The sequence below is a fragment of the Lepus europaeus genome, chromosome 14 (assembly GCF_033115175.1).
Source record: "Lepus europaeus isolate LE1 chromosome 14, mLepTim1.pri, whole genome shotgun sequence".
NCBI lineage: Eukaryota > Metazoa > Chordata > Mammalia > Lagomorpha > Leporidae > Lepus > Lepus europaeus.
The window spans coordinates 37,577,418-37,638,365 of NC_084840.1; the positions used below are offsets into that span (position 1 = coordinate 37,577,418).

At 57.7% G+C, this 60,948-nt stretch overlaps 1 protein-coding gene and 1 long non-coding RNA gene across 2 annotated transcripts; one reads left to right on the plus strand and one right to left on the minus strand.

Annotated features, from left to right (window-relative positions):
* The first annotated feature begins 13,957 nt into the window (after nucleotides 1-13,957).
* On the plus strand, nucleotides 13,958-58,865 carry LOC133773234 (calpain-2 catalytic subunit). Its single transcript, XM_062210443.1, has 21 exons — nucleotides 13,958-14,228; nucleotides 17,982-18,051; nucleotides 39,884-40,002; nucleotides 40,385-40,518; nucleotides 41,455-41,623; nucleotides 42,254-42,337; nucleotides 43,469-43,554; nucleotides 44,267-44,341; nucleotides 45,025-45,185; nucleotides 45,956-46,125; nucleotides 46,805-46,816; nucleotides 47,810-48,021; nucleotides 49,223-49,259; nucleotides 49,980-50,045; nucleotides 51,118-51,175; nucleotides 52,911-52,975; nucleotides 53,877-53,945; nucleotides 54,345-54,423; nucleotides 55,897-56,013; nucleotides 56,200-56,258; nucleotides 57,943-58,865. The coding sequence occupies exons 1-21, from the start codon at nucleotides 13,992-13,994 to the stop codon at nucleotides 57,964-57,966; spliced, it is 2,103 nt and encodes a 700-aa protein (XP_062066427.1). The 5' UTR covers nucleotides 13,958-13,991; the 3' UTR covers nucleotides 57,967-58,865.
* On the minus strand, nucleotides 54,802-55,900 carry LOC133773235 (uncharacterized). Its single transcript, XR_009867925.1, has 2 exons — nucleotides 55,466-55,900; nucleotides 54,802-55,021 (listed from the first exon to the last, which is right to left on the minus strand). It is a non-coding gene; the product is annotated as an uncharacterized LOC133773235 (long non-coding RNA).
* Nucleotides 58,866-60,948: the final 2,083 nt, after the last annotated feature.

Consider the following 60,948-nt stretch of genomic DNA (forward strand, 5'->3'; position numbering starts at 1 on the left):
AGCTTCCGGACCCTGACCACATCTGAGAGGGCAGGTCTCGGTGTGTGTATGTTCACACCCGAGGGTGACAGCTCCCAGACCCTGACCACGTCTGCATGTGCAGGTCACAGTGTGTGTGTGTTCACACCTGAGGTGACAGCTCCCGGACCCTGACCACGTCTGCGTGTGCAGGTCACAGTGTGTGTGTGTTCACACCTGAGTGTGACAGCTCCTGGACTGACTTCCCCTGCACAGCCCCATGGGCACAGGCACCTCCACTCTCCTTCCATCTCTGAACTCAACAACCCTAAGTCTGCTATATGAAGGGACTTCAAGAACTCATGGAAAATGGAAATTTTTTAAATGTGCATTTTCGGCGAGGTTTTGGAAGACCCCATGTGTGAGTGAATCACACAGGATTTGTCCTCTGGTAACTGGCTTATCTCACTCATCCACTGTAGCAGGTAGCAGTGTCACCGCTTGTAGTCCATTTGCTGTCCTCCGCTGTGTGCGTACTACGTTTCATTTCTCCATTTATCCAATAATGGATACTCATGTTGCTCCCAGCTCTTGGCTGATATGAACCAGGGGTGCAGAGATCTCCTCCAGACCCTGCTCCCCATTCTTAGGGTACACACCCAGTGGAGGTGCTGATCACAGGGTAACCCTGTGTGTAAGTGCCTGAAGAATGGCCATGGTGTTTCCCACAGCTAGAAGCCTGCCAACTGGGAGAGTGCAAGCCAGAGACATCTTGATGGATGAGTGATGACAGGAGGGGGCGGGGTGGGACTCACGGACAGCAGGGGAAGGCAGGCGAGCTGCTGGATGAGTCGTCATCACACCCTCCTCCGAGCCCTGCTCACAATCTGGTCAGCGTGCACCCTCCCTGGGTGCGCTCGGATCACAGCAGCGCTCCGCGCAAGCCAACTCCTGAAACACGCGAAACACATGTGGCTCTGTGGTTTCCTTTGTTTCTGTTTTATTTATTTGAAAGGGAGAGAGAGAGAAGAGAGAAAGCCCATCTATCTGCTGGTTCACATCCCAAATGCTTCCAACAGCTAGGGCTGGGCCAGGCTAGTGGCAGGAGCCTGGCACTCCATCCAGGTCTTCCATGGGAGTGGTAGGGACCCAAGGCTCGTCTCCACCACTGTCCCCATTGACTCTGCGCCTGGCCACTCTAATCTCGCTCAGGTCCCAGCCCAGTGGCACTGGTTGGTTTGGAGTCCTCTCCCTTCCTGTTCTCTCCCCATCCCCCCCCCCCCCCGCCCCATGTGAACCTAGCTCAGCTCTCCAGCCTCAGTTTGTGCCTTCTGTTTAAGACATCCCCTGGGTGGGTGGGGGTGGGGGACTTCCATTCAACATATTTTTATCCTGCCTTCAAAAAGGAAGTAAGGGGTCAATGTGGTGTAGCAGGGTAAGCTGCCACCTGTGATGCCGGCATCCCATATGGACACCAGTTCGAGTCCCAGCTGTTTCACTTCCAGTCCAGCTCCCTGATAATGCACCTGAGAAAGCAGTGGAGGATGGCCCAAGTGCTTAGGCCCCTGCACCCACGTAGGAGACCCAGAAGAAGTTCCTGGCTCCTGGCTTCAGGTCCGCCCAGCTCCAGCCATGGGGGCCATCTGGGGAGTGAACCAGTGGACGGAAGCCCTCTGTCTCTCTGTCTCTTTGCCCCTGCCCATACCTCTGCCTTTAGAATAAAATAATTTTTTTTTAATTATAAAAAGGGAGGTAGGTCCCGTCACGAGCAACGTGAGTGAACCCTGAGGGCTCAGCTGACTGAAGCAGCCAGGCTCCCACCGCTGCCCGAGGACCCCCAGTCACTTAGTTCCCACCGCAGCACTCACCACAGTGACTCACAGCTGCCTGCTCACCGTGTGTGCACCCCTTCGGGTCAAGCCTTGGCGCTCAGCCTCCCTGCACAAACGCGGTCACGACTCTTGATCCATTCACTGACCAGCAGATGAAGGACTCGGACTCACGGGGCGAGGGGATCTGAGTCCTGACTGCCCGGGATCCACAGCACTGCGTCTCGCCAGTTTGGGTGAAGAGGTTCAGAGGCCTCCTGCGGGCGGATTTCCTAGTTCAATGAGGCTGTGTCTTGCTTTGGAGTAACAATACCACGGTTAGCCACGTGGTGGCGCCAACGCGACGCCAATGAGGCCTCGGGGGCCGCCATTTTCCCCAGCCTGGGTCGGCCTGGGCGTGACCTCCCCCGACCTTGTTCGCTGTGGAGAGCGGGGTTTCGTGCGAAGACTTGGCTGCAGGATTAGGTTTGCTGCTCAGGAACTCCTAGGGAGCTTTACACCTCCTCAAAACTCAAGCCACCCAGCCCCGCGAGGGGGCCCGGGGCGGTGTCCTCCCCGCAGCTGCGTCCCCGGAGAGCCTCCGAGGGCTGCGGGCTCCGCCTTCCCCGCCACTTCTGCGTCCCGGAAGGCGGCGCCACGGTCCGTACAGCCGCCCCCACCCGGGGTAGCCCCTCCGCACCCCTGCTCCACTTCATCCCCAACCTGCGCACCCTCCATGTCTCATGGGGCTCGCCCCTCACCACCCCACAGGGAGGCCGGGTCCTTCTGGCCTGTCCCGTCCAGCAGCAATCCTGTTAGGTCGTGGGTTTTTTTTTTTCCCCTCAGGATTTAGTCTTATTTATTTGAAAGGCCGTTACAGAGGGAGAAACAGAATCTTCCACTGGGTGGTTCACTCCGCAGATGGCCACAACAGCCAGGGGCTGGGCCAGGCCACAGCCAGGGGCCTGGAACTCTGTCAGGGTCTCCCACATAGGTGCAGGGGCCCGTCCACTTGGGCCACAAACCCTCCCCCCAATTTCACAGGCACATCAGCCAGGAGATGGATGGGAAGTGGAGCAACCGGGACTCGAACCGGTGTCCTGTGGGATGCCAGCATCCCATGCGGCAGCTTAACCTGCTGTGCCACACACCGGCTCCCTCTTTGTTCAGTGTAACAGAAGCCCCCTCACACCTCATGTTTCTCCTCAGTCGTTTTCCATCCACTGACCCCCGCTCTGCTCCTTGGTGTAAATTTCCACTTGCCCGTGGTTTAGTCAGTCAGGCCTCCATTGTGGTGGTCCCTCTGCCAATTACGGGCTGGGGGGGGGGGGGTCCTGAAGAAAGCCCCTTCCTCATCACGCTTGAACGATGTCACTGAGTGAACAGCTTGTCTCTGACACCCCCAGGACCACGCCCACCCACCTCCATCCCTGCATGGGAGGACAAAGGCGTCTCCATGGTTTCCTTTTCCAGGACTTTGCAGGATGTCCCAGGGGTGGCCATGGGTGGGAGAGCTGGGCTTTGTGGCAATGGCCACACTTGTCCCAAGGAGGCGCCCCAGCTCCTCAGCCCTACCCACAGACACGAGCACCCACACCGGGCCTAGACCAGCCCAGCCCCAGAAAGCAAGGGGAAGGGCAGGCAACAGGGCACAAGGGGCTGTGTGGACGCAGGAACACCCCTACCCTCTGCCATGGACCCCCCCCCCCCCCCCCCGCCGCCCAGCCAGGGAGAGGTCTCCTATTTGGTAAAGAGGGAGCCTGCCCCCACCCCCACACAGAACAATCCGGAACAATCCCAAGCTATTACTAACTCGGGGGCCCTTCGGCAGGACGCGGAGCCCAAGCAGGGATTCCCACTGAAGATGCCACCAAGCGTTGCCCTGGGAATGCTTTGTGCCCGTGACCCTTCCTTCAGTCAACCTTTACCAAGTACCCAGCAGGTGCCAAGCACTGAGTCAGGATCACAAAGCTGAACGAGACGCAGTCTGGGGCCAGCATTGTGGCTTAATGGACTGGGCCACAGCCTGTGCCACCGACATCCCACAGAGGCACCAGTTCAAGTCCCAGGGGTTCCAGCTCCCTGCTAATGTGCCTGGAAAAGCAGTGCTTGGGCCCCTGCACTCATGTGGGAGACACTGAAGAAGATCCTGGCTCCTGGCTTTGGCCTGGCCATCCCTGGCCATTGCAGCCATTTGAGAAGTAAACCAGAGGATGGAAGACCTCTCTCTCTCTCTCTCTCTCTCTCTCTCTCTCTCTCTCTCCACTTTCTGTGTGTGTGTGTGTGTGTTGCTCTGTGTGTAACTCTGCCTTTCAATAAGTAAATCTTTAATTTAAAAAAAAAAAAAAATCCAGTCTCTCCCCTGCAGGAGCAGACGACCCGGCCAGCGGGAACGGGAGCCGCCAGTGTTCCTGGCGCCAGGTGGTGCAGGCTGGAAGAGGCACTGCCATCAAATATGCCAAGTGCTGAGGTGATAGCAGCAGCCGCTGTGTAGGCTGATTTGTATTCAAGCTCACGTCCAGAGTGCATGCTGGAGAGCACTTGTGTCTGGACATGACTTGCATTTTTATCAGACGGCTGGTGTGGAGAGGAATCCCTCTAAGGCACTCCCTTCCCAGCGTGAGTCAGGGAGCCAAGGCCTCCCCAGCAGAGCAGGGCCAGGGGCAGCGACTTGCACAAGCGTGCTGGCCAGAGGCTGGGGAGCAGGCCAACTGCTCCTGTGCTTGGAGAATCCCCCGTGGGCTCCAGCCCTCCCTCTGACACCGGCCTGCCCAGGGCCCCGCCCCTCGGCTGCAGCCCTGACCCCGGATGCAGCTCAGCCCTGCCCGCCCCTGCTCCTCTGAACCCATGCAGTGTCTCACTCCAAGAATCTCCATGCGCTGAGTCAGAAGCTGCGTGGCCGTGCTGGCCAAGATGTGACTCAGACGCAGACGGGGCTCTCAGGGCCCTCTGGAACATTCCCTTATTTGGCCCCCGCAGGGTTTCGGTGTCATCTCTCTCGGGAACTGAGAGGCAGAGCCTCTCTGGGCCATGGAGGAGACAGGCTGGGCTGGGCTCTGGGCTGACGGCCTCATCCCTGGAGAGGCTGAGGCACGGGGTGGCTTTCCAGGACAGCCACTCGGACACCACCAGCTGTGCCTGACGGCCAGTTGATACCCTAGAAAGTGGGCACGTCCACAGAAAAGTCACCTGCACCTATATTAAGGAAAGAGTGGACAGGCCGGCACTGTGGTGCAGTGGGCTAAGCCACCACCCACGATGCCACCGGTATGCTGTAGGGCGCCAATTCTCTTCCTGGCTGCTCTGCTTCCAATCCAGCTCCCTGATGTTGTGCCTAGGAAAGCATCAGGGAATGGCTCAAGTGCTTGGGTCTCTGTCACCCACATGGGAAACCCAGATGGAGTTCTAGGCTCCTAGCTTCTGCCTGGCCCTGCCCCAGGCAGCCTTGTGGCCATTTGGGGCATGAACCAGCCCGTGGAAGATCTGTGTGTATGTGCATGTGTGTGTGTGTCACTCTGCCTTTCAAATAATAAATAAAGTAAATCTTTAAAAAAAGGTTGGGGGGGGAGGGGAGGGGAGGAAATGAAAAAGACCACCTCAGAGGGGAAGAGGCCCAGCCAGCGGACATGTCTTGGATACTCCACCCCAAACCCTGGCTACATTTACCAATGGCCCCTGTGGATGCTCAAAGCACAGGTGTTGCCCGGGCAGGAAAGCCGGAGCACCTGTGTAAAGGTACAGGCAGGCGCCTGAGCGGAGCAGCCAGGAAGGCAGGCTCAACCCTGTGCCTGAATCAGGAAGGAGGCCAAACCAAGGAAGCAGGCGTGGCCCCAGGGAGTGCAGAAGGGCTACCGAGACTGGTCCAGACTGTCCTGAGACACAGGTGACCGAGGGCGGGGAAGTGCCGAGACCCACGTGGCTGTCGCATCCCACCCAGGACTGGCAGGTGGCTGTCCCTGAGCCCCGCCCCCACCTTGGCCTTTGCTGTCCCAGCAACTCCTTCCCGGTCCATGGAACTGAAGACTCAGGGCTGCACAGCAGGGCCTTAGCGGCCCCAGGCCCGGCCCACTTCTGTGCTCTGTGCTGGCACCACTGGGGTTATTACACACATCTAGGTAACGAGCCTGTTCATCGGCTGGTGGAGGAAAGGACCAGAACTGGGGGAAGTAACAAAACAAAAAGGAGACGGCACTGTGGTGTGATGGGTAAAGCCACCACCTGCAACGCATAATGCAGGCATCCCACATGGCCAGTCTGGACCACAGAGGTGCAGGTTCAAGCCCCAGCAGCTCCACTTCCGATCCAGCTCCCTGCTAATGTGCTTGGGAAACCAGCAGAGGATGGCCCAAGTGCTTGGACCCCTGCACCCATGTGGAAGACCCTGAGGAAGTTCTTACCTCCTGGCGTTGGCCTGGCTCAGTCCCAGCTGTTAAGGCCATTTGGGGATTGAACCAGCATATGGAAGACCTGTCTTTCCCTCTGTAACTCTGCCTTTCAAATGAATAAATATTTAGAGAGAGAGAGAGAGGGAGGGAGGGAGGCAGGGAAAGAGACAGAGAGAGCTGCCTAAATCACAATTTAAACTGGCACTGGGATTCTTATACCTAGGAACAGCTGCTGGGAAGTTTTGGGGAAACAGGTTCCTGCCATGGCTGGGGTTGTGGGGACACTGTGCACTGGACCAAGGGCTAGGAGGGCTGGTGCCAGCGTGCTGCCTTGGCCTCCCTACCATAGGGACTCCAGCATATGTCATCTGCCATCTGCTGGTTTACTACTTAAATGCCCACAATAGCCAAGGCTGGGCTGGGGTGGGGCTGAAGCCAGGAACTCCATCAGGTATCCTACCCGGGCAAGAGAGACTCAACTATTGATTCATCTCCTGCTGCCTCCCAGGGCCTACATTGGCAGGAACCTGGAATCAGGGGCAGAGCCAGGACTCAAACCCAGACGCTGCACCTGATACAGGACGTAGGCCTCTTAGCTAGGCCAAACACTGGCCCTGAGTCAGTTCTAGAATCTCTGCTTGGGATGAAGACAACGTGGATGGCAGACAGGGTAGGGGGTGAGAGCTCACTTAGTAAACACCCCTTCTGGCTTAGAAACACGTTTTGGGGGGACGCTTTGGGTTACTGCAGTGGGAATTATGGGTGGTGCTGGCAGGTGACTCCACTACTTTCCACGGAGTAGAGAGACACTCACCTGTATTCAGAGGGCGAGTACGGAGGACCTGTGGCTCCTGTCGGACATGTGCTGGCCAGAGAGGCCCATGGTAGACGAGAACAATGGTGGCACCCAGGGCAGTGCCACCCCCTAAACAATCTCACGTTGTCACTCGACACTGATGACCACTCTGTGGACTGTGAAAAGCAGGTCTCTTTTTAAAAAAATTATTTTTATTTATTTGAAAGGAAAAGTGACAGCAAGATAGAGAGAGAGAGCACATTTCCATCCACTGGTTCACTCCCCAAATGGCTGCAACAGCCAGCGCTAGCCCAGGCCAAAGTCAAGAGCCAGGAGCTTCATCCTGGTCTCCCAATTTGGTGGCAGGAGTCCAAGCACTTGGACTTGGAGTCCTGGCTGCTCCACTTCCAATCCAGCCCTCTGCTAATGCACCTGGGAAAGCAGTGGAAGATGGCCCAAGTGCTTGGCCCCTGAACCCATGTGGGAGACCTGGAAGAAGCTTCTGGCTCCTGGCTTCAGATTAGCTCAGCTGTGGCCATTGCAGCCATTTGGTGAGTGAACCAGTGGATAGAAGAACTCACTCGCTAGCTCGCGCTCTCTCTGCCTCTGCTTCTTGGTAACTCTGCCTTTCAAGTAAATAAATATTAAAAAAACCTGTGAGGGACACCATAAATACAAGCTATAATTTATTACTAGCACAGATATTGTTGGGAGAGCCCTGCCATGAAACCCCCTCCCAGAGTCAGCACTGGAGGTGGAGGGTGAGGGGCAGCAGCGGCTGCTCTAGCCTCTCGGTGGGGGTGGGACACGACCCCCTGGGCTCCTGCAGACTGAGTGGCCCCCTGCAGGCTGCAGGGGCTGCTCCGCGCTTTCTGGACTTTTCTTCTGCTCAGCATCCCATCTCCTTCCACCCTCAGTATCCCTTCAGACAGCCCCTGAGTGCTTCATGGTACCTAACAGCCCTGTCCATTACCGTGCAAACGTCATAAGCAAAGAATAAACCCTGTAACGGCTCCGAACGAGAAAGGATCTCTTTCCTAATGAGCCCACGGTAACTGCGATTTCACCTGCTCTCCGTTCTCCCTGGGATTCCCATCGCAGCCCTGAGAGAGGCAGAGGAGGAAACCAGGGACTCTTCCTCAGCCGCCATCTGCCAGTGCCTCTGCCCTCCTTAGCCGGGAGGGGACATCGAGGACACAGCCAGCCTCCACCACACGCTGCCGCCTCCCTGGTCTACCATTGCTCCTCCATAGAATGAGGAGCTAAGGTGGCCCTTGGCCAGCAGTGAAGATCAAGGGCCAGCGCATGTATAGCACCGGGCTCGACAGCTGGCGTGTGGAGACCGTCCATTAACATGGGGGATCCGGCGAGTCTCCAGAAGCCACAAATGGCGCCTCTGGTAGACGTCAGAGCCGTGGAGTTGGTGCAGCCTCTAAGTTTTCTTTTTCTTTGTACTTGGAGAAAATCTTCTAAAGGAAAACACTACAAAAATGGGCTGCTTAGCAATTATTAGAAGTTGGGAAGGGTTAGAAGAGAGAGCAGAGAGGGAGGTTAGTACAGGGATACACACCAGTGTTCCACAGCACGGAGGAGTGGTCACAGCTCACAATAACCTGTCGTCTATTTTAAAAAGATGAGCTCCAAAAGTGACAGGAAGCTAGAAATGCAAATCACAGTTTAATCACTGCTCGCTGTATAAATATACTGTGGTTTGGATATTAGCGTGATGGCATCTGGAGGCGGGGTCTTTGGGAAGTGAGTGGCTTGGGTTGGGCCATTTGGATGGAGCTCCTGTGATTCTGTCCTGGTGGCTTCATGAGGAGAGACCACACAGACAGGGACACGCGCGTGCGTGCACACACACACACACACTCATACACTCACTCTCCCTCTTGCCCTGTGACACTCTGCCCCACTTCAAGGCTCCAGCCACAAGAATGTCATGGCCAGCCACCAAACCAGGCGGGGGGGGGGGGGGGGGGGGGCTGTGGATGTCGGGTTGGGAATCTGCAGAACCGTGAGCAGAAATAAGCCTCCTTTTTTTTTTTTTTTTTTTGGACAGGCAGAGTGGATAGTGAGAGAGAGAGATAGAGAGAAAGGTCTTCCTTTTTGCCTTTTTGCCGTTGGTTCACCCTCCAATGGCCGCTGCGGCCGGCGCATCTTCCGAAGCCAGGAGCCAGGTGCTTCTCCTGGTCTCCCATGCAGGTGCAGGGCCCAAGGACTTGGGCCATCCTCCACTGCCTTCCCGGGCCATAGCAGAGAGCTGGCCTGGAAGAGGGGCAACCGGGATAGAATCCAGCGCCCCAACCGGGACTTGAACCCGGTGTGCCGGCGCCGCAAGGCGGAGGATTAGCCTGTTGAGCCACGGCGTCGGCCTAAGCCTCCCTTCTTGATGAAATTGGTTGCCTTGGGTATTTTTGTTGTCATAACAAAAAGCTGCTTAACCCCAAATGTCTTAAAATATCACACCATAGCCTATAAATATGCATGATAATTAGAGGTTAATCAAAAATGCATGGAACCCTTGTGGAATGTTGTGAGAAACAGCCTCACAGGGCCACGCAAAGGACGGACGCAGACTGAGCAAGTGCAGCAAAAATGAGACTTCATTAACGGTCTGGGAAGACCGGGTGTCCGGTAGGCAGGCGCTCCAGATGCAGGTTCAGCCAGTAATTTATTCCCTGGTACACGCAGGTCCCTCCCCCAGCCCCTCATTGGCTAAGAAGTAGTGCCGGCTCAATCTTCCCGCATTTGCTTCAGCTGTCTTGGCCACTGCTGCGCGCTTTCCAGGTGTGTGCAACCTAACTGTTTTGCCTGCAGCTGCTTGTAACTTTGCACCACACACCCGCAAGCTGCCATGCTGGTTACTGTCGACTCACAGCTAAACACCTTACTTTGAAAATGAACCGAATGGCTTTACTTTTGATAAATATTTAAACATTTGAAAATATTTGTTAACAAAGATTCCCTTGTTGTGGCCCTGAGACATACACACATTCTAATTTCTTTTTTTTTTTTCTCACAAGGGCTGTGGGCCAAGCCCAGGCGGTTGGTGAGCCTCTCTGCTGCTTCTGACTCACCGGCTGCCCCGGGCATGGGATGACTCACTGCAGGAAGGGTTTCCACTGCAGTGCGGGTGGAGTGCGGGTCTGTCCACGCCTTGTGCTCCCGGGAAAGGCACCGTGCGGTCAGAGACAGAGGTGGCCTTGCCAGGTGCAGCAAGGTGACACTGGGTGAGAGGCTCTGAGAAGCATAAGGAGCAAGGTTCACACAGGTTGCAAACAGCCGTGTCCATCAGGTGGGGACAGGAGGCACTGTGTGTGTTTGCAGAATGGCAGCAGCTTTTGTGCAGAGTCCCCGGTGCCTGGCAAGGTCTGCTACCAGGGCTGCACCAGACGGGGCATTGCCCGGGCTAGGAGGTGGAAGTCCGGGGTGAGCCAGAAGCCTCTTCTGCCCCTGGGCTGTGCAAAGCTTCTGATTTAACCGGGATGATGGCTCCACCCTGCCGAGTCCTTTGTTGCTGAAAGGACTTGGGAGGGAGCCCCCTCCAGCTGCCTGGGGAGGAGGCACTTCCCCCGGAAGGGAGCTGTTGTTGAGGAGATGGGCGGGATAAGAAGTGTGAGCTCTGCCCCACTGGGCAGGTGGACAAGCTTCCTCCCAGAAGCCAGAAGACATCAGGGCAGAGCCAACAGAAATCAGACAGTGAAACAGAGTTACAGCTCCCAGAAAGGGCTGTCTCCCCTCTTAGTTCTGATGCTTTCAGCAAACTCCTGTGCCAGAAACCCATGAGCTAGAAACGCCTGCCTGCATCTCCATCTCATCCAATGGCACCGACAGAACCGGGGTGGGGGTGGGGGGAGACAGTGGTGCCTGTCCATCAGGCAGCACGCCCCAGCCTTACAAACTGGAGATGGCCGACATCAAAGAAAAATAATCCAGACTCAGGGAGAGAGTTTCATTGGAAAGATGATTGCACAGGAAGAGTGTTCCCATCTCAGAAATCTCCAAGCATCTCAAAATCAAGCAGAAAAGGGGTTTTCTGTTGCAGGGTAAAGCAAGGATGAGCAGATGATTTTTTTTTTTTTTTTGACAGGCAGAGTGGACAGTGAGAGAGAGAGACAGAGAGAAAGGTCTTCCTTTGCCATGGTTCACCCTCCAATGGCTGCTGCGGCCAGTGCGCTGCTGCCGGTGCGCTGCGCTGATCCGAAGCCAGGAGCCAGGTGCTTCTCCTGGTCTCCCATGGGGTGCAGGGCCCAAGCACTTGGGCCATCCTCCACTGCTTTCCTGGGCCACAGCAGAGAGCTGGCCTGGAAGAGGGGCAACTGGGACAGAATCCGGCGCCCCGACCGGGACTAGATCCTGGTGTGCCGGTGCCGCAGGCAGAGGATTAGCCTAGTGAGCCACAGCGCTGGCCTTGGATGAGCAGATTCTTAAGAGGACATGGGACAAATGAGAGAAATGACCGGAGGGGGGGTGAAGGTGCTGGAAGGAACAGGGTCTCCCTGCGTGGAGCTGACGCAAGGACTGGGGCTGGGCTGCTGTGCTCACTTAAAGGGCTTAGGGCAAGCAATGCTTAGAGACAAGAGACTCAACTAAGGTTTGGTCAAGCAAAGCAATGGACAACCATGGACATTGGGTCAAGGACAAGGCGAAGTGGGCAGGGGATAATACAGGTGAAGGTAATGTTTTTTAAAAGGTAATATGACTCACAGGTATAAAATGTACGTGGGTTAAAGGTTTCATTGCACTCAAATTAAGGAACCAGGTGTGATGACTCAAATGAGAAGTCAAAGAAACATCCATTTACATGGAGTGAAGTATATTTGGTTATTTTTAAGTGTTTTTAAAGTTTTTCATCTACTTGAAAGGTAGACTGAGAGAGAGAGAGATCCACTGGTCCACTCTCCAAATGTCCACAACAGCCATGGCTGTCCAGACTGAAGTCAGGAACCCAAAACTCCATCCGGGTCTCCCACGTGGGTGGCCGGAACCCAAGTGCCTGAGCCAACATCAGCTGGCCCCCAGGATGCACTAGCAGGGAGCTGGGTCAGAGGCAGAGAAGCAGGTGCTTGGATATGGGGTGCAGGTATCACAGGGGCGTGCCCCACTGTGCCACAACGCCCACCTCCTGGAGCCAGGGCTACTGAGACAAGCGAGCAAACAGACCAAACCTGGCTTCTCTCGGATCTGCAGTAAGTAGCCCCTTCACAGGGGAGAAGTCATTTCCCTGTCTGTAGAAAAACTGTTCTGCCAGGTTCCCTAGGCCAGGATGGCCCCGCCTCGGCGCTGCTGACAGCCTGAGCCGGATACTTCTTTCTCTGCGAGCCGTCCTGGGCGTGGCAAGGTAAACCTCATCCCGGCTTCTGCTCAGCAGAGACCAACAGCACCCCATGCCCCAGCTGAGAGGAGAAAAGTGTCCCCAGGGGCGGGCTTTTTCCCTGGCAGCTAAGATGCCCCTGTCTCACGTCAGAGTACCTGGTGCAAGTCCTCGTTCAGCTCCCCTCCTGTCTCCAGATGGAGGCAGCAGTAATGGTAAGGAAGTAGGCCCCAGCCACACACGTGGGACACCTACATGGCCTACACCTGGCCCCTGGCTCCTGCCTTGGCCCAGCTGCCAGCCATTGCAGGCATTTAGGGAATAAACCAGTGGATGGGCGTGTGCTCTCACTCGTGCACTCTTTCTGGTTCCCTCTCAATTTTTAATTTTAACTTAAATGAAACTCCCAACAATGCCAAAAATCTCCCGAGGTGGGGAGGTGGGATGGGGGACAGCGCCCCCAGCTGAGAAGCACTGAAGGAAAGAATGCACATCCTGGCTGGCGCGGCGGTTCACTAGGCTAATCATCCGCCTGCTGCACCAGCACACCGGGTTCTAATCCCCATCGGGGCACCAGATTCTGTCCAGGTTGCTCCTCTTCCAGGCCAGCTCTCTGCTATGGCCCGGGAAGGCAGTGGAGGATGGCCCAAGTGCTTGGGCCCTGCACCCACATGGGAGACCAGGAGAAGCACCTGGCTCTTGGCTTCGGATCAGCGCGGTGTGCCGGCCGCAGCAGCCATTGGAGGGTGAACCAACAGAAAAAGGAAGACCTTTCTCTCTGTCTCTCTCTCTCACTGTCCACTCTGTCCAAAAAAAAAAATGCACATCCTTTCCTCCCAGGGTGGAGGGCAGAGGGGCCACCCCTTCCCCCGATCAGCCTCTGGTTCACACCTGATTCTCTGTGTGTGATAATCACAGACTGGGCCCCAAGACAGTGGCCCCGGTAGCCACCCACACAGGTGCTGTTCTAAGCACTTTCCCAAAGTTAATTCAGTTACTTTGGGCTCCAGAGAAAGAAGGCCTCCCTGTGTTAGTATAAGGACTCATGCCGTATTGGGGACATACATACACTTAGGAAGGCATTCCTTGTTTACGGGAAACGCAAATTCAACTGAGGAGAGCGCTTCCTCTTCTTCCCACCAAGTGGCACAGCGGGCTTCGTGACCAAGTAGCTGAGCAGCACTGGAGCACGGTGTTTTTGGCGGCTGAGAATCCCTCGTCGGCTGGGACCAGCAGCCCCGGGTTTTCGAGTCTCTGAGACTGAGTTTTCTCATCTGTAAGATGGGACGGTAGCGAGCAGCACCTTGTTGGCGGAGTTGCTGGCAGGACACCGCTAAGCCGGGGCCCAAGCGATGGACGCTGGCCTGGCTCCGCGGCTCGGCTCGCCGATCCCCTCCTGACTCTGGGTGTGTCCTGGAGGTTTGGATCCGCTTCCTGGCCGGAGCTGCCGAGGTGTAGCCTCTGTCCGGCCCGCGCCATTCCGCTCGCGGGCCGCAGGTGGCAGCACCCGCGCCGGGCCGGCTCCGCGCTCCGCAGGCCCCGGCTGTCGGCGTCCGGAGCCGGCGCCGAGCAGGCCGGGAGCGGCCCAGGCCACACCCCGCGGCCGCGGCGCTCTCCGCGGTGAATCATCGCCCGCCCGGCCGCCCGCCCGCAGTCCGCTCAGCGCGCCGGGCCCTGGCCGCGCGCCCCAGCTCGCCAACACTTGGCTCCCGCGCAGTGCCGCGACCATGGCGGGCATCGCGGCCAGGCTGGCCAGGGACCGGGAGGCGGCCGAAGGGCTGGGCTCGCACGAGAGGGCCGTCAAGTACCTGAACCAGGACTACGAAGCGCTGCGGGACGCGTGCCTGGAGGCCGGGACGCTCTTCCAGGACCCCTCCTTCCCGGCCCAGCCCTCGTCGCTGGGCTTCAAGGAGCTGGGGCCCTACTCCAGCAAGACTCGGGGCATCGAGTGGAAGCGGCCCACGGTAGGGGGTGCGGGGCTGGGGGTGCGGGGCTGGGCGCGGGGCGGCCCGCCCGGGACCTCGGCCGCGCGCTGCGTCTCCCGGGCTGGGGTCGCGGGGACTTCGCCTTGGGACCTCACAAAAACTCGAGTGGCACCCGGAGGGAGGCCGGGGGGAACCCTCAGGGCTGTGGTCACGGGGCGGGGGCCCATTGGAACCCCACAAAAACTCAGGTGGTGCCCGGAGGGAGGCCCGGTGGAACCCTCAGGGCTGCAGGGAGGTGCCATCCGCCCCAGGGTGGGCCGCCAATGGGGACCTTGCGTATTGGGCGAGAAATGCAGATCATATATGCGGGCGACCTCACCAAGGGGCCCGCTACCTTTATCCGGAGTTGCTTGTTTATCCGCGGAAAGGAGCTGCGGGAGCCCATCCCGCGACAGGAGCAGCGGACAGCAAGTGTTCCCAGGAGCTGCGGGTTCCTGGTCGTGGTCCCCCTGGCCCCCGACCCTCCCCTAGGAACCTCAGAGCCCCCTTGTGCTGCCCCTCGAGGTCTCTCCGGCCTTGGGACAACTTTGCTCTCGGACCTGCTTGTCCACTCTGCCCCTGCGGCCCCCACACCCAGACTAGGGGGCCTCCCCCAGCTTCCACGGGGGCGGGTCTCCTGTGCTCCCAGTCCAGCCCCTGGGTAGCCTTGAGCGGCAGGAAGTGCCCAGCACTCACCCTGCCTTGCCACCTCTCCAGGGCTGGAAGCAGCAGTGACGCCTAAATGCTAACTCCCTTCTCCCCTGCCTTGGCCTTCTCACCCAAGTCTGCCTTGCGCTCGCCCTTTGGGCCTTTGCCACGTGGCCCCTCCCCAAGTGGTCTTTCCTGCCCATCCTTAGCAATGCCTTTCCCCCTTTCCTCATTCTCCCTGCTGGCCTTCACAGCGGTTTTTTTACAATGTGTACAAGTAATTGCCGCCGTGTGTTTGCCCTTGCTACGGCAGGAAGTCCGGCACATCCCTATGCAATATGTACCCAGTGCCCTTCCACGTTCGTTACTCATTCAACAGTATTTATTGAGTGCCTATAACATACCTGGCACTGTCCTAAACACTCAGGGTGCATCAGTGAGCCCAAAAGAAAATGACCGTGGAATGAGTGGATGTGAGTTTGTAATGAGCCCTCCATGAAATCCTAGTTATCAAAGTGTGTTTGTCTTGCAGTCATGTAGCACAGTCTGGGTTGCATAATGAATTTGCACTCTTTCGCTGATTTTAATTCATTCATTAAGCATTTATTGAATACCTACTGTTTGTAATGCCATGCATATAGTTTGTACCTCTGACGATTTTAGAGGTGGGTGAGAGGAGACAAGTTCCCTAACAGCTGGAGTTTCCAGACGAGAAATAGAGCTCCAGGGCCACGGGCAGGCCCCTGTGTGGGGCAGGCAGGCAGGCAGTGCACGGGAGGTGAGCAAACAGGCTGGGGGAGGTTAGCTGCTTACTGGAGTCCCTCTGGTGTGCAGGGTGCAGCCAGGGCTGTGTCCGGTCTGAGCATGTTGGACCCCTCTCACAGCTGCTCTGACTGCCTCCTCCCACTCCTCCAGCGCTGCTGGGGGCAGGCAGGGGGACAGAAGCATTTCTACTGGGTGTGGATGTTAGCAAGTCATCGCAGCAGAGCAGTTTCCATGGAGGGCCAGGGTAGAGGCCAGGTTGCAGCAGGCTCCAAGGTGAGGGAAGCAGACGTGAAGATGGAGATCTGAGAGAGAGAGTGAATGAGTCTGGGGCCCGAGAGGCCACACTGCTGGAAGCAGCTGGGGTGTGTTACGATGACGGAATATGTTCCATGTTGAGTCACTGGAGAGGAAGGGATTGGAGATAAAGGCGGAAAGACAGTGAAGCAGGGTCCCTGAGGAAGTGAGAGTTCGGGGTGCGGCCAGGGCTGGGTGTGGTTTCGCCTGGCAGGGAGGAGGGACCGCTGTTGCTCAGAGAGAGGCTCCCGGTGGGTCCAGGGGCTCAGCAGGAAGTGGATGAAGTCCCGGTGAGGGTGAGGGTGAGGTGCAAGTGCCCGGGGCGCAGTGAAGAGGAAGCCGGTGTGATGCCGCGGTGGCACCTCCGTTAGGTGGGGGGGGGGGGGGGGGCATTGTCCCCGGGAGCCAGGTGGCTTGCTCGCGGTCAGCCCCCCCTCCCCCCACATGTCCTGTCTCCAAGCCAGTGATGATTAAACAATGGGCAACACTTATGGAGTGCAATACAGGTGCCTCCTTTAACCCTCAGTGTCCTCCTGTGCAGCCGGTTCCCATTGTGCAGGTGAGGACACTGAGGCCAGGGTCAAAGGACCCGTAACACAGTGCCAGAGCCAGGGCTCAGGATGAGGTTGCAGACGCCCAGGCCCTGGGGCCGCCCCCTCTGACTGTCACATCCCACAGTGAGGCTGACCCCCCACTCACTGTGCACGAGGCCCAGCGTTCCGAGTGCTGTGGGCAAAGTCCCTGTAGGCGCCTGGCAGCCTCAGGAGTGGCATGCAGTGCTGTTTAAGGGAGCCCGGTCTGCTCCATCTGCCCGGTGAACTCTTGGCTGGCGGGCCTTGGGCAAAGCTGGCTTCATTTGCCCCAGCAAAAGAGCGTTATTGTCCCTGTCACTTCCCCTACCCCCTAACACCCTCAGCCCAGCTCCCGGGACAGACAGATCTGAGCCGGGGGAGTTTTCTCATTGTCCCTGTCACTGCCCCACCCCCTAACACACACACACACACACACACACGCTCCCAGCTGCCGGGACAGACAGATCTGAGCAGGGAGGGGACAATGCAGAGGAACGAAGGGAATGTGCTGTGCAACAGAAGAGCTTGTGCTGCCTGAGCCAGGGTAGCCGGCGTGGGGCATGCGGCCTGGGGTGTGGGGTGTGGGGTGGGGTGCACACGCGCAGCACTCGACCAGCTGTGAGATGCCTACGGATCACGCCACAAAGGCCAACAGGAACCTGGACACGCACGCTGCCTTCCTCCGTGGCCTTGGGTGGAGCGCAAACGCACCCAGAGAGGCCACTGCAGGGGCCGGCATGAGTCAGGGCTGGCTCCCCCACGGGCTGCTTGCAATGCCCTTGGAGCTGGTTCCTAGCAGTTAGGGCCCAGCAGGAGTGCAGCTGTGCTTTAACTTCAGCGCCCAGGGCTGCCTGCCTGCCTGTCTGCCTCTCTTCTTTCCTCTCTCCCTCTGTGTGTGTCTCTCTCTCTGTGAAACCAGGATGAACCGGTCTTGTGCTCCAGAGAGGGCCCCAAGGGTAAAACTGCAAGCACAGTATTTACTAAACAGCAGGTACAGAAGAATCGGAGACTCAGGTACCCCAGCCTAGGGAAAAATTCAGAAGGGCCAGAGCCTAGGCCCTGCTCTGTGTGCTCACTGGGGGTTGGACTATGAAGGAGGGCTCCGTGGAGGAGGTGGCAAGGAGCTGCCAGATATGGTGCAGTGTAGAAAAGGAGGGGTCAGGCTGAGACATGGAGGAATTCCATGGAAGTAAAACAGCTTGCCCAGGACCAGAGGAGGGGTCGGGGAGCTCCGGAGAGGAGAGGGTCTCAGTGTCTGGTGGAGGAGACTGGACTCCCTGGGACACAGCAGGGTGGAGGAGCCCCCACCCACTCCCTGGGGCCCATGGAGCAGGAGTCCGAGGGATCCCTCCACACAGAGCGCTGACTGCATGGGGGAGAGAGGGGTGCCGAGGCCCCCGCCGGCAGCTCGGGTGTCCTAGCTGCAGAAGCAGCTGCCTGCTGGCTGACGGCACCCTCTGGGTCTCGTTCGCAGGAGCTGAGCCCTGAGCCCCAGTTCATCGTTGGAGGAGCCACCCGCACAGACATCTGCCAGGGAGCCCTGGGTGAGTGACGGACCCGGGAAGGGGTGAGGGGAGGTCTGCGGCTTCTCTCCCTTCCCTGCCGGTGGCAGTTCTGGTTCTGGGGCGGGGGTCCTCCCTGCAGCCCCGCGCTGGGCATGCGGCCAAGGTCAGGAGGGCTTCTGTAGTTTTCCCCTTGGTCCCTGGGCTGTCCTAGGCCGGAATTTCCAGGGGCCCACACCCAGAGGGAGGACCCCCCCGCCCCGCCCCTGAGGTTTGGGAAGCGGGGGAGATGACTCATTGTAAAGGAAGAGGAAACCCAGCACCATGGGAGAGGAAGTTCAGGCACCAGGCGTTCTCGCGTTTGCAAGCGCTCTCGGTATTTGCAGGCCGGCTCGTCGCGGTTATCACTCCGCGCTGCTGTAGGGTTGTGGTGCTCACTGGAGCAAAGCCGCTGAGTGGCTGAGGTGTGAGTCACGAGGTGTCTGGATCCCCTGCCTGAGGAAGTCTTGGACCAGGTTGTGGAGGGAGGGCTCCTCCAGCCTTGGTCTGAAAGCCCCAGGCTTGCTATGAAGTCCCCAGGGCGGGACCTATGACCATTACTTAAGTTCTCTTGGAAGCTACCCTCCATTTTTCTGTAAGTTTATACTTTGTGAACCTGTGATTACTGGAACAGAATACCGGCTCGGAGAAACCAAAAACCTGTTTCCTGCCATCTGACTCCCCAAATAAATCCATCAATCCCAAAATTGATTAGCTGGAATTATAGTTCCTTTTCTTTCAACTCACGGGGGCTCTGACACTCTAGTAACAGCTGTGACAGTTAGGAACAGTTAGCATGTGCTATTTGCCAGACACTCAGCTCTGCTCGCAAAGTTTCTAAGGTACCACGATTATTCCCATTTTATGGATGAGCACACTGAGGTTCTCACACAGGCGAAGCAGGAAATACAGTCTAACCTAGGGCCCATGTGTTTAACCCCTGAGCTAGACTCCCAGAGGGGGCACTGGGAGGGATGGGGCATCCAGGGCTTGTCTGCCTCCCTGGGTAGCTTAGCATTTCCATGTCCAGAACCCCCTGGATGTCTCATCCTGGGGGCAGCCCCAGGCAGAGCACACAGCCCTGATGGGTGTCAAGTTCTGTGTGAGTCATTAGGATCGCATGGCCCTCAAGGGAGAACATGACCCAGAGCTGGGCTGAGAAGCCCGCTGTGGAGAGCTCGCGCTGTGCAGATTGCTAAGATGCTAGAGCAGGTTACGACCTGCAGGAAGCACACCCCCGCTTTCCCGTGCACTCTCCCACCCACAGGTGGAAGCCTGGGTGCTCCAGGAGCACCCACTGCTTAGGATGGAATTTCCTAAGACTACCGTGGATGGAGACTTTGAACAATCCTGGGGACTTCAGCAAATGGAGACAAACATGGCACCTGCTAAACACATACCCAGACGAAACATCTACTTCAAGGTTTATCAGCCTCTTAAGGGCAGGTTGCAACTAGCAAGTGCGTGGTTGGAGTTCTGTTTAAATACCAGCACGCCATTTGTGGAGGAGACTGGCAAAGCTTACATTCCTGGGAGAAAGTCCCCTCTGGACTCAGCAAACCAAACTGAAATGTAAACATTTTTGAAGTTTTTAAATTTCTCAGAAACTTGTAAGTTCTCTCTTTTTAAAAAATATTTACTTACTGGAAAGACAGAGTGACAGAGGGAGATAGAGAAACCTCCTTTCTGTTGATTGACTCCCCAAATGCTCATGACAGCTGGAGCTGGGCCCAGAACTTCATCCAGGTCTCCCACATGGGTGGCAACAACCCAAATACTTGAACCAGCACCTGCTACATTAGCAGGAAGCTGGATGGAAAGCAGAGTAGCTGGGACCCGAATCAGCACTCGGACAGGGGACGCCTGCGTTGCAAGTGGCAGTTCAACCCACTACGCTGCAGGGCCGGCCCCTGGCCTGGGGTTTCCAAGGTTTGCCTCATTTCTTTGTTTCGTACTCAGTGCTACGCTGGCCAGCTTGCTCTCCCGGCCTTTTATTTTAGAGGGGAACCTGGTTAGATGGCTGCTTGTGAAACGTGGTTTACTGAACTCCCGCCCTGGTCCTGGCATCTGGGCTAGGATGGTGAAGGGGTGATGACGTCGCTGCATCCCAGGAGGCTCAGAAGCATCTGGACCAGGGGCCATGGCAGCAACACCCGCCACGTGGCCAGAGACAGGAGGCTGGGCTCTGTGTGTGGTTGGAAGACGGTGGCCAAGTCCTCAGTCAGAGCCTCAGCGTTCTAAAAACAGGGAGGGAAGAGGAGGGCCCAGAGGCCCCCTGAGGAGTGGCGCTGGGCTGTGGTGAGGCTGCCCTGGCTCCCTCCCAGCTGCCCTCGTTCCCGTGGGGGAGCTCCGAGGGCCACAACATCGCCCTTTGGCTCCCACCCGGGGCAGCAGCGCTGCCCGTCGCGTGTGCAGCAGCTCGTGGAGCAGCTCTCCACGTTGGCTCATGCGGTCGTCCCTACTCAGAAGTAACTTCATCGCCATCGTGCAGAGGAGGCACGGAGAGGGGCGGGCACTTGGAAAGCCACACGCCCCTGACGATGCTGGAGGGGATGAGCTCTGCTCCGACCGTGACCCTGGCATCCTCCGAATCGCCAGGGTGCTGTGCTAAGGAGCAGTCCTTGGAAAAATCCATTTCTTCTTCCTGCCCTTTCCACCCTGACACTCACTCGGGTGCCCCAGGGCACCTGTGAAGGTGACATCCTCTGTGGCCTTTACTGTTACTGACCACGGGTGGTTATTTGCAAGTATCCCTCATCTTTCCTGGAAGGCTCAGCAGTGCAGGTCGTGTCTGCAGGGCTGCCTTGACGGTGAGTCACCGGCAGAATTGAGATGGTGCTAGGGTGGCTTTGCAGTTGCTGGTGGTGATTGCTGCTTGGAATGGCCCCCAGGGACCAGCAGGTTCAAATGCTGAACCTCTCCTACCCTGAGGCTGCTAACCCTGCCTGGAAGGCACATGGGACTTAGCCCTGGCCGGCCCTGGCTTCCTGGGGTAGAGACCACGGCTGCTGGTGCTGTCTGAGCTGTTGAAACAGTGCAGCCCCGAGTTCCCCAGGAACCTTAAGGGTGGCTCACCCTGACCCCATCCCCAAAAGTCCCCTGGGCCCCCCAGGATACCCACGAGGAGCTGTTTGGCCCTTCCCATCTGCTCAGCACCACAGAGTGGGGAGAGGCAGGGCCAGTGGGAGTAGCACTGCAGAAGGTGACGTTTCCAGTACTGCGATTCCACCCTTATTTGCCTGTGTGACTTCGGGCAGGTTACCCAGTATCCCTGAGCCCCAGCTTTCTCGTCAGTTAAACAGCGATACAGACATCCATAACTTACAATGGCTTGACCTGATTTTTTAAAAGGTTTATTTATCTATTTGAAAGGCAGAGTTAGAGGGAGAGACAGATCTTCCATCCACTGGTTCACTCCCTAAATGGCTGCAGCGGCTAGGGCTGGGCCAGGCTGAAGCCAGGCACCTAGAATTCCACACATGGGTCTTCCACGTGGATGGCAGGGGTCCAAGCACTTATGCTGTCTTCCACTGCTTTCCCAGCTGCACCATCAGGGAGCTGGAACAGCTGGGACTTGACCTGGTGCTCACATGGGATGCCAGCGTCGTAGGTGGCGATTTAATCCATTGGGCCACAATGCTGACCTGACGTGGTTTATTTTGACTTTGTGATGGTGCAAAACTGATACACATTCAGCAGAAACTGTACTTCTTTTTTTGTTTCTTTGCTTTTTTTTTGTTTTAAAGATTTATTTTATTTATTTGAAAGAGTTAGAGAGGTAGAGACAGAGAGAGGTCTTCCATCCGCTGGCTCACTCCCCAGATGGCCGCAACGGCCAGAGCTGCGCTGATCCGAAGCCTGGAGCCAGGAGCTTGGAGCTTCTTCTGGGTCTCCCACGTGGGTGCAGGGTCCCAAGGTCTAGGGCCATCTTCTACTGCTTTCCCAGGCCACAGAAGAGAGCTGGCTTGGAAGTGGAGCAGCTGGGACTAGAACCAGCGCCCATGTGGGATTCTGGCACTTCAGGCCACAACACCGGCCCCAAAACTGCACTTCTTATTTTGAATCTGGACGTGTCCCTGGACTACAGGAGCCATGAGCCTTCCTTGAGACCCTAGGCAGCAGCCACCGATGCGATCACTAGGGCAGCCGTTCAGTCAGGGCCCTGTGCCGTGTTTGGTACCTGGGATCCTCAGGGCTGTGTCAGGTGGTTTTGCCCAACCGTAGGTTGCTGTAAGTGTCCCGAGCACGTTTGGGGTAAGCGAGGCATATTAATGCGCTTTTGACTGAGGGTCTTTTCAGTTTGTGATGAGTTGAGGAGCATCTCTGATAAGCATGCGCCCTTCCCAGCACGGTGAGGAGTGTAGGCTAACCCCCTTGGCACGCTGGGGAGTCCTACACAGATTCCAGGGGCCACTGGTTATTACCGAGTCTAGCCACGTGAAAAGTCCTTCCACCAAAATGTGCAAGAGAAAGAAGATGTCAAAGAAGAAGAAAAGGAGGAAAAAGGAACTGACTTGGGGCCGGCACTGTGGCATAGCCAGTGAAGCCGCTGCCTGCAGCACCAGCATGCCGTCTGGATGCCGACTGTGTCCCAGCTGCTCCACTTCCCGTCCAGCTCCCTGCTAATGGCCTGGGAAAAGCAGTGGAGGATGGCCCAGGAGTTTGGGCCCCTGCCACCCATGTGGGAGAGCCGGAAGAAGCTCCTGGCTTCAACCTGGCCCAGCTCTGGCCATTGTGGCCATTTGGGGAGTGAACTGGCAGGTGGAAGAGTCAGTCTCTCTCTTTGTAACTCCGACTTTCGAAATAAGTAAATCTTATAAAGAAAAAGGAGATAAGTTGGGTTGGAAAGTAGACCCTCGTGCTTTGAAAAGCTGATGGGACCTATGGGTGAGCTGTGTTTGGGTAGCACGTGATTGTAGCACCCAGGGGGAGGAGTGTGTGGGGAGGGGGGACGCATGAGGGTGTGGGGCAGATGCACACTCTTCGGTTTCAGAAGCTGAAGTCATAAATGTTTTTAAATAACTTTTTTAATGATCTTTAAGTTACACGTTTACAATTTTGCTTTTACAACTTGTACTTTTTAAATATGTTAGACTTATTATTTTAAAACAACTGAAAACTTCAGGACAGTTGAGAAGACGGAACCGAGGGTTCTGCACATGGCACACCCAGTCTCCCCTGTAGTTAGCGTCTACGGCAATAGAGAGCACTGGGTACAATGGTGAAACGCCATCCTCAAAGGCCGCACTTTGGTTTGCCTATGTCTTCACCTAATGTCCTTTTGCTGTCCCGCGGTCCCCCCAGGGCAGCTCGCCACCCTGAGCTGTCCTGTCGTCTTCGGCATTCTTGGCTGTGACAGGTCCTCGGTCGTGTCTTGTTTGTGGTGGCCTTCAGGCGTGCCAGTCGGGGATCTTGGAGGATGACCCTCTACTGGAATTCGCCTTACAATAACGCGTGCAGTTAAGAATACTAGAATATAGGTGCTGGCTGTTTTGATTTTTTGTTTTTTAGTTTTTACTTACCTACTTGAGAGAGATGTTCTATCCACTGGTTCACTGCCCCAGTTGCCAGCTAGTGCTGGGTCAGGCCAAAGCTGGGAGCCAGAAACTCAATCCCAGTCTTCCACGTGGGGGCAGGGACCCAACTGCTTGAGCCATCGCTGCTGGCTCCCAGGATCAGCATCAACAGAAAGCCCGAGTCAGGAGCCGGAGCCCCAGTTATCAAGCCCAGGCACTCCAGTGTGGGACCAAGGTGTAACTGGAACCTTAACCACTAGGCCAAGTGCTCACCCTGGGGTTGGCTGGTTTGATGGAGAAAATAAATATTTCTTTCTTTTTTTTTTAAGATTCATTTATTTATTTGAAAGTAATAGTTACACAGAGAGAGAAGGAGAGGCAGAGAAAGAGAGAGAGAGAGAGAGAGGGAGGGAGGTCGGTCTTCCATCCGCTGGTTCACTCCCCAGTTGGCAGCAATGGCTGGAGCTGTGATGATCTGAAGCCAGGAGCTTCCTCTGAGTCTCCCACATGGGTGCAGGCCCAAACTTGGACCATCCTCCATTGCTTTCCCAGGCCACAGCAGAGAGCTGGATCAGAAGTGAAGCAGCCGGGACTTGAACCAGTGCCTATGGCATGCCAGCACCACAGGCTGCGGCTTCACCCGCTACGCCCCAGTACCGGCCCCTAAATATTTTTTTCTTTTTCTTGAAAATGGTCACTCGGCCATCAGCCTCAGCACCCCAACTTCTGGGGCAGACATGGGGCCCATGAGTCACACAGTCTCCCCTTGGCTTCTCCTCGCCCCTGTGGCTGCTCCGCCACTCCTCTGAGCTGCCCTCTCTGTGCAACTCATCTGGTTCAAAAACAGGGCAGGGATGAACCCTAGCCCTGTTGGTACCCAGAGACCCTGGCCTGGCCACACCAGCTGTGGCCGTTGGACAACAGGGCTGCAGCTTCGTCAGGTGTCTGAAGGTCAGGTCACCCCTGGCTGTGGCAGCAGGGGTGAGGAGACTGTCCCCACACACTTTCCCCTGAAGCCTGGGGCCCAGCTGCTACCCAGGGCCCTGGGATCAGGGGTGGTTGTCAGAGGAGGGGATACTTCACCTGGGCAGGTGCTCCCTCAGCGTTGCCACTCGCTTCACCCGCTGTGGCCTCTGTCCCCTTGGCTCTGAGATGAGAGAGCTGGGTCAGATCTTCCTCTGTGACTCTGAAACCTGCTGTCACCCCCCCTGCAGCCCCCGAGTCCACTCTGCATCCCCCCTCCCCAAGCTCCTGCTGGATGCCTGTTTATGAGCAAGGACATGTCTGCTCCAAGGTCCTGGGTGCCTTGTCCAGGTGTCCAGCTTCAGTTCCCAACTGTATCAACCACAGAGGGGCCCCTCCCAGGGCATTCAGAAGCAAGCTGGCCTGAGGTCTGCAGGGGTCATGGCCGGCAGCACCTAGGGCAATGGCGCCCAGGAGGAGGTGGCTGGCATTGCCTCTGGCTGGCCTGGCCAGCAGGTGTGTGCAGATACTTGACCAGCACTGAAGCAGAATGGGTAGCAGGGATGGAATGTTCTGGATCTGCACTGCCCAGTAAGGTAGTCACTGGCCACCTGTGGTTGTTGAGCACTTGCAATGTGACGAATGAATGCAATGAATTTGTAATTTATTGCCACCGTTCATTTGGCAGCACAGCAGACAACTGAGCTTTGGGATCCAGCCTCCATCCTTTGTTCCCTGGGCCGGGCTGGGCTGAGCTGAGCTCAGCTGAGCCAGGCCAGGCCTCACAGCAAAGCCCTCCCTGCAAGGCACAGATGCCGGTCACTGCCTGCAAGTATCAGGGTCAAGCACAAGGCTTTGGTTGTCCAAGAGTTAGGGGCTGGCCTCTCGGTTCTGCCACTCATAAATGCCGTCATTTTGAGTAAAAAGCCTCTAGTCTTGGTTCTTTGTTCTTAAAATGCGGATAACAAAATCTGCCGGGGTCAGCGGGAAGCGGTGAGCTTATACTGGAATCAGGCATGAAAAGCTTGGAGCGCCCAGGTGATGTGCAGAAAGGGGTCTGCAAACTCGGATTGCGTGGTATCCTCAGGGACCTGGTGTCTGTAGGAGCACTGCCATGGAGATGGAGCCGCGTTGTGCTGGGTCCCGGCCTTGGCCCTGGGCGTCGGTAGCCACTGACGTTTTGGAGAAGGGTGTGATGGAGGAAGCGGTGTTCAGGGAAAACCTCCAGAAACTCAGTGAAGTCTCTGTTCCAACTTTCTGAGCTCATGTGATGGTCACTGCTTCCTAGTGTCACCCCCAAAGGGCCAGGGGTCCTTCCATGCCACAGAGCTGGGACTCTCCCCTCTCCCGACACAGGCACCTGCCTCGGGGACCCTGTGGTTCTCAGCCACAGTGTCAGAACAGGGAGGCGTGTGTCGGTCCTTCTCCTCTTCCCACAAGGTGGGAAACTTTAAGACCATGTGACTGAACAGTGCCGGTGGGACCCGGGCCTCTGCGGCTCCCTTGTTTCTCTGCGGAGCAGGATCTGAGAGCTTCGCCGGCATTCCTTCCTGCTAGGCCAGTCCTCCGTGTGACATTGCTCCTGCACTTTGCCGCCCCCGCCCCAGAGGGACCACCTTCTTAGCCAAGCCCCGTGAATGCCCCTGCGAGTCAGAAACATAGGTGTACATAGGTATGCAGCCGCCTGGCCTGCTTCCTCCAGGAGGTGAGGAGGGGAGGTCCTGGAAGAGCGGGCACGTGGGACAGAGCTGGCAGCCAAGGATCGTGCTCCCCCGTCCCCTCCTGTGGGGTCTGTGACAGCGCAGTGATCAGGGGAGGAAGGTGCTGGGGGCCCTGGGATCGGGTAGTGACCGTGGGGCCAGGGCCTGGCGGGGGCAGGGCTGCAGGGAACAGGCATCCTCCTGGAGCAGGAACGGCTGAGAAGGGAAGGGGCTCAGCTTCCACAGCCGCCACTTGACAGTGTGTGTGTGTGTGTGTGTTTGTGCGCGCGCGCGGGCACATTAGGGGGTGACCTGCAGGCCCCAGCATCCTCATCTCCGGCTGTAGGAGGGCATGGGGTAGGACCCTGTGTGTTAAGGGCTGGGAGGTGAGTCAAGTCCAGGGCCTCCCCCCAGCCCCTGATAGGAAAAGAGGTGATGTGCATGGGTGGAGAACTCGTGGCCCAGGGTCACCTGTACTGGGCTCTGCCAGACGCTGCAGGGAGTAACTGGAAGGTGGCCCAGAGTGACTCATCAGCCACCCCCCCCCCCCAACCCGGGGCCAGGTGTCCTCCAGGGAAGCCCTCTCCCGCCAGTGCTGGGGGTGGGAGGTGGGGCTCCTATGTAGCTTTCCTCCCCCGTGCTGCCCCTTCCGGGCAGGGTGTTAAGATACTGTGGTCTCAGGGAGGGTAAGAGGTGGCCTGGCAGCCATCAGGTCTGGGCCAGTCTGTCGCTTCTCTAAGGCAGCAGACAGATTTGAGACAGAGCAGGGCTGCCTGGTCTTGGCCCACGTGAATCCCCCTGGGGGTAGCTGTCCTGTGCAGTGGTCTGTGTTGAGCAGCAGCCTTGGCCCCTGTGACAGCCACAGATGCCGCCAAAGGTTCCCAGAAGGAGGGGGATGAGAAGGGCCCCCTTGAGGACCACTGTAGGGGTCCGGGGGAAATGTGGAAATGTTAAGGGGGGAGGTCACTGGGCACCAGTGCAGAGAGTCCCATGCTGATCAGTGAAGATCCCCAAACAGGACGTGGCCAGGCAGGGATCAGTGCTGAGACAGACTTGGCGCACTCTCCAGCATTGCTGCAGCCTCACGAAGCCACAGCTGGGAGTCGGCTCTGTAGGGCGGGAGAGCACAATGAACGTGCAGCGTGGGGGCACGTTGCTGGGATGTTTGAGCTTGTGGGAGCCAGCACTCCTCCTGCCAGCCAAGCAGGAGACGGCCCCACCCCCTTGCCTCGAGAATGCCTCCCAGGCAGGCCTGTCTGTCTCCTCAGCTTCCTGGCCCAGGTGCCCTTCCTGGGACCACACGTGGGAGACTGTAGGACACATCTCGGTCCCGAGGTGCCCCCAAGGGCCGCAGAGTGTTTGGGTGTCTTGCAAATCCTGATGCCTCTCTTGGTGTTGGCTCCCTCTTCTTGCTGGCTCTACCAGAGGTGGTACCTGTTAGCAGGTGCATCTTACTGTGCCTGGCCTAAATTAGATTTCCAGACTCCCAGGCACGGAGTTCAGGAAGGTCCCTGTCTTACTGCACCTGCATCCAGTGTGTAGCAGCCCACCCCAAAATAAACGACTTGAGACAGTGGTCATTTTATCATTCTGGAAGCCGAGTGGCTGAGCTAGGTGACTCCCAAGGTCTCTTAGGATAGTACGGTCAGACAAGGGTGGAGATGTGGTTGCCTAAAGCCCCCTCGCCCGCATGTCTGGGGCTGAGACTGGAGGTGGATCAGCTGGGGCTCCAGGGAGCTTGATTCTTACGTGGTCTATGCCATGGGCTTGCAGGGAGCTGAGCTTGCACAGTGGTAACGTCCCAAGAGAGTCGAGGAAGCTGGCTCGCCTCAGATGACCTGGGCTCAGGAGTCACATAGCATCACTTTGGCAGATCCTGCTCATTGAGATGGACAAAGTTCTGCCCAGGTTCAAGGGGAAGGGACATAGGCCCCACTTCCCCACGGGGAATGGAACATTCTGGAAGAGTCTGGGAGACTAGAACTATTATTGCTGCCATTTTGCTCCTCTTTGGACACCAGCCTTCTTGTCCTTTACCCAGGTGACCACAGCTACTTAGTCCATCATGGTTTGGGGGAGGCAGGGAAGTTCTGGGGCTCCCAATATGCAAGGCAGTGGGGGAACCCCCAAGTGTTTCTGAGACACTCCCAGGGTCTGTGTGCCCTGACAGCACAGGCCAGCCATCGCCTCTGTTTCTGTTTGGCAGCTTTACTGGGTGCCCGGTATAGGAAGAGCAATGCCTGGGGCTTCAGGCCAGAGAAGACAGAATAAAAATATGCCCCCTCTCTATTCAAGACCTTGCCTCAGCCTCCCGTCCAACCTCCGGCCAGTCCTCTCCATCCCACGTCTTTAATTTGTCCCCAAGCCTCCCTTTCCTCCAGGCCTTAATTCTCCCCTGTAGTGCTGATCTGGGTCTCTATCCGTCTCTAGTTCACTTTGGACGTTCCTGCCAGAAACCCCGGTGTGCAGGGAGCTGAGGGGATGCCCAGTGTTAGGTTTTGATGGTGAAGTGCTGGAACGCTGGGGTCCCGTGAAGGGGAACAGCCAGAGGTGACAGGGGACACCCCAAGGAGGAGTCGCCCAGGATGGTTGTGAAGGGAGAGGGATAGGGGAGGTGTAAGGCATCCGTGCCTAAGGCAGTGGGAGCAGTGTGTTCTTCTGCAGCGGGAGGTGGTTCATTCTGGACAGCGCAAGTGCCGTGTGCCCCGAGGGCCTGGTGCAGACGTGGAAGTGGCGAGAGGAGCTCTTGGCTTAAACCTCCCTGCAGTCCCAGTTCCTACCAGAGCTCAGCCTTCTCCGCTCACCCAGCACGGCCTGTCCTGCTACCTGCTGGCCCTGCACTGTGCTCCCCGCCCCCACTCCTGTCGGGTCTCTGCCCTGGACCTCTCTCCCTGAAGAAGCTCCACCCCCTAGCCCCTTAGGGCTCAGCCCCAGCTCCTCTGCCCCTGGGCACCCAGGCAGCCTGCTCAGATTGCCAGCCCAGCACGCTCGCTGCCATCTGACCACGTCCCCCGGCTGTGTGCTGGCTGGGAGCTGGCCTCTGAAATAGCCCTTTGGAGTCAGGGGAGAAGACAGACATGAGTGCCTGGGAGGCCAGGGGTGCCCAGAGGAGGGTGGGGCCCCTGGTGAGGAGTCACAGTGGGGGTGCAGAGGCAGGGCGGGCTTCTGTGAGCAGGGCTGGCGCTGGGCACCGGGCAGGGCGTTCTGTCTGCCGCTCCAGGAGGAAGGACTTCCTGGGCCTGGTTCTGGCGTGGGGGTGTTTACAGCAATGAGGACCTACTCCCCGCTGCAGGCCCAGGGACTGTGATGAGCCAGACTCTGTCCCTCTGGGGTGGTCGGCGGGCCGCTGCATCTATGGTGAGATGGTCCCGGCGGGGACAGGTGCATCAGAAGCCTAGCATACCCTGGGCTTCCTGGGTGGCGCCCCAGCTCTGCCCCGCTTTCCTGTTTGTGACGGAAAGGCGGTCGTGGTGGAAGGGAAAGAACAAGAACACAAAACTATTGTGGGAGAGCCACCAGCGCCACAAGTATGAGTAATGGGCTGCAGCCCCTCCCCACAGAGCCCCCGCCGGCTGCAGCCCCTCCCCACAGAGCTGACCCTGTGGAAACTTACTAATGCGGCCTGGATGAATTTACCTTCTCATGAGAGGGCCCGAGCATAAAGGGGCATTCATCAGGTCTGTCTGGGAGCGGTGTCCTGTCACAGGTCCTGTCTGAGGCGTGGGCGTGGAGGACAGGCTGCAGACTCCGGGGCTGCTCACCCAGGCGCCCGAGGAGGGGGAGCCCCCTGCAGACAGTGAAGCCCCCTACCCAGGGTGAGGCAGCCGGCCTCCAGGTCCAAAAGTCTCACTGGGGCCTCCTTTCCCCGAATAGTGGGGGACAGGAGGAAGCGAGAATTTGGAAGCACACAAAAGGGACTCATGAGGCCAGCAGGTGCCCCAGAGGCGGGGCGGGGAGGATGTGGCCAAGCAGCTGTGGAACAGCTGAAGAAGCCGTGGTCAGAGCTCCCCGGGGGGACCCACGGCCCAGGCAGGGGAGGGACTGCGGCCCCACTGTCTCGTGTTGTGGGGGACAAGGCGGAAAAGGGGCGGAAAAGCCAGCCTTGCCCCTGGTGAGGGAGGGGCGGGTCTCAGGCGAGGGCTGTGAGGGGCAGCAGCACCCTGCAGGCTCCCCTGGGGTCCGAGCTTGCACCTGCAGCCCCCGGTGCTCTTTCCTTCCTCTTTATCCTTGTTATTTGGGACCTGCCCCCGCCCCTTCCAAAGAGCTTACAGAGGCCGGGGATGCAGACAGACCCCACAGCCCTCAGCCCTCCTCACTGAAGCCCTCCCCTCCCCTCCCCTTCCCTCCTCTCTTCTCCCCTCCCCTCCCCTCCCTTCCCCTCCCCTCCCTTCCTCTTCTCTCCCCTTCCCTCCTCTCCCCTCCCCTCCTGTTCCCTTCCTTCCTCTCCTCTCCCCTCCCCTCCCTTCCTATCCCCTCCCCTCCCCTCCTTTCCTCTCCCTTTCCTCTCCTCTCCCCTCTCCTATTCTCCCCTCCACTCCCCTTCCCTCCCCCACCTCTCTCCTTCCCTTTCCAATCCCCTCCCCTCCCATACTCCATCCCTCCACTCCCCTTTCCTCTCCCCTTCCCACCTCTCCCCTCCCCCTACTCTCCTCCCACTCCCTCCACTCCCCTCGCCTTTCCTTCCCTCTCACCTCTCCTTCCTTCCCTTCCCCTTTTCCCCTCTCCCCATCTCCTCCCCCTTCTTCCTCTCCTCCTTTCCCCTCCCCTCCACACTCCCCTCCCCTCTTCCTTCCTCTCATCCTCCCTCCTCTCCCCTTCCTCCCCTCCCTTCCCCCTTCCTCTTCCCTCCTGAGGGGACAGGCAGCCTGCACAGGGACTGCTGTGAACCCGCCACAGCAAGCGAGTGCACCAGCTCACTTGCTTGGGACCCCTGTCCGCCCAGCTCAGCAGCAGCCCTGCCCCGAGTTCCCCCTTGGCCTGCAGGCCACAGGGCCCCTGAGGAGCCTGCCTCCTCCTAGTGCGCATGGCACAGCGGGTGCTGGGCCAGGGGACAGTGCCTGCGGAGGGGCTCAGGAAGGGCGATCCCAAGGGGCTGAGCTGGAGGAACAAAGGCAGGCAGAGGGGAGTGAGAGGCCAGCCAAGAGCCCAGGATCCAAGGAACCTGGAGACGGATGGGCTGGCAGGTGCTGCCTCGGGGCCAGGAGGCAGAAGGTGTTCAGGCTGATGGCAGCCAGGGTAAGAACCAGGGTCGGGGCCGGCGCCGCGGCTCACTAGGCTAATCCTCCGCCTTGCGGCGCCGGCACACCGGGTTCTAGTCCCGGTTGGGGCACCGATCCTGTCCCGGTTGCCCCTCTTCCAGGCCAGCTCTCAGCTGTGGCCAGGGAGTGCAGTGGAGGATGGCCCAAGTTGTTGGGCCCTGCACCCCATGGGAGACCAGGATAAGCACCTGGCTCCTGCCATCGGATCAGCGCGGTGCGCCGGCCGCAGCGCGCTGCCGCGGCGGCCATTGGAGGGTGAACCAACGGCAAAAGGAAGACCTTTCTCTCTGTCTCTCTCTCTCACTGTCCACTCTGCCTGTCAAAAAAAAAAAAAAAAAAAAAAAAGAACCAGGGTCGGAACAGTGAGTTTAGCTCTTCTGAGAGAACAGACGTGAACCCGGCCTCTAGTGAGACAGGCCTCTTGCAGGGACCCTGGAGGCCCACTGGGGAAGGCAGGACATCTCGGTGCCAACCCAAGCAAACGATAAGGAGGCAAGTGAGGCCTCGGGACCCTTGCTGATCACCTTCTAACCATGCTGGCTGCAGACCCCTGGAACCCTGCTCCTTCCAGCATACACTGGAAACCTTTCAGGCATTTGCACATCGGGGCATTTAAACCCAAGGGTTCCTCTCCCATGGGTGTTTGCAGGCTGAGTGTGATCCCGCGATGTGGGGTGATAGCTCTTTCTCCTGCTCAGGAGACGGAGACCAGAAGCAGTGCGGTTTGTGGAGGAAGGGCGCAGGCAGCCCCTAAGCATGAGGGACGCCCAGGTGGACTTGTCCTAGGAAGCAGGCAGGCAGAAAAGTCCCCACCCCTCTCCCCAGCTGCTCAGGCTGTGCTAGCTGGCTCTGGGGAGCACACGGAGGAAGGAGTGGCCCACCTGTGTCCCTGGAGCCTGCAGCTGTGAGCCCACTGCTGGTGAGATGAGTCCCGGCTGGGGTCCTGGTGTCCATGCCAGTTTATGAGACCGGGCACCACGGTGAGAAGAGAAGAAGCAAAAGAAGGAAAGAGTGGGAAACAGAGAAGCTCCAAGCAAACCAAGGGGCTGGTAGAGAGAGACCAAGCCACTGAGGTGTCGTAGTCTTGGAGGTATTCGTATGTCATCTCCAAAGAGCACATGCAGGGGTTATGTTAGCTCCTGCAAAGGTAGGGGCGGTCTTAATGGAGCCTTTTCCAACTTGTTTTTGTCAAAACTAGAGTCTTACTGTCCTTTGGCAAATATTTGTCACATGGGCATCCATCCTGTGTTGTTTGCTGTGTGCGTGCTGGCAAGGAGCTGTGGGGTGGAGTTGGTCTGGCCTTCTTCTAGTTGCTTGCTCCCTCGTGGGGAACCCCCAGCAGGCCCTGGCTGACACGGACATGACCATCGGTCATCCCTAGCAGCCGCCTCACTCCCTGGGGAGGCGCAGGGGCTGTTAGATGGACAGTGCCCCCGCGCTGACCCCTCTCCCTGTTCTTGTCCCACAGGCTGGCCAGGAGGGGCGCATGAGGGCCAGTGAGTCAGAGTACCTTAGTGTTTGCAAAGGCCGCGCCTCATTCCGCAAACCAGAGGCGCAAACCCTGACCCACAAACCATAAAGGAAAATAGCCCTAAAGGAAAGACAGTCCAGAAAGAAGAGGGTTTGGATCTGGAGAGAACAAGGCCCGGGGGCTGTCCGAGGTACCCCAGCTGCTGCAGGCACTTGCCTGAGGGCCGTGGACACATCTCCCGTGGCCTTGAGGGGGGAAGTCAGGGAGAACCCACCAGGTAGGCCCGGGGGCCCATGGGGCGCTGGCTGTGTGAGACATCAATGGGGAGGGGGTGGTTCTGGGCGCCCCTAAGTCTGAGCTTGCACCACCCCACCCCTACCACCTTGTGAGATTTTTGAGGCGCTCCGAGGCGTCTCCGCACTTGACCTGGTTAGCTGTGTGTTTCGCAAGCTTACCTGACCATAGAACGTTCCCTCAAGGAATTCCCACTCACTTCTTGAGGACCGAGTTTCTCCAGATGCACTTTGGAGAGACACCGGAATAAGCCAGATGACTGGTTGCTCCTATCTCGGACTTCCACCATGAAGCAGCGTTTTCCTCTCCGAATAACTGACAGGAAGCTCTCCTTTTTGGCCGTGAGCACAGACATAGTCTGGAGGATGTATTGAGGGCACTAAACTAAGGCTTTCGGTCATAAAAACGATAATCTGAGCGCACAAAAGGCTATGTATTGCTCATCTCCTTACCCGGCACCCGGAAATCCCTCCAGGTCGCGAAGTTCTGCCTCACCCAAGGGAGAGGCGCTGTGCCGGCCTCTTCTTTTCCCCCTCTTTTGTATTTCCTATTTCTCTTTGTGGCACAGCATGTGCACACTGCTCTGTGCCTTGCTTGGTTTTACGTGCTGTCTCTGGGAGATCCCTTTCAGCTGTGGAGGTGTTCCCTGCTGAGACGGCGGCCCTGTGCGGGAGTGGCCGGTTGTTTCCCAAGCTGCCATGGTGACGGTGCAGCCTGGCGCTGCTGTGTGTCCTGCGTGTGCGTCTACAGGCGGGCTCGTGGCTGGTGTGGGCAGGTGGCTCGCGGCCTTTAGGGAGATGGCCCCCGTGAGAGAGGTGTCTCCCGCGCCTCTCCAGATCGTCACGCTGTTTGATCTTTGTAATCTGAAAGGTGAAAACGGTATCTCGGTGTAGTTTTTCTTCACATTTCTAGGATGAGCGCCTTTTTCTTTAAAGGCTTATATGTTTATTTGAAAGGCAGAAAGACGGGGTGCAGGGGAGGGGAGAGACAAAGAGAGATCCCCCATCTGCTGGTTCACTCCCCAGTTGGCCACAACAGCCAGGGCTGGGCCAGGCTGAAGCCAGGAGCCTGGAACTCCATCCAGGTCTCCCACACGCGTGGCAGGGCCCAAGTATTTTAGACGTGTTCTGCTGCTTTCCCAGGCGCATTAGCATGGAGCTGGATTGGAAAATGCAGTAGCAGGGAGTGGAACCTGGCACTCTGACATGGAGTGTGGCCATGCACTGACCACCTGCCCTGAGGCTGGGTGTAGTTAGACAGTGAAGAGTTAACCTAGTTAAGAGTCATGAATGTGTTCTTTTTCTGTTAGCTCTGCTTATATACCTGCCCATTTTTCTAGTAAGCTCTGACCCTTTTTCTCTTTTTATCCTAGAAAAGTTAACCTGTGAGCTGAGATCAGAAAAACAGATATTTTTTTCTGTGTCATTTTTTTCTCTTTGGTAGAGCGTGTTGTGGTTTTTACCATGTAATTTTTTTTTACTTTAGTTGAATTTATCTTATTTTGAACCTAAATATTAGCTTTAAAATTTTATAGCTTGCAGACCATCATTAGATATCCCATCTCCACTCTGAGATTATACCAAAATTCTCGCATTGTCTCCTGGAATGTTTATGAATTCATACAGCTGTTATGTTTATGTTAAATCCCATTATAATAGAGATATCTTAAAATACAAATAAGATACATTATGTAAACCATGATGTATAAAGAACACAAATGGCCAGGTTTATCACATTTTTGAATGTGCAGATAATGTACACATGAAAATATGTACATAAGTATACTGTTACCTGTTGATCTATAATTATTACTCCATTTAGAGTTTGTCCTGTGACAAGACGAACTGCAGCTTGGTTTCTTGCTGCATGGACGCTCAGTTCCAGTGCCACTCGGGCCTGGCTCTCTGGATCAGGTCCCTGAGTGTGGAACCTTCCCTGGACTGTGTGTGCCCGGACACCGTGCTGCCCCGTGGTGATTACAGCAGCCTGACGCACACTGCAGCAGCTGACGGCGCTCCCTTCCCTTTCACATTGTTTTCTGCCTGTGCTTTGTCTTCAATTTTTCCTTATAAACTTTAGAGTCAGCTAAGTTCCAAATGTTTCTTAAATCGTATTACTACTATTGTATTAAGTGTATAGGTAACTTAAGAGGAAATAGCATGTTTGTGATAATTTTGAGGCAAGACTATGGGCCAGTTTTTTAAAACAGACGTGAATGATGGTCTAAAGCCCCTCCAGGAGCCAGGGAGGTCCCCTCTGGGGGCTCCACGCTCCCCTGCGGGCTGAGCCCTACCAGCAGCTGCAGAGGTCCAGGGTCACCCAGCTCCCGCAAGAGAGCAGGATGGAGGGTGGAGACTGGACGTGGAAAGACAGCTGCAAGGCGTCAGGTCAGGTGCTCGGGCCCCAGGAGGATTGGATCTGCTCTGAGATAAGTGGGGTCATTATGGATGGAGAGTTAGCAACAGATAAGCAGGGTAAACAGACTTTTCACCCGGACTGGGAGGCCACAGGCTTCCAACTACTGGAAAACTCACCAGGAGGCAGGCTGGGAGCTCTGGAGAGCATTGGGACCAGCCAGCCTTGGTTTTATCCAGACTAGTATGTAACTGCCCCGAACTCGCTCAGCACAGGGAGACTCCATGGACTTCTCCTGCCAGCAAGTCACGCGGGGGCACCCAGAAGAGAAGGGTTCCCAGAAGTTATCTTAGGGGAGGTGGATTCTGACATTGACGGGGAGTGCCCCAGGCAGGGCACACTGAAGGAGGCTACAGCTGATGGGGCTGTGTAGTGTAACAGGTGTCCTGGGGGGAGAAGCCCTGTAGCAGATACAGGCCAACCAGGTGGAATGAGAAGGACGCCCAGGTGGAGTGAGGACAACACCGTACAGCCCCCAGGGTACAACATCCAGTCACCTGTCAAGGACAGACGGCCCCAAAACAGTGTCCTTTGAAGTTGAAGTAGGTGACTTTAAAATGACCTCAGCCTATTTGTAGCTTATCTATGCAGACTTATCTGGTAAAAACATGGGTGTGCCTTACCAAGCAGACCTGGGAGCCACTATTAGCTGGGAGGGGGGGGGGAGGGGTGTGTGTGTGTGTGTGTGTGTGCACCACAACCTCCTTTTCCTCACCTGTGAAGTAGGAGGATAATGGTGGCTGCCTGGGGCTGTTTTGTGACATGAAATGAGCTAACGCAGCCACGCACACAAAGTGTTCGCTCAGGGCCTGGTCCGCAGTAAGCCCTAGTGAACAGAGCTGTTAGGATCCTTGTGTGCAGATCTTCTTCCTGGGAAAGCTTATATGAGCAGGTATTAAAATAAAAATTGGGTGATAAGGGCACTTCCTGACTTGCTCGCTGGGGTGAGGGAGAGAAGTAAGGAATCAGAAATATACAATAGGGCCGGCGCCGTGGCTCAATAGGCTAATCCTCTGCCTTGCGGTGCCAGCACACCAGGTTCTAGTCCCGGTTGGGGCGCCGGATTCTGTCCCGGTTGCCCCTCTTCCAGGCCAGCTCTCTGCTGTAGCCAGGGAGTGCAGTGGAGGATGGCTCAAGTGCTTGGGCGCTGCACCTGCATGGGAGACCAGGAGAAGCACCTGGCTCCTGCCTTCTGATCCACAGCGCTCTGGCTGCGGCGGCCATTGGAGGGTGAACCAATGGCGAAAAGGAAGACCTTTCTCTCTGTCTCTCTCTCTCTCTCTCACTATCCACTCTGCCTGTCAAAAGAAAAAAAATAAAAGAAAAAAAAGAAATATACAATAGGACTTCAGATGCTTCCACCTTAATAGTCTCCCTCAACTCCAGAAATTGGGAAACTAATGAAAAACTTTTGGGATCTTTGGAAAATGTTTCCTCCCAACTGCACTGAGCTTAGCACCACTGTCTGGGCCGGGGGGTGACAGACCATGCTGCTGTCTTGGTGAATTATGTCGCGTGAAACAGGTGACAGGATTAATATTTCATGAACCCATGGGTATTCGCTCTTAGAAACACAGTATAGGATTTAAGGAAGCCACCAGCTGGTTACCCCGTCGCTTGAAATTTGAGTTGCAGTCGGATATTCCTAGTGGGTCTCTCCTTAAAGGAATTTGATCCTTTTAACCAAAAGAAAGTACTGTCAAGGTGTAGTTCCTACACAAAACCCTGCATCTGTCTTTTTAAAAAATGCTTACTTTTTATTTTAATCTACCTGAAAGGCAGAGTCTCTCTCTCACACACGCACAAACACCCCTACACCTATCTTTCATTCACTGGTTCATTCCCCAAATGCCTGCAGCAGCTGGGGCTGGGCCAGGCCGAAGCCAGGAGCCCAGAATTCCATCCAAGTCTCCCACTTGGATGGCAGGGGCCCTGGCACTTGAGCCTTCCTCTGCTGCCTTCCTAGACACATTAGCATGAAGCTGGATTGGAAGTGGAGTAGCTGGGACTTGAACTGGCACTCCAGTACCGGATACAGGCATCCCAGGTGGTGGCTCACCCCACTGCACCACAATGCCTACCTCTCAAAACTTGGCATTTGGATTCAGAGGCTCTGCGTGTGAGGCTTGCCAATTACCTACTCCTGAGACTTCATCCCAAACAGCTGGTAATCAGAACGATAACCACCTCATGAGATTAATGTGAGGACCAAATGAAACATGCATAATGTTCTTTCTTTGAAACATTCATTCGTTTATTTATTTTCATTTTATTTGAATGTTAGAGAAACAGAGATCTTCCATCCACTGGTTTCCTTCCCCAAATGCCTGTAACAGCTGGGAGTGGCCAGGCCAAAGTCTCCCATGTGGGTGGCAGGGACCCAAGTATTTGAGCTGTCATCTGTTGCCTTCCAAGATGCACGCTAGCAGGAAGTTGTAGCAGAGTATAGGAGCTGGGACTTCAACCAGGCACTCCAGCACGGGATGTGGCATCCTAACCGCTGTGCCAAATGCTCACCCAAATGACCTTTCTAAACTGTAAAGTAGGGGTGAGCTCTGGCCTGGGGTTCAGATACCCATGTTCTGTTTCTGAGTGCCTGGGTTCAAGTCCCAACCCTCCTCCTGACTCCTGCTAATGTCAACCCTGGGAGGCAGCAGCTGATGGCTTAAGAACTTATGTTCCTGCTACCCACGTGGGCGCCCTGGATTGAGTTCTCAGCTCCTGACTTCAGCTTGGCCCAAGCCTTTGGTGAATGAATCAGCTGATGGGAGATTTCTCTCTGTCTTGCCTCTCAAATTTTTTTTAAAAAATTTCAACTTAAACTGTGAAGTATTATACCAATGGTAGTTACTTGTTATATATTTTTTTCACCTGTTGATGGAAAGAACATGGACTGGAAGTGAAGAGACCAGAGCTCCAGTCCTAGCCCTGCCCTGCCGGCCCCTGGAGCCAGGGAGATGTCCACAGGGTCCCTCCGTGTGGGGGCAGGGTCAGTGCAGGACGGGAACACAGGGCAGTCCTTCCATCGGGGCAACTTCCGTGTTCCCAGGAGGAGAGCAGGTGCAGTCCCAGCACCGTGGCCCACACAGGAGCCCTGGCAGGTGTCCCCATGTACAACCTTGTCACTGGCATTTATGAGCCTCTGAGAGCTTCATGTGGCCATTTCTCAGTGTCCACGGGGGACATCTCGCTGAGGAACCATCAGTGAACTTTGGTGATGTTCTTAATAAGCCTGTCAATTAGCAAAGGTAAACCCGACAGCGAATTAAACTCACCCGAGGCCATCTGCTGTCATTGTTAGGACATTTTACACTCCTGCCCCAGGAGTGGGGTGAGCACCCCCGTTCTCTTCCCAGACCCCTTTTGTTTGTACTGGGCAGCACGCACGACCCCGCCCCCACCCTGCACCGTCTCGCACTGCTGAGTGTTGCCATGGCACCACGTGCATGCTGGTGCTCTCACCATGCCCCACTTTCATCCACCTTGCCCAGAGGAGGGTCCTGAGGCTCGGAGGGGCCAGGCGGCCCCACCCGGCCCTGCCCGGGAACTCTGGCAGACCCACAGACCTTCGCACACCGCCTCGTGGCTGATCCGCCTGCATCACCTGCACTTCTGCCGTTGTACCGCCTGCTGGCCCTCTTCCTCATCTCTCAGCTCCTCTCCTGGGTGGAGTGGGCCACCGCAACCCCCTCCCACCTGTCACCGTGTCCTCTTCCTCCCACCCAGGCTCCCTTTAGAGCCTGTCTTCCCAGGAGCCTCTGCTGGCCACACTGGCATCACTCACCCTGCATGGCCTTGGCTCCCAGGTGCCGGGCACAGGTCAGCCAGCTCGGGGTTCTGGGTCTGTCTGAGAGGGAATGTCCCTGCCTCCACCCAGCCACCAGCACAACTAAAACACTCCTCAAGGCAAGCATCTGGTGCGGCTGTTAAGATGCCGCTCGGGAAGTGCTTGCCCCGTATCAGAGTGCCTGGGGTCCTGATCCCAGCTCCCTGCTCATGCATACCCTGGGAGGCAGCTGGTGGCGGCTCAGGTACATGGAACCAGAGGCAGTTCCAGGCTCATAGCTTGGCATGGCCTGGCCCTGGCTGTTGCAGGCATTTGAGGGATGACACCACGCAGGTCCTGCCACACCCCCTCAGGGAGACCCGTGTGCGGCAGCGCCCGTCGGCTCCGGGGAGGTGAGGCTGGCACTGAGTACACCCGTGCTCTGTCCACAGGTGACTGCTGGCTGCTGGCAGCCATCGCCTCACTGACCCTCAACGAGGAGGTCCTGGCCCGAGTCGTGCCCCTGGACCAGAGCTTCCAGGAGAACTACGCGGGCATCTTCCGCTTCCAGGTACCTCGGGTCTGCGCCGCGTCTCCTCATGGCCCCCTGGGTGGTCCCCACTAGTCAGCCCCGGTGTCTGCAGACTCCCAGGACCGCGGCCGGCCTGCAGAGGACACTGAGCGAATGCAGGGAGCTCCCAGGCCGCCCACAGCCAGGGACCCAGCAGGGGCCACAGAGGGGGCTCTTGAGACCTGAGGAGTGGGGAGAGCAGGGGTTCAGGAAGTGATTCATTCCTGAGTTAAATAGAGGATTTCTAGGAGGTGGGCGTGGCAAGGGCCCTGCTGCAGCAGGAGGACTTGGAAGGACATCTCCCAGGAAGCCGGGGCCGGGGCGGAGGCTGGGGTCCCAGGGCTGCCCGCTCATGCCACCCCTCCCTCCCCGGTGCCCGCAGTTCTGGCAGTATGGCGAGTGGGTGGAGGTGGTGGTGGACGACCGGCTGCCCACCAAGGACGGGGAGCTGCTGTTCGTGCACTCGGCAGAGGGGAGCGAGTTCTGGAGCGCCCTGCTGGAGAAGGCCTACGCCAAGTGAGTGAGCGCACCATGCGCCCGGGCCTGCCCGGAATGCCTGGGAGCACCCCGAGGAGCAGTCCTGTGCTACAGAAGGGACCCTGCGGGCCCCCTCAGGCTCTAAGCTCAAGGAGTGCCGAGCGTGGGGCGCCTGGCCCCCCTCCGCCCCGAGAAATGCCAAATGCACAGGAACCAGAAGGGGCGGAGGGGGCCCGGGGAGCCCTGCTTCCTTAGCTCACCCCGCAGTTTTGCCAACTGTGAACAGCAGGGTGTTGCCCGCAGGGAAGTGTCCCTGTGGCAGAGACAGGACGCTCAGGGAAGCTCCCGTCCTGTCGCTGGTCAGAACTGATTTCCCCAGGCGTCCGCCAGCCACTGCCCACCAGCTGTGCCAGGGCGCCGCCTGCTCTCCATGGGAAGCCCCACGCCAGCCCTCTCCAGGGCGGCCTGCTCTTGGCCGTGCTGCCTGAGCTCCCTCCATGAAGTGCCCCCACTGGAAGGCAGCCCCGGGCCCCAGGGGCTCACAGGAGGCTGCTGGGGCCCAGAGCTCAAACGCTAGATTCTTAAAGCTTTCAGAGCCCAGCCTCGGTGGTCCAGAGCCCGAGCCCAGGCTGGCACAGCACCTGTTCCCTGGGGAAGTGGCTGCATTACTGGATCGTCGTCTCTCTGGCAAGCTCTCGGTGCAAACAGCCAATTAGCAGACCGTACCTCCCCGACAGGATGCTGGGGAAGCAGCCTGGGAGGCTGGGTCAGACCTGTGCTGAGGTCCTTCCAGCTCCAAGGTGCTGGGAGGCTTTGAAAACACTTCGCAAAGCACCAGAACCACAGGAGCTGTGCCCTCCTCGGCACCCAGGGCTGCAGGCAGAGCCGGGGTGGGGGGAGCAGGGGTCCCTGCAGCCCTGGGGGGGGTGTCTCCGGGGCGGCTCCTGGAGTCGGCAGCCCCGTCCTCTCCCGCAGGATCAACGGATGCTACGAGGCGCTCTCGGGGGGCGCCACCACCGAGGGCTTCGAGGACTTCACGGGGGGCATCGCCGAGTGGTATGAGCTCAGGAAGGCCCCTCCCGACCTGTTCAGGATCATCCAGAAGGCTCTGCAGAAAGGCTCTCTCCTGGGCTGCTCCATCGACGTAAGCCCCGCCTCCCGCCTGAACGCACCCCAGCCTGCGCCAGCTGAGGGGAGGCCCAGCAGCACCCCAGGAGGCCCCACCCTGTGCACAGCACTCATCACCCGGAAGCCAGGGCTGGCCAGGCGGGGTGTGTGTGTGTGGGGGGGTGTCCTCCGCCTGCTGGGACTCACCCCCTACCCCGAGATCACTGCCCGGAGAACCCCTGCCAGCCACGAGTCCTGACGCCCCCTGCAGGGTTTGTGGGCCTGTGTGAGAAGGCCCAGGAGGCAGATCTCAGCAGGGCATGGAGGGTGGGCAGGTGTCCTGATACAAAAGCTGTGCCCAGTACCCGGCCCTGCCCCCTCCAGGCGACCAGAAGCCCAGTAGACTCGCTAGACAGCTTCCCTTCTGCGGAACGCGGGGTGGCCCTTCCTCCCGTTGTCCAACCCCAGAAACATGGGGGCAGGAGTGGCTTCGGGGAGTCCAACACAGCGAAGCAAATCCCCACTCCGGAGGGAAGTCGGGGCGGCCGGGCTGGGGGCTCCGTGCAGCCTGGAGCTCTGCGAGGCTGGGCCGCCCATCGGCCCTCTCTACAGGGCCGGCCTGCGGGGCCCTGAACACACCGCGTTCACCCGAGCGTCCCCGTTCCAGATCACCAGCGCCGCCGACTCGGAGGCCATCACGCTGCAGAAGCTGGTGAAGGGCCACGCGTACTCGGTCACCGGAGCCGAGGAGGTAACCCTCTCCTGGGACGCGGGGTGGGCCTCCGCCGTGTTCCTCCCGTCCCCGCAGCTCCGGTGGGTGTGCCCGCGTGCCCGGCGGCGCTGCTGCGCTGCCCCCTGGTGGCCACACCGGCGCGCTGCAGGCGTCCGGCTGGGCTCGGTGCCAGCGCTGCTGCCTCCCGGCTCCCAGGGCCAGTTCAGCGCCGTCAGCAGCACTAGGCGTCTTAGCGTCTCCAAGTGCGTTCCCATCAGATCGCACAGAGGCCTCCCTGCCCGCGGTCGAATGTGCCTCTGCGTCTCACCACAGAGGGCCTGCGAAGTTACCTGAGCTCATTGCCAACCCTGACGCGGAAACAGTAGCAACATCCAGCCGGGCTGTGACTGTGGAGTTCACTGTTAAGGACAAAACCCACACCAGACCCGGGTCTGCTGACATGTCCCTGTCCTTCGCTTTTTTTTAATCTTGGACTTAAAAAAAATTATTTCCCCTCACATAGACACACACGTGGTTTTATTTTTTAAAATGCTGAGTCTGCAGAAAAGTTGGTAGAAGGACAGAATAAGCATCCAAACGCTGTCCCTGTAGATGGGACAGCGATCTGTGTGCACAGTCGGAAGCCGTGGGCGTCCTGAGCTTTGACTGCTAAACGCTGCAGCATTGACCTCACCCATAAGCGCGAACCCTCCTCGTGCCCGCTGCTTCCCGCCGCTCACTCCGTGGCATCACTGCCGTGCAGTCCCTATGGGCGTTTTCCCAGCTGCCCAAGAGGTCCATTCTCAGCCCCAAGCCCATCTGCTTGTTCTGCCCCGCGCTTCTTCACCAAGTGGGATGGCCGCTCTGAGCATCGTGACACGAGGGCCCCTGTGTTGGTCAGCCAGTGAGGTGCAGGGGTCAGCGTGGTTTCTAGAACCGTGTGTACATGCCTCTCACGACCCCAGTCCTGCAGGAGTGGAGCCCTGGGAGCTCTGGTTCCCGGGTCCCAGAGCTGGGCAGCAGTGAGGGGCTGAGGCAGGGGAGGGTAGCTCCTTCCACTTTTCTGATGGGCTGCCATCTTGGCTCACGCTGCAGGGGGCTTGGGCCCCAGCCCCTCCAGGCCTGGCTTGTCCTCAAGCTCCGCCTCCCGTCTTTCATCTCCATCTTCAGGTTGAAAGTGCTGGGAGCCTGCAGAAGCTGATCCGCATCCGCAACCCCTGGGGAGAAGTGGAGTGGACCGGGAGGTGGAATGACAAGTGAGCAGGGCTCTGCGGGGAGCCTGGGCAGGCATGCTTCCCACGGGGCGGGGAGGCAGTGTGCATGGCGCTGGGAAACACGGCTCCAGGAGCACCGGCCATGCCCGGGGGGACCGTGGGGCAGGCAGGCCCTCCGAGGGCCCCGGAACCAGGACAGCGCCTGTGGCTGACTGGGTGCAGGGCTACAGGCCTCGGGCTCCGTTGTGTCATGGTTCTTCTTGGCCCTAGCTCAAAGTTCCCCTCTATGGGTCTTCACAGGGAGAAAGTACATCCCTCCCCCCCAGCACTTCTGTTCCCAGGCTGTGAACTGGGTGCAGGGACCACAGAGCCCACCCTCTCTTGATTGCCAGGCCCTGTGACATCAGCCACCTGGGCTGAGCTCCCAACACCTGCAGCCCTTCTCCCTCCTCCCTGGCGGGGGCCCAGGAACCCTGGCCACAGCACACGGACACCCGCTGAGGCCAAGACGAGATGCTGCTTGTTGGGTTTTCTGTTGCCTTTAAGCGTGGCCATGCCTGGCGGTTTGGACAACGGACGCTACTTCTCTGATGGGCTGTGTTCATTTTCTGGATTCTTCCTTGCGCCCGTCTTCTGGGATAAGGTGTCCTAAAGTACTTTAGGTGCGGGCGAGTGCTCAGAGCTGAGCCCGGCTATCACTGGGACGTCCTCGCCCTGCGCTAGTTTTCACCACCTCCCCTGACTTTGCTTGCAGCTGCCCAAACTGGAACACTGTGGACCCCGAGGTGAGGGAGAGGCTGGCCGAACGGCATGAAGATGGCGAGTTCTGGTAAGACAGGAGGGGCCCGGGACACGCGTGTCAGCCGGCGCTCTGCCTCGGGGGCGCGCGTGTTTGCCAGGGCTCTGCCGCAGGGGGGCGTGCGTGTTGGCCGGGGCCCTGCCACAGAACCCTGCCCAATAGAGAGACAGACAGAAAGTAGTCTGTCCAGAGCCCAGAGGCGTGGGGTTCTGGTTTTGTTATCTCAGGTTCACTCTCAGACCCTGGCCAAAAATGTATCTGAACTCCTTTCCCGTATCCATCTCAACAATGGGGCTCACACGCTGAGCTGCCTCTGGCAGACTAACACGCAACTCCCGCAGTGAGGTTCCCGCAGTGAGGTTCCCACCCCAAGGACAAGCAGGGCCAAGGTGGGGCTCTGGAGACTCAGCCCTGGACCCCAGTCCTTGGGAACAGGGGTTGGCCTGCACGGCTGTGTGTGTGCATCACCCTGGGGACCCTGGTGTGCACGCGGCACACCGCTCGCCCCGTGAGTGCCCACGTCCGCCCATGGCTCCCCCTTGACCAGAACAAAGTTCTGCACCTCAGAGAGGTCCAGAGTCGCCCAGCTGAAAGGTGGCAGCGCTGCTTCTGGGCTTTGGGCCTCCTGATCCTGGGCCTGCCGCCCTGCACGGTCCCAGCAGCTCAGGGCGATCCGCGTGTCCTCCACTAACCAGTGTCACTGCTTTCGCCAGGATGTCCTTCAGCGACTTCCTGAGGCACTACTCCCGCCTGGAGATCTGCAACCTGACGCCCGACACCCTCACCAGCGACACCTACAAGAAGTGGAAACTCACCAAGATGGACGGCAACTGGCGGCGGGGCTCCACCGCGGGAGGCTGCAGGAACTACCCGAGTAAGGGCAGCAGGGGCCCCCACTCTCCTGTCTGTCTGGGTTTCCATCTCTGTGTTCTGAGCCCCGTTACCTCTTGCATCTGCTCGCCGCCCACTTTGGCAGAACCCAAGATTCCTAAGCTGTCTTCCCAGGCCCCAACCCCCTGCTATGCCCACTGAGGCCTGCTCGAACCCCTGCACGCCCAGGAGCTGCTGCACCTGCCCAAAACCCAGGCAGCCAAGCCTCAAAGGCTCACCTCACCCACTGCCCCCAGCAGCCCGCACACCAGGCCCCTGCCATCACCTGGCTGGGAGGGGTCTCACGATGCCCAAAGCCAGGTGCCTGCTGGAATGTGAACCCAGGCCAGACCCAGTCGTGGTGGCCCTGCAGGGCTGTGTGTCGACTCTCTGACAGATGAAGGCGCTGGGGCTCGGTGGCATGCCAGGACCCAGAGCAAACAGACGAGGACTGGCTGGCTGCCGCCCCTGCCACTCGCACGTCCTCCCCTCAGGGTGTGGCACCTCGGGGTCAGGGGTCAGCAGCTCCCCCCTCCCCTGCCACAGAGTAAGCACTGCTGGGTCTGTGGGCCCAGGCCCCTCTGCCAGGCCAGCAGTGCTCATCTCTGACCTCTCCGTTAGAGCCCAGCGAGGGAGCGGTACCACTAGGGGGCACCACCGCTCTAGCCACCCAGCCAAGGGAGAGTCCCGGCTCAGGCCGCCTTGGGATTGGTGCAGGTGCCGGGCCGTGCGCACCTGCTCAGGGCCCGGCTCCTCTGCCCCTCCCGGATGCAGACACTTTCTGGATGAACCCCCAGTACGTGATCAAGCTGGAGGAGGAGGATGAGGACCAGGAGGACGGCGAGAGCGGCTGCACCTTCCTGGTGGGCCTCATCCAGAAGCACCGGCGGCGCCAGAGGAAGATGGGCGAGGACATGCACACCATCGGCTTCGGCATCTACGAGGTGCGCCAGGGAGGAGACCCCGGGCCCAGAGCTCGGCGGAGGCAGTGTAGAGCCATGGCCTACTCACTGCACGCAGCCGCTGCATGCCACCTGGGCCCCCAGCCCTTCCCGCACCCCCAGAACAGAACGCAAGGGGCGCTTCAGGACACGGTGGGCGGCACTGAGCCAGCGGGTCCAGCCGGGGGGAGCCCAGCAGAGCCGTCAGCTTGGGCCGTGGGGTGCTTGGGACGGGAGGACAGGGGCTCCCCGCAGGCCCCCGTCGGCTGGAGTCCTGGTGTGGCGAGGCTTGGTGGGCGGAGCCTGTGATGTGTGGAGCCGCTCCCGGCCCCTGGAGGCCCGCGTGCCTCAGCCCCGTGTTGGGAAGGTCACGGCAGCAGCCTGGGCTGTGGCTGCCAGAGGCCGGCCCTGCGGGCTCCTCGCCTGGGGGGCCTTCTGCCCAGCTGTCCCGGGCTGGGAGGGAGGGGGCTGCAGCCAGCTGGCGTCCCATCTCTGCTTTGGTTTAATGCCCTGTAGTTGGGGCTGGTGTGCAGGGCTGGGTCTCGTTGGCATGTTAGTGCTCGGGGAATGAGCTGGTGTGTGGACTTGGTCGATGCTGCTGATGCCGTAGAGAGGCGTTCTCACGCTCTGTGTTCCCAGGGTCTGGGGTGAGGGCCCTTCATTCGTCTCCTTTATTTTGCAGGTTCCAGAAGAGGTACGTTTGCCACGCATCGGCCTCCACCTACCCCCGGGGGCGCGGGTCCAACAATGTGGACAAGACGGACTGCCAGAGGCCAGGGAGTGGTATAGGGCTTGGCCAGGGGCTGGGGTCCTGGGTTCTAGTTCCTGCTGGTTTACACTTAAGGCAGGGCATCCCTGGAAGCCCTCTGAGGGGCCCCAGAGAGCCTGTGCAGGCCTCAGTTCCAGGTGGACAGCCCAGGACTCCAGCAGTCTGGCTCTGAGAACAAGGCTGAGTCAAGGCAAAGGTGCACCTGCAGGCTGTACCATACGAACGTGGGTGCGCAGGGAAAGAGGCTGGGGCCCAGTTCCCAGGCTGCATGGCCTCAGACAAGGCACACATCCCTCCTATAGCTCAGTTTTCTTTTAACCTCTGGGTCTCCTCTCCCACATGGGCAGTAGGGCCCAAGCAGTTGGGCCATCTTGCCCAGGCACATTAAGCAGGGAGCTGGATCAGAAGTGAAGCGTCAGTCTCGAACCAGTACCCATATGGGATGCTGATGCTGCAGGCGGAGGCTTAACCCGCTGTGCCATAGTGCCGGCCCTGCCATTTCCTTTCTGATAAAAACGGGCAGCCGTCCTGTTCACCGGACTCAAATGCCGGGAGGCCGGGACCAGAAGGGACACCAGGGATGAAAGGCCCCGGCTGGCGTGGGCACTGTGGCCTGCTGCGCCGTGTTCTCGCGCGGCAAGCTGCTGCATCTGCTGGCCCCGGCCCCGGGCCGTGGTCCCACGGAACACACCAGCCCTTCTCCCCTCGGTGTGGTCTTTGCTTTTACTCGTGTGTCACCCACCACACAGAATGAGCCGGATTCCTGCCATGTGGACCCCAGGTGGAAAGCTGGGGCTCCCTCTGCACAGTTGGGTGGCTGGGGTCCCCGAGTTCTTTTTCTCTGGCACGATCCAGACCTGGCCTCTGTGATCCTCACATTTGCCACCACGCCCACTGACCTCTGCTTCGGCTCATCAGCTACGGGGGCAGACCAACATCCACCTGGGCAAAAACTTCTTCCTGACCACGCGGGCGAGGGAGCGGTCGGACACCTTCATCAACCTGCGTGAGGTGCTCAACCGCTTCAAGCTGCCGCCGGGGGAGTACATCCTGGTGCCCTCCACCTTCGAGCCCAACAAGAACGGCGACTTCTGCGTCCGCGTCTTTTCCGAGAAGAAGGCCGACTACCAGTAGGTGGCGTGCTGCCCGCCTTCCGTCCTGGGGAGGGCGGGGCTGGGCACGGTGGCCGGCAGCGACCTGCAGAAGCTCGCCTCACAGCTGCGTCTGTTTCCAAGCCGTTGCTGTCGCGTCGACCGCTGTGTTGGGCTGCCCGGGAGCCCAGGCCCGGCACCTGCCCAGTGCTGGGCACAGCTGGTGCGATCCTAGGATCCCTGGAGGAAGCCTGGTTGGGGTAGTTTAGTCCCCACTGACAAGGAAAAGGTGATGTGAGCCAGTGTCACTGGGCTGACCCTGTTCTTTACCAAACCCAGTGCTGTCCCTTCTCTGCCAGCCACCGTCCTGGGATCCTCAAGCCCCTGATGAGCTCCCCACCCGGTGTCCTCGTCCCGGGCTGTGACTCCTGCCGCAGCTCCCGGCTGTGAGCACCGGGACGCCTCCTGGCTCCTGTGCCGTGCTGCCCTGCTGACGGGCTCTCAGCCCGGCTTAAGAAGCCAGGGGCAGAGTGGGCACCTGGCGCAGCAGTTACATCGCCACTGAGGACGCCCACATCCCGAGTCTCAGTCTCTAGGTTCAAGTCCTGGGCACTCCACTTCCCACCCAGCTTCCTGCTAGTGCACACTCTGGGAAGCCACAATGATGGCCCAAGTACTTGGGTCCCTGCCCTCCACGTGGGAGACCTGGACGAAGGTCCTGGCTCCTGGCTGTTGAAGGCAGTTGAGGAGTAAACTGGCAGCTGAAAGGTCTTTTGGCCTCTTGTTCTCAATCTCTGTCTCCCTGCCTTTAAAATAAACTTGAGTTAAATGAGAAGATCCCAGGGGCCCAAGGAAGACCCTCCTAAGCCTCACGACCCTCACCCCGGAGCAGAAGGCCCCTGCCCGCCGCACAGGATGCCGCTGGGAACACAGCAGCCACTGTCGGAGCCGCAGGGGAGGTCACAGCCTTGGCCGCGAGCAGGCCTTGCGAGGGCAGGGAGCGTTTCAAGTGGGACCCAAGTGCTGTCCCTGCGGTCCCTGCCCCACACCCCAGGGGAGACTGCCATCTGATGGAGACCAGAAATGCACACAGGCCCCCGTGCCGCGTGTCCTCTGCCTTCACCTCCACCGTGTAGGGCGTTACAGGACAGACCCGCCGCCCTGTGGCTCTGCATCTCAGCAGGGCTTTCCTCTCCGCCCTCGCCTGCCTTCCACTGACGTCATTTCCTTCTGTTTCCAGAGCTGTCGATGATGAAATCGAGGCCGACCTGGAAGAGGTACTTGTAACTCCTTGAACTCCACGCACTGCCCTGGACAGCCAGAAAGCCAAGAAACAAGCGGTAGCTCCCAGGGCTTAGGCGCCCCAGGACTGCACCATCAGACATGGAAGCGAGGACACAGCCCTGGGGCCTGGGCCATCATTTGCCTGCTGGTGTGTGCTGGGCCCGCACACACGGGGGCGCCACTGCTGCACCGAGCAGTGCCTGCTTCCTGTGTACGATGGCCATGCAGGGTGACACGACTTCTCCAGTCTCCTGGAGTTCTGAGACTGTGACGCGGTGGCAAATCCTGAAGGGCTTTTAGGGCTATAATCTAGGAATTTCAAATAGGCCCAATCCTCACAAACCCAAAGCTAAGGAGTGAAAAGCCCTACAGAGGGCAAGGAGCTGTGTCCCCAGGCCCCGAGGTGGCTCCGTGATCAGCTGGACAGATGCCAAAGCCTGTGCTGCTTGTGGCCCCGAGGGGGAGCCTGAACAATCTCCAGTGGCCTCATGGACTGTGTGCACAGCTGTCAGAACCCTTCCAGAACATTCCAGTGATCTCTGTTAGTCTAGCTCACAGAGGGCAGCTGGGGTTGGATGAGCTCCGCACCCAGTTTACACATACTCCCTCATGTGTTTACACGGGGTCACTGGTGTTGTCCGGCAGCTTAGATCTCCTGAGGGGGGAGTGCCGCCTGCTCCCTACTGACCCTGTCACCGCTCCTCGCCTTGCAGGCCGACGTCAGCGAGGACGACATTGACGATGGATTCCGGAGGCTGTTTGCCCAGCTGGCAGGGGAGGTGGGTGCTCCCGGAAGCACAGCTGTGCTCTGATTGGCTTGAAGGAAAAGGCAGGGTGGCACCGTGGCACAGCTGCTGGAGACGCCCACGTCCCACATCCGAGTGCCTGGGTCAAGTCCTGGCTACTCCACTTCCCATCCAGCTTCCTGCTCATGTGCGCTCTGGGAGGCAGCGGACGACGGCTCAAACATTTGGGTTTCTGCTGCCCGGCCTCGGCCTGGCCCAGCCTCAGCTGTTGCAGGCCTTTGGGGAGTGAACAGGGGACGGGAGATTTCTGTCTCCCCTGTTTGTCTCACTGCTTTTCAAGTGAAAATAATCAACGATTTAATTTTTATTATAATAAAAATTTTAACAATTTGAGGGGCTGGTGCTGTGGTGTAGCAGATAAAGCTGCCACCTGCGGTGCCAGCATCTCTAATGGGCGCTGGTTCGGGACCCAGCTGCTCCACTTCCGATCCAGCTCTCTGCTATGGCCTGGGAAAGCAGTAGAAGATGGCCCAAGTCCTTGGGCCCCTGCACCCACATAAGAGACCTGGAAGCAGCTGCTGGCACCCAGCATCCAATCGGCCCAGCTCTGGCCATAATGGACATTTGGGGAGTGAACCAGCGGATGGAAGACCTCTTTCTCTCTCTGCCTCTCTAACTCTTTTTTTAAAGATTTATTTTACTTGAAAAAGATTTAAAGGCAGAGAGAGAGAGAATCTTCATCTGCTGATGTACTCCCCAAAAATGGCCACAACATCCGCAACTGGGCTGAAGCCAGGAGCTTCTTCTGGGTCTCCCATGTAGGTGCAGGAGCCCAAGCACTCGGGCCATCCTCTGCTGCTTTCCCAGGCTCCTTAGCAGGGAGCTGGATCGGAAGTGGAGCAGCCAGGTCTCAAACTGGCGCCCATTTGGGATGCAGGCATTGGCTTTATCTGCTATGCCACAGTGCCAGCCCTTAATTCTGTTTTTAAAAGAAATAAAGAAGGCCTACTTTGCATGCATTGTACACTGGCTGCCTTGGGCTGCGGCCAGCGGCCAGTGGTCAGCTCCCGCAGGGCCCTGACACTGCTCTGTCGCACGCCCCCAGGATGCAGAGATTTCAGCCTTTGAGTTGCAGAACATCCTGAGACGAGTCCTGGCGAAGCGTAAGTGTCCCCTTGCTGCCGGGCCCTCATCCGGCTCCTTCCCCCGCAGACACTGTCACCCTTCCCATCGCTGGTGTGGGCTGCCTGGGCTAAACCCTAACCCCTGCTCCTGTGTAAACAGCCTTCCTCACCGCCAAAGCACTGGACCTGGTGTTCAGGGTCCAGAGACCAAAGAGCTCTGCTTACCACTCTGTCACCAGATGAAGTTATGTAAGCCAACTCGTCTCCTTAGCTGTAAAACGGGCATATTACCACTTATCCACTCAAGGTGGCTGAGCACCTCAGGGGAGGCAGGGTGCAGAAACCACCTGGCTGTGGCCCGCGTGCCCTCCGTGGCAGCTGTTACAACAGTGAAATGGGGAGGAAAAGCCAAGCACGCCCAGATAATGGGAGCCACAATGCTGTCCTGAGTGCTGAACGCGGACTGTGCCTGGGCGGGAACCGTGGATACAGGGAGGCCTCCAGGCTGGAAAATAAGTGGCCATCTGCTACACAAACTGGGGATGAGACAACCACTGCCGTCTCCTTGTCTTGCATTCAAATGAGGCACATCTGACCACCTTGCCAGTGGTCAGGGCCACGCCTCTCACCCCGCCTCGCAGCCCAGAGCAATCGCCTAAGCAAAGGAAGCCCTCCCTGCCACCACTGCGGATCCCACCGGCTCCCCACTCCATCCCTCGAATTTTCCCAAGAATCTTGGGGCTTTTGGCCAGCGAGCTGCTCTAAGTCTAGACTGGAAACATACGCATGTCGTGTCCTGACGTGAGCCCACAGACACCCCCAGGGGGCCTCCAGCCTGACTTTGTGAGACTACAGTCAGTCCTCCTCTTGGGGCCCACGAGGAGTCAGGGCCAGCTGGCCTCTTCCATGCCCAGGCAAGGGAACCACGTGCACCTCACAGAGATGAGATAGCTGGGGTCGGGACGGCACAGCCAGCCCCTCAGGGGCTTTCCCCGAGGCTGGCCCTGGGCTGCACCCCTGCTGTCAAGAGGCTGCCAGGCACAAGTGAGGTCAGTGTGGCGGTCATGAGCCCGAGGAGACTGCAGCCTCATTGTCCCTGCACAGATGGAGGCTGGGGGAGGGGTGCGAGGCGGGAAGCATCAGGCATTGCTTGCATTCAGCGGCTCCTGGCTGGGGCAGGCGCATTCGCGTCACACATGCCTCCCGCTGCTGCCTGGTGGGGACACCAGCCTTCTGCCCTATGCCTGCACCCAGGGAGGGGCTGGGACCCAGAGTGGCGGTCCTGAGGCAAGTTAGCTTCTCTCTTAAGAACAAAGCAGAACAGGTTGCTACTTGGGAAGGTTCTCGTTTGTGACAAGGGTCTCATGACACCAGCCTGCCACCCTGAGACCAGTCTCACCTCGAGGGACACAGGAGCTCCTTGGGCAGCTTCCAGGTCCTCGGCCAGCTGGGGACACAGCCTCCCTCACCTCATCCTGTGACAGGTCTAGTGTGAACACACCTGCCCAGCAACCACGGGTGACTTTCCACCCTGTGGGCACTCAAAGGCCAGTCACCAAGCGTCCCTTTATGGATCTATTTTTTTAAGCGTTTATTAAAACCCTGTTTGCCTGTGGCAGATCTACAGAGAAGTCAGGCAAGTGTAAGCACACACCATGCACCTGTCCTGGCACGGGAGCCACCAGCCACGTGCAGACCAGAACAGCTCCCTTGCCACGAAGTTCTGTCGGCACAACTGCGGAGGGCGTTCCTGTCATGGGCTTTTGTCTTTCAGGACAAGATATCAAGACAGATGGCTTCAGCATTGAGACCTGCAAAATCATGGTGGACATGCTCGACGTATCCTTTAATGTGCCGGGGAGAAGGGGAAGCATCCGCTCTCACCCGGGGAGAGCCAAACGCACCACCCTCTGCAAGGTTGCTGCAGGGTTGTCCATGCTGAGTTCCCTGGCCAGGGAGACAAAAGGCCTCCCTCAGCCGCACCCCCAGCCTCCGAGGGTAGGCCAGTGTGTTTCCAACTCAGGCAGCAAAGTCCTGACAATACACCCCTTCTCTCCGCGGCAGTCAGAGCCCAGAACTCAATCTGGTCTCCCAAGTGAGCAGCATGGACCCAAGCACTTGAGCCATCCCCTGCTGCCTCCCAGGGAGCGCATTAGCAGGGAGCTGGGACTCAGCCCCAGGCACGCAGACATGTGATCAGGGCGTCCCAAGTGGCGACTCAACCGCTGTGCCATACCCTGCTCCCCCGAAACTAGTATTTCTGAGTAACTGTTTCCTCTGGTCAAGACTGTCTTCAGGAAAACCTGGCCCTTGGCCCTCGCTCCTTCCTAGGCCTCTTCCTGTCCCTGAGGCGAACCCACAACCCACTTCCCGTCGTCTCCCACGCTCAGGAGAGGCCACAGTGAGGCAGCCTGGGCTTCTGTGCATTTCGCCAGGGAGCTCCTGGCACATGCCCGTGACGCAGCTCCCTCCCACCCCCTGAAAGGCCGAGGCATGTTCCAGATTCCACTCAGAAACCATCAGGGGTCTGCCATGAGAAGGCGGTGGAAGCCCTCTGTGTGTTACTTGGTAGCTCGTTTTTTAGGAGGGTCTGGCACCCCAGATCAAAACAGCAACCAAACAGCCAGCCTGTGGTGGCCCCTCCTCCAGCCCTTCAGTAGGGACTGGCCCCATGGGGTGTCCCAAAGAGCCTGATGATAGGACAAGCCAGGCTCCGGGAGCTTTCCTTGACCGAGGGCAGTCGGATGGGAGTGGCAAGCTGGGGCTGAAGGAGTTCTATGTTCTCTGGACAAAGATTCAGAAATACCAGGTAGGACCATGGGAGGGCTTGCCTCGTGGCACAGCAGGGGAGCGTCCTGTGTGTGTGCTGTCAGGCGGGTGGCTGGGGGACACCGCTAAGAGAACTGGGAATGAGTTAAGACAGGCCTGGGTGAATGCAAGTGAGGCGAGCTGTTCCCTGCCTTCCCTAAATGCCACCAGCCGGGGGCAGCTCCAGTGCAGCAGTTACATAAGGCAATCGCACGGGTCCAGGGTCGCTGGGCAGCTCCCATAGGCAAAACACCAGCAGCTATGAAGGGTGGAACACAGCGACTCTCCCAGGGCTACAGCCAAGAAACTGGAAAACCTGCTCCCCACCAGCACACACCACAGAGGTCACCTGCCACCTGTTTTGCTTTGGTTCACCATTCTTCCGTTTTTCACGTTCCAGAAAATTTACCGGGAAATCGACGTGGACAGGTCTGGCACCATGAATTCCTATGAGATGCGGAAAGCCCTAGAAGAAGCAGGTAACCCTGCGTAACTGGGTTTTCTTTTCCTTTGTTCTCTCTCTGTAGAGCACGTGAACACTCATTCTGTATCACAGTACAAAGTGTAGACCCCGGCTGGATGCAAACACATCCCTTCCGCCGTCCCCTTTCAAAGCCTGATTGGTCAAATTACACCCAGGCCAGGAGCCTCTGCCGTCTCTGCTTTCTTGAGCCCCGGTGTCCTGTGGAGCAGCCTGGCAGGGCATCCGGGCAAAGCCAGTTCAACAGACTTCTCCCCAAGCAGAGGAAGATCAGGCTGAAGTGTAGCACCTCGGCTCAACCGAGGGGGAGCTCCCCGGCAGAATGAGGCAGCCATACAAGGGACACAGCAGAGTAAGGAGACTGGTGCGCACAGCATAAGGTTGTTCATTCTTTTTTACAAGATTTATTTAAAGGCAGGGAAAAGAGAAGGATCTTCCACCTACTGGTACACTCCCCAAATGGCCACAACAGCCAGGGCTGGGCCAGGCTGATGCCAGGAGCTTGGAATTCCATCCAGGTCTCCCACATGGGTGGCAGGGGCCCAGGCATGCAGGGCATCTGTCATCTGCTGCCTCCCAGGCCCATCAGCAGGAAGCTGGAATGGAAATAGGGCAGCCAGAACTCCAATCAGCAGTCGGACATGAGATGCCACACTCACAAGCTGTAGCTTAACCCACTGCGCCCCACCTCTAACACAAATGATTTTCATTTACTTGAAAGGCAGAGAAACCCTGATCTCTCCCATCTGCTAGTTTACTCTCCAAATGGCCTCTGCAGACAGAGCTGGGCCAGGCTTGAAGCTAAGAACCTGGAATTCAATCTCAGTCTCCCATGTGGGTAGCAGGGATCCAACTACTGAAGCCATTACCTGCTGCCTCCCAGGAGGGCATTAGCAGGAAACAGACATGAACAACTCTAGCCAGGCACACCCAGATGGGATGCAGGCCCAGCCAGGTTCTTCCTCCTTTGAGCTGGGATACAGTGTTGCAGCAGAGACCCCAACTAACCATGGAGTAAACAAAATCCATCTTTCACTCACCTTGGACAACAACCCAAGTTCAGGCAGGCCAGGGCCCACGGGCCTCCCAGGCTCCTCCTGTAGCATCGCTGTGCTCCTGAGGCTGCCAGCCACTGTGGCCACATGCCGCCAGCAGCTGGGCAGGACTCTGTGCCTCGAAGGACACACATGTCCCTCGCACTCTCACACACTGTGCCGGCCAGAACCTGGTCACAGCCTCAGACGGCTGCAAGGGCAGTGTTGCTTCTAGGCAGCGTGGCCCTGCTCCTGCTAACGTGTGTTGTGCTGCAGGCAGAGGGAGACTTCAAGTACTTTGCCACATGTGGTTCCCGCACACACATCCAGAACAACCCGGGCTCCGAGGTGAACATGGGGCACGGCTCGAGGCCAGCGGCGGTCGGAGCTGGGCTTCCGTCCAGTGCTCAGCGGTCGGTCTGTGTCCTCACCTCCAGGCTTCAAGCTGCCCTGCCAACTGCACGAGGTCATCGTCGCTCGCTTCGCCGACGATCAGCTCGTCATCGACTTCGACAACTTCGTTCGCTGCCTGGTGCGACTGGAGACGCTCTTCAGTGAGTGCTGGGGGGCAGATCCGCCTCGGTGCTCCCGGCAGCACAGCCCGAGCGCAAGCTCCCGGATCAGAGAATGAGATTCCCGCCTTACTGACGCGGGGGGGGGGGGGGGGGGGGAGCTGGGGGGGGGGCGGTGGGGGCCCCTGTGCACGCTCACGAGGACCCTGTCTCTTGCTCCCTCTGCAGAGATATTTAAGCAGCTGGACCCCGACAACACTGGCATGATACAGCTCGACCTCATCTCTGTAAGGCTCCTGAGGGGACATGGGAGGAGGAGGGGGCGGCGGGCTCTGACTTGAGCGAGCTGCTTTTTAAAGGTCTCTTGAAAAACCTTTTGGGCTGTTGGGTTCAGGCCCTCAGAGAGGGATGAAGTCCCTCGCACACTTGCCTGTGCTGTTTCCCAACCACCTGCTGAGTCTGAGTCCAGGAAACACAGCTGGCTCGCTCTGTCCGTGAGCTTGGAGGGAGGCTGCAGGATCACACTTAGGAAACAAAGTGCAGCTTAGCACGCGGGGCGGGGGAGAGGGGTGCTGGCACAGAGACACCCTGCAGGGAGATCTGTTACTCCTAGGACAGACCTACCGCAAATACCTCCTGAGCAAATTCGTTTTCTCCCATTTCCCTGTTTAACAAAACTAACAACAGTAAACAAATTTAACAAAAAAGCAAAGCCAAAAATATTCTCTTGTGGTCCTGCTGACAGCAGGTTCCCCCACTCAAAGCCAGGTCTCTGGTCTCCTTTCTCTGTACTCAGGGGAACTGAGCCACAGTGGGACATAGCGAGGTGGCCAGGGCAGGGGGAATGGCCAAGTCATCAGTCCCATCCCCACGTAACAGAGGGCAAAGTGGAAAGGAGGGCAGGTTTGAAGGCCTCCCAACTCCCATCCTTGAAGTCTAAATTCCGCAGGAAGTCAGCAAAGTTCCTTTAGCCAACTGAAAACAGTTTAGTGTGACAACAGTAACTCCTGGAACCACACACGGCCTGGGACGCATTCCTGAGAGTGTGACGAGAAACAGGCTGCGGCCAAGTCCTGGGAATGCCGTTCTCATTCCTCACCGGCCTGGGCGGCGGTGCCAGCCTCTGACCACTTGCTCCCCACTTCCTCTGAGCAACCTCAGATGCCATTGCGAAGCCTCACCTCCCACACAGGCTAGAGATCCCCACCTGTAGTAATCGCGGCTACTGCAGCTGAGGCATGTCCTACAGCTCTCCCCTTCAGTCTGCAGCAGCTCACGTCACCTGGGAGCACCAGGCTGCAGCCAAAACCAACTTAATCAATCTGATTTAAGTTCCCATCACACTCTGGTGTAGATCCAAGAACCATCAGTTTCAGAGATACCCACATTCCAAATAACTTACTGAGAAGTAGAGTGACAGAGACAGCACAGGAAGGTGGGGGGGAAGAGATCTTCCATCTGCCGGTTCACTCCCCAGATAGCTGCAATCGCCAGGGCTGGGCAGGCCAGAGCCAGGAGCCTGGAACGCCATCCAGCTCTCCCGTGTGGGTGGGTCCCAAGTACTGGGGCCGTCATCCCACATGCGTTAGCAAGGAGCTGGACTAGAAGTGGGATAGCCAGGATCCAAATGCGCACTCCAGTCTGGATGCTGGTGTGACAAGAGGTGACTTAGCCCACTACACCACAATGTACTCCCCAAACTAGGTTCTGATTCCACCCTGGAGCACAGGAGTGAAAACCCTAGTTCAAACGTTGTCCGAGTTTCATTTTGATGTACCCAGCCCTGCAATAGAACTGGAAACCACAGACCTGTGTAAAAGCCCAGAAGCTGGAAGTTAGGTGGAGGACATCTCAGTGCACTGGCGTCCTAGCCATTGATCTAGGTAGCAATCTTTCAGCCATCTCCTGGAGCTTACGGAGCCTTTCCTGTAAAATGGCCCCGCGCTGACTGGTGTCTTTCCTTCCCCACAGTGGCTCTGCTTCTCCGTTCTCTGAAGTTACAACGACTCTGCCTGAAGACTTAGGAAAAGAAAAGTAGCCAAGAACTAAGGCTCCACGGACCTTGAAATTATGGGAACATTTACTGAAACCGATGATCATAGCTGAAAATAATACTATTTGAGATAGCCAAACTTTCACATATCAAAGATTTGTATATCATATTAAATGCAAGCGAGTTGCTTAATTCTTGATAAACTCAAAGAAAGCATTCAATCTGTACATAGTGCACACTTTTTACTTTTACACACCTTCCCATTGATAGCAATATTAAACCAGAAAAAAAAAATGCAGGGAAGTACCCAACAACGGAGCAAACCTGAAGTCTTATCTCCCAGGACACCAGGCCCTCGCTGGGAAGATTTAAAGTAACTTCGTGTTTAAAAATGCAACTGTGGCATCAACCGGATGGCAGCCCTGACTGCCGTTCCCCCCGCTGAGGAAACTGGGAAAGGCACTGTCGGGAAGCGACCTTGTCACATCTAGAGCCCGGTGGCAAAGCACAGCGCCCCTGTTTGACTTAAACAAGAGACGGCCTTTAAGTGCCACTCACGGGTAACCGTGAATCGTTCTTGAACTCCAGCATGTCTGGCCTTACACACTTAGTCTCCCACAGCTGAGGCAGTTCTACTCCTGACCAGCTGACGCTCTAGTTCGCACACTGGTCCCCACAGAGGGCAAAACAAGTTCCTGGTGCCCCAAAACTTTCAGAACGGCACCACGTAGTGTGCTTGTGCGCAGAGTTAGGGGACACCACTTAGGAATTCCTGGCAATGACGCCACCTTGTTTCCTGGCTCGATCATGGGGAACTGCTAGCAACATTCTAGAAATACCGCCTTGTTGCCTTACCCTCTTCCAGGTGTACTGTTGAATAAAGTTGCCCGTGCAATCTTAACACTTAGCTGCGTTTTCCTTCCCTGAGGGTGGACCCGTGGAATGGTTTATGAGCACACAATTACAAGTTTGCATATTGAGAAGAAACGGCATCTTAACGAGAACATAACTGTGGAACTATGAGCGCTTCTGGTAACTTCAGCACCTAGAGCAGCTCTGGCTTCGGCCTCTTGCTGGTCCCTGAAGGCACCATCTGCAGCCGCGGAGTCACTGAGCAGCCCCGTCGGCAGATTCCACCACTGCTCTGCTGACCTCTGGAGGAATCCTAGAACACAGGGAGATGTCAGATGACACGAGATGGGCAGGAGCCATCCTGCTGTTCCGACAACGATGCACTTCCCAAACTCGGCTCCCATGAGTGAAGCTCTTGCTTGCTGAGTGAACTTGGAAGGCCCAGCATCTGGAGTAGTCCCAGTCGCTTGGGGACACAGCTCTTCTGTTCAGCTGCACAGGTTTCACATAGATGTCTGTCTGGGTGGACTTGGGACCAAGGGTGGGCATGGGAAGTGTGGCTCAAGGACCAAGAGACAAGGGAACTGCAGGTGATGGCAAAGGTGGTTGAAATCGGGGACCAAGTGGTCCAAGCTGAGGAGGGGATGGGTGCAAGGGCTGGAGGGGTCTGCAGAGCCCAGCACAGGGTGGGGCAGAAAGCAGGCCCCTCTCAGGGGCCAGAGGCTAGTCCCAACTGGATGGGTGGTGAGGTGGATTCATTCTGAGAGGAGCGTGGTGGGGGCAAGAGGCACGGAGTCCCCACACAGACCCTGGGAGTTGGGTGAAAGTGGTGAACAGCCCGCAGACTCGTTTATTTCAATTGGTACAGCAGCTTATATATAGCCAAGGCAGCCAATCTGGTCAAGGGGTGGTCTGTGCCCTAACTAATCACAGTCTGTTGCCAGGCAGTTTCCATTGCCAGTGGCCATCTTGGCATGGCCTTCTCATTCCACCACATTTCCCCCTTTTCATTTTTGAGCAACGGGAAGCATGATTCTTGGCCATACCATTGTTGACCCCGTATCCATGTGGTCTCTGTATGCAGCTGTGCCTGTCTTAGGTTGTCCCCCAGGGGATCTTACCCGTCATTGACTAACCAGCACTCAAAATGGGAGACCACAGGAGTGCTTGCTCAGATGGGGGTAGGAATGAGGGAACAATGGTAATCAGGAATGGCATGACCGCATACGCATACAGGCTATGGGCCATTCAAGTAGCTGACCAGAGCTAGTGGGTATAAAACAGTAGCAGATGTGGCTATGGGCAGTTTCTCAGGGTAGGATGATAGGGCAGGTGCATCCACTAACAAGGCGGGCTCTCAGTCTTGATAGTCAACCAGAACCAGCTGAACAAGACTATCAGTTGCAGGCTTGATGTTTCTGGCTGGTACCCAAATGGGCTGTCCCACATTCTTTGGAAAGACACAAGCATATCCTCAACCCTTGGTTAGCAGAAGCCTTTCTACGGGTGTTGGAATCCAGGGCCTGAATTCTGCATCCATTCCTATGTTAACGGCAAACATAGGGGTGGGATGGGGTCTAGCAGCTGCCCTGAGAGCCTGGGGTGCCTGGGGACTGCCACAAATGTGGGGATCCTCACTGGGTGCACATGGGATGACCTCACATGGGTTATTGCCCCGAGGTCGTCTAAGTTCACCCCACAGGTATTTAAGGGGTGGCTGACGAGGCATTGCTGCATTGTCTGCTGTCATGTCATTTTCACTGTCAGAGTGCTCCCCAAGTCTGTTGCCTGTGAGGCAGACGCCTGGAGTGACAGGCTCTCATCACTCACATATTATGTTTGGTAATCTGTGTGGGTTTCTGAGAGGGGGGTATCTTTCCCATGTTTGAGTGTTTAAGAGCAGCACACCATGCCAACTCTAGCCAAAGGAAAGACACGCACAGCACTGCTGCCATAACAAAACAAATTCCTAGCACCTAAGTGGTTGATGGCATTCTGCAGGGGTTCCCTACATTAGATGAACAGACAGTGGTGTTTCAGATCGTATGTATGTCCTGTGCTTAGTGGGGGACTTCCCTGAATCGTTAGGTCAAGGCCGTATGCCCACATGGTGTCTCCAGAGCGTCACCTCT

Excerpts from the sequence above, each read along its gene's own strand:
- LOC133773234 (XM_062210443.1), top strand. The coding sequence starts at position 13,992 with ATGGCGGGCATCGCGGCCAGGCTGGCCAGGGACCGGGAGGCGGCCGAA. Across the intron at positions 50,046-51,117 it reads TTGCCCAGCTGGCAGGGGAG|GATGCAGAGATTTCAGCCTT; the intron begins GTGGGTGCTCCC and ends GCACGCCCCCAG. Across the intron at positions 51,176-52,910 it reads GAGACGAGTCCTGGCGAAGC|GACAAGATATCAAGACAGAT; the intron begins GTAAGTGTCCCC and ends TTTGTCTTTCAG.